Source organism: Arachis hypogaea, chromosome 15 (assembly GCF_003086295.3).
Source record: "Arachis hypogaea cultivar Tifrunner chromosome 15, arahy.Tifrunner.gnm2.J5K5, whole genome shotgun sequence".
NCBI classification, from domain to species: domain Eukaryota; kingdom Viridiplantae; phylum Streptophyta; class Magnoliopsida; order Fabales; family Fabaceae; genus Arachis; species Arachis hypogaea.
In genome coordinates this window covers 156,229,925-156,288,004 of record NC_092050.1, presented here as the reverse complement: position 1 = coordinate 156,288,004, position 58,080 = coordinate 156,229,925, and the positions used below count along the sequence as shown (strand labels likewise).

Here is a 58,080-nt window from a genome sequence, read left to right as displayed (position 1 = left end):
AAGTTAATAGTGAGATTAGTTCTTACTTCTTAAAAGATAAGATATTTTATAAATTCATTTTTAAAATATTTTTTTAATTAAATTGGTCCTTTAAAAATTATAAATTAATCATATCTGTGTTTCAATTACTTTACTCATAATTTTCGTCAATAATTAACGACGTAAAATATTAACTGATAGCATACATGACACATAACATGTTCAATTAGACGTTGACTAAATATATTTACGAACCAACTTGGGTTGGTCGAGTGGTCTGCTCACTCGTCCGCTTAAACAAGTGTCGGGGGTTCGAATCCCGCCTTGTGCATGCAGCAACCCATTGGCCAGCGGCACACCCTTAAATGGAGCTCAGATCTGCGACAGATTAGGAATAGAATTTTTGTAATTGGAAAAATGACTAAATTAATAAATTTTCATAAAAATATTTAATCAATATCCAATTAGAAATATCAGGTATTATATATGTTATCAATTAACGTTTTATAACATCAATCTTTAAAAAAAAAATTTGTTAATGAAATTATTGAAAGACAAATATTATTAATTCACAATTTTTAAATGACTAATTTAATTAAAAAAATCTTTCAAAAAACAAATTTAAAAAATATATTATCTTTCCAAAACTAATTTAATTATTAACTCGTTAAAAAACACCATGATTTATCACTTTTACACTTCTAATATTGTTCAAAATATCAAATTAGGAATATAAGCATGTATCCAATAGAAACATATACAAACTTATAAACAAATTAAAAATATAACACTCAAAATCACAAAAAATGATACAACAACTTTGGTTTACCGGGTCAAATTGTCCTATCCTAACAGAACTCACCAAATGTCCAAATAAACTATATAGATTTAATAGACTATATTTTTGGTTTTTTTTTTCTTTAACTTAATAAGTTAAAAATTAATTCATCGTAAATTTGAGTTTTATTTAAAAATTTATTATTGATCATTGACCAAAAAATTACTACATGCACAAAACAAAATTTAAACTTTCGATTTAAATAAACTAACGAACTAACCACACTAAATTAATTTAAATTAATTTTTTTGTTATGAATTTATTCTGCTGATGTTTTTTTGTGACAGATTAAGTGAATTGATCCAACAAAACTAGTCTTTTTTTGCTACTTTTAACTTATGGTCTACGCCAACGAGTTATAATTCAAATGATATAATCTTTCTATATTCACCTAGAAGTCGTAGATTCGAATTTCATTTCTAACTTTGATTAAAAAAAAAACACTCAGGGTGGTCCACCGGAAAATATTAATTAATATCTAGATTTATAATGTAACATGTAATATGTAATAAACTAATAATTGATAGAACGGAAATGTTGTGCATCCATGTATTTTTTACATGGTTGTTAACTAGGTAATTTCTTCCACACGCGCGTCCGCACTCCTTATTTATTTGTCATACACGCGCTACATATAACGTGCTGCAACCGAAAGTCTGCTCGCGTTCTTCCTTATTGATATGCATTGCCTTCGTCGTTCTCCTCTGGTCGCGTTCATCTCCTCGTTTTCTTATTTAGATCTGGTTGCATTTATCTTCTTCCTATTCTTCTACGTTTTCTTCTTTGATCTGCACTTTTGAATTGAAACAATAAATAACTCAACTTCAAATCAATAGAGCGATTTGGATTACTCTTCTGAAACGAATCAAACTGACAAAGTTTGGATTATTCAATTTTGAATCGAATTGAATGGAATGCAATTGCTAATTTGAATTGAATTAAATGGACGGAGGTGTACTGAATTGAATTGAATTGATAATATGTAAATTGTAGGCAGAGTTATTTGAATTTGATTTTATATAATGGATTATGTTTCGTTCACTCAATACTATACAATTGTTTCACCACTGAGTACTGTGTTCGGTTCACCATGAGTACTGTGTTCGATTCATTCTGCAGAAAGTTGTTTGAATTTGATTTTATATAATGGATTATGTTTCGTTCACTCAATAATATACAATTATATTGTGTTCGGTTCACCATGAGTACTATGTTCGGTTCATTATGAGTATTGTGTTCGGTTCATTCTGTACTATTCAAAACTCTTCTTCCTCACCTTCTACTGCTTTTTCACCAGAGAGAGAAGGAGGAAAAGACAAAAAAATACAACAGCAACAACAACAAAAGAATGACGATAAGGAGAAAACACGTGAAGAAGAAGGAACGCGAAAAAGGAGGAAAAAGAGAAACGTGAAGAAGAAGGCGAAGAAGAAGAAGACGCTCCATGCGTAAACGAACGTGAAAAGAAGAAGAAGAAGAAGTGCGGGAGAAGAAGAAGAAGCGTGAAGGAGAATAAACTTTGAGTAAGAGCGATTTCGTGTGTATTAGACACGTGTATTTCACATTTTATTTAATAATATTAAATTTTTTTAGTGTTGGACCAATTAGTTATATGATTACATGGATATGTAGCTTCCTTGTTGATAGAATTGTAGCACAATGACAATATTAATTGCCTCACAAATGTTACATTAAAAGGGGGTGCAAGTTCAACACATATATCGGCATAAGTTCGGGTAGTCCCATCCCCTTATCCCTTGGATGTGTGAGTGGCCAAATAAATAAATAAAAAATAAACTATTGAAAATATATTTGAAAGATTGAAATTTTAATTAAAAAATTTTAAAAAATAAGAACAATAAAATTTTTTCAAAATATATGTTATTAGTTTGTTAAATAATACATAAAATCTAATTTTTATAAGTAACAAATAATTTATGCATTTAATTATTTTTTTATAGATATTTAAATAATTATTTAAAAAATATATGCATATGATCAATGCAATATTTAATTCAATCTCTATAATATATATATATATTTTTTTTCATTTTTACTAAAATTTTGGTCATTTTGTGTAGAAATAAATGGTCAATCTCAATTAATCTGGCATAAGATTTCTAACTTTAAAGATATAAAATATTTAATTTTTCTAAACGTAAGTGCAAAAATTATCGAAATTATTATATATTCTAAGAATTATCTCCTATGGTCTTTTATTATTCAATTAATATTATCTTTCATAGTTTGGTTGTTTTCAGTTTTTCTAAAAAATTTTGTCAAATTTTAACACATTTTTTATAATTTATTCAATAAAAAATGGTGGTGGACCTAAGGAACTCCAAAAGACCAAAAGAGAATTTCTCCGACCATGAATTTGGGCGGTGAGGATGTATGGTTGTAAAAGGAAGATTAGATATTAAGGATGGAATAATTTGGTATTGAGAAATTCTTATATATATATATATATATGGAGAGTGATAATTCTTTCATGTTTACCATATTGAAGGGAGAAAATATGTAATTAAAAACAATAATGAATTATTGTTAGGTGAAAACAAAATTCATGCTTCATAAATGTTGATAAAATCTCTCTAAAATATATGGGTGGTTTGAATCATTAGAAGTACCCTACTGAAATTGCTACCACAATCAAAGTTCTGTTTCGTTCCATTATACTTTGCTTTGTTTTACTATTGTATTTAAATCCTTTGGTAATCAATGTTGAATTTGTTACATGTCTCACTTTTATGTAATTATTACATATTAGTAATTAATTGAGCTAATTTAAATAAATCCAAAAAAATCAAATTAAATGAGTTAAAATTAATATAAAATATATTTGTTTTTATTATTCTTGATTCAAAAGTATTTCGTAAAAATCTAAAATAGAATAACTAGAATTTTAATTTAATTCTTAAAATTTTTTAACATTATAATTTTAAATGAATTAACCAATTCTAAAAAAAAATACTGAATAAGACGATTTTATTGACGTAAATCAATTTCATATTTTATATTTTTTATTTATTTTTCCGATTTTAGTATTTTACATAAAAAATTTTATTTTTCGACCCAAATAAATTGGACTGACTTACAATTAATTTGAATTGATTGATTAGTTAATTTATTGATCAACTTAAACAAGTGTAAAAAATTTAAATTTTATTTTGTGTATGTGATAAATCATTGACCAACAAATTAATCTTTAAATAGAATTTAAAACGGTAATAAATTAGTCTTTAACCAGTTAAATTGAAGAATATAATCAAAAATAAAAAAAATTTGGCCAATTTATTTTAATACTTTTATTGAGCATTAGCAAAATCCAAAATAATGTTAAGGTTAAAAAGAAAGAATTTAATTTTGGTGTATTATCAGTATATAGTTTTATACGTGTATTTAACTACGCAACGTTATATCAGTAAAAATAACTACTTTTTATATTAATTACGTGAATGGTCATAAAAACACGAATATGATTATACAACTGTATAAAATACTTTACATTATCAGTACATTAAAATTAAACTAAAAAAAATCTTCCATAGAAGTCGAGGTGACAATGAGTAAGATAGAGTAGGATTTAGACTCAACCCTAATTTTATTCGAGAGTTAATTTTTTAACTAAAAACTCAATCATACATTTTCTCGCGAATTTATAATATGCCAACCCTAATCATATCTGCTTTTAATTTGTAAGTATATCTTACATGTGAGTCATAAATAAAATGCAATATTCAATAATTTGATGAGATATTGAAATTATAATTTAGTATTTATATAAATAAAGCGTTAAATTTTCAATTAAAAATATTAAATTAATGGTTAAATTTTTTTTACATAAATAAAAGATTTTTTATTTAATCCTCACTCATAGCAATATATATATATATATAGAATGTGGATTAATCAAATAGGATTGAATCTCAATCCGTATTTTATCTAACGCGCAAATTAATTATTCTGTACTCAATTTTATTCAAAGTAGATCGGATTTACAATCTTATCCAATTAAATTGGGTCGAATTGGATATCCAAAGATAGGCTAATACTCGGGGTGCATATGAATTGTGTGAAGTCGAGTTTGTTTTTATCCAGATCCGATCCTAAATTATGATTGGGTTTATTTTTGAAACCCTTTACCCAGTCTTAGATCCGGTAAAAATTTACTACTTTTAAATCACACTAAAATTGGGTTTAAATCGGTGAAATTTGACTCTTGATAAATTTTATGTCAAAAAATTATTATGTACTTATTTATAAAGAAGAAAAAACATATTTTTGTTATCGAAAAATTGATATTCATATTTAAACTTAAATTTGTTTATAAATTATAATTTTATATTTTTTTAATCTATTTTCTAATTAAACAAGTGTGATTAAAAATAAAATAATAAATTTATAATTAATATAATATAATATTAGAATTAATTTAAATATATATACATTTTTTAATTTCCATAAGGTGTACATGACTAAATCTATTTTTGAGATACTTACCCAACTCTAAATCCAATAAAATTATACCAAATTAGTTCTCAAAATACTCAAATTCAAACCGAATTTTCAGATACCACCCCTAGTTACCACTTACCACTTACCACTACTACTCTAAGGGCTTGTTGGACGGCATTCTCAAATTTTTTTTTAAATAATATTTTTTTAAAAGATATTTTTATAAAAGTAAAAGTGATTTTAAACCAAGTTGGATTGGTTTAGTGGTAAACTCACTAGTCTGCTTAAACTTAAATGGAACTCAGTACCGTGACAGATTAGTCCTTGACCTGCCGGGTTAGGAAATACAATAAAAAATACAAAAAAAAGTAAAAGTAATCTTATGTTTAAATATCTCATATAAAAAGATATTTTTATCTATCAATTATATTTAAATAAAATAAAATAAAAATATTTTTTATTTATTTATTACATAAAAAATATTTTTTTAAAAAAAATATAAATTATAATTTTTTAAAAACGATATTTTTTTATTTTTATTATTAAATATTTGCTAAATATATTAAAAAATAAAAAAAATCTTTTTTATATTAAAAAAGATTATTTTTAATCTTCTATTTAATAAAGCTCAAACAACCACTAAATACTAAATAGCGGTGAATTAGAATGTTAGGTTCCACTTGCAAAGAAGGAGAAGCATAAACAACAAAAGCACAAGGTGGAGAAAAGAAACAAAAAAAAAAAAAAAAAAAACTCAAAAGGGAGAACCAAATGAACCTTCGACAACGAAAAGTGACACATAGCAGAAGAACACCCCTCTAACCCAAATTCAGACTCTCTGGAGATCAATTTAATTTCTCTGAAGTTTCTTCCAAACGATCTGCGTTTCTATCTGTAACTGTAAGTAACCACCAACAATCTTCTCAGTTTTTTTCTTTATATGAATGCTGTTCTGTTTTTCGCTTTAACCCTTGTAGCATCATTCAATCCTAGAGCTGCATCGTCTCTTTATTACAATGTTTGCAATCCAAATTTTTAAACTTTTGCTCATTCTAGGGCTACCCTTTTCTGATTTTTCTCAAATTTGTTGTAGTTAATATTTAGGGTTTCAACTTCTTCGCTGGTTGAGATTGCGGTGAAAGATTTGGTATACACCAGTTTCAAGTTCCTGAGCACTGGGTAATTTCTCATTCTGCTTTTTTACTGCTTAGTTTAGCTTAGGAAATTTTGTTCTCTATTTCCTCAGTTATAAGCTTTGTGAATTGTGATTGTGATTATGATTGTGTTCATGGGCAAGGAATAAGGTTGTGTGCTTTGTGATTACAGAAAAATAAGTTGATTATTTTTGTCTGTTTAGTTTTCATTCAGTTGCAACTACTGTTGTTATATACATACATTCCGATATGTGTCCATTCGGATTACACGTGCTAGATGCAAAGAACATGGTGGATATGAATGTAAAGCCATTCCGCTACTGTGCCGATGCTGCAAAAGCGGTAGTTCTTAAATTTTCGATCCGTTCTATTTCAATCATTTCCATAAAAAAACTGGGTTATAGCCAATTAAAATATGAGAAATGCTCAAGCGCCACCAGAATTTATTGTTTTTAGCCATCCTTAGAGCGCATTATTGCGCGTCCAAACATTTTTGGATACTTTGTAGAGGTCCCACACTTCAACCCTTTTTGTGCACGTGTATAGTACCTTCTGGCCAATGAATATGTGACATTTCATGCACTCGAGCGTACCGTGAAATTACCCGAATACTATCGCTATTGTATTTTTGTATTTGTCAATTCCTTAATTTACTTTGCTGTACAAGTTATTATTTCTTAATTATAATATGATTTTTTCATGTAGGGTTTGTATCCATCTTGCAATGGCGTTTCGAAGCAGAGCAGGAGCTCAAACTATGTAGAATTGCTCAAGATGCCAAAATATTTTTGAATTGAGAAATGTCGGTGTTGTATTACAACAGAACACTAAGGAAGTAGACGAGAAAGTGAAGAGGGCAGGCCACAGAAATGGAGTGCAATAAGGACGAGGCAAACAGAGCTAAAGAAATTGCAGAGAGGAAGTTTAATGCAAAGGATACTTTGGGTGCAAAGAAATTTGCTTTGAAAGCTCAAAATTTGTTTCCAGATCTTGAGGGCATTCCTCAGATGTTAGCAACACTTGATGTGTATATTTCTGCCGAGCGTAAAATAAATGGAGAAGCAGATTGGTATGGTGTACTCGGTGTTGACCCATTTGCCGATGATGATACAGTTAGGAAACAGTACAGGAAGCTAGCTCTTATGCTTCACCCTGACAAAAACAAGTCCGTTGGTGCAGATGGGGCCTTTAAACTTATTTCAGAGGCGTGGAGTTTACTATCAGATAAGTCTAGAAGGGCAGCATATGATGAGAAGAGAAAAACAAAAGCCGGGAAAGTTTCATCGAAGTTTGGAGGTTCATCAGCAGCAACAGGGGCTAATGGCAGTTACAATTTTGCTAAGACTGCCCCTTCAAGTGCAAGGACTCAGAAGAATACTGCGAAAGAACACTCCTCATCTTCTACCCATAAGCCAAAAGGAAATACATTTTGGACTGTTTGCCACAGATGCAAAATGCAGTATGAGTATCTACGAGTCTATCTTAACCTTAAACTCTTGTGTCCCAATTGCCATGAGGCATTTTTGGCTGTAGAAACTGCTCCTCCACCTTCAAGCGGTATTAGACCTGCAGCTTCATGGGACTTTTCACATCAGAAGAATCGTCAAGGACCTAATAAAAGCAAATCTCATGCTGGAAAGAACATGGCAACCCCAAACGTCGGGGCGGGGAAAAACCATAGCAATGCTGATTTCCAGTGGGCTCCATTCTCAAAAACATCTGGTGTTTCTAATGTTGCTCAAGCTGCAAGTGTTGTTCAGCAGGCCTATGATAAGGTGAAGCGAGAACGTGAGGAGGCACAAGCAGCTACCAAAAGGGAAGAGGCCTTAAGAAGGAAGCAGCATGGTTCTAAAAAGGGTTACTTCAATTCTGGTAAGAGAAAAAGGGGGGGCATGGAGGATGTCAATGGTAAGGAACCTGTAAATCGAATGGGAGTGGGAAATGGAGCAGTAGGAGCATATGCAAGAGATTTTTCCCCAGCAGAACTGCAGGATATTCTTATGGATAAAGCTAGAAAAGAAATTAGCGATAAACTCAGGGAAATTCGGTCAAATACTTTTGATAGTTTAGCTAAAGGGTGTGAGGATGGCTTCAAGAAAGCAAATGAGCAAGGTGAAAAATTTTTAAGTAACCCTGATTTGTGTACTGAAAGCAACATTGCGAAGTCAGAAGACAGAGAGAGTGGAGCCCAAGTCCTCGAGTCATTTGCAGGTACTACTACTAGTACTACCATTGCTAAAATTTTGGAAACAATGCGAATAGATGTCCCAGATCCTGATTTTCTTGATTTTGACAAGGATCGAACGGAAGGATCTTTTGGTGAAAATCAAGTATGGGCTTTGTATGACAATGATGATGGGATGCCACGGTATTATGCGAAGATCCACAGTGTGGTTTCGCTAAATCCATTCACGTTGCGAATCTCTTGGCTTAACTCAAACACCAATGGTGAACTGCCCCCCCTGAATTGGGTGGCTTCAGGCTTTTCAAAAACTTGTGGGGATTTCAGAAGAGGCAGACATGAAATCTGTAACAACATCAATTTCTTTTCTCACAAGGTTAGGTGGAGAAAAGGTATTCATGGTGCCATCTGTATATACCCCAGGAAAGGGGATGTTTGGGCCCTTTATAGGAGTTGGTCTCCTGAATGGAATGAGCTGACAGCCGACGAGGTTATACGCAAGTTTGACATGGTTGAAGTACTCGAGGATTTTAATGAAGAGTGCGGTGTAGTTGTTATTCCTCTGCTCAAAGTGGCTGGGTTCAGGGCGGTATTTCGTCACCACTCAGATCCAAAAGAAATCAGGATAATCCGGCGGGAAGAGATGTATCAGTTCTCGCATCAGGTCCCTTCGTATTTTCTAACTGGTCAAGAAGCTCCAAATGCCCCAAAGGGTTGCAGGGTGCTGGACCCAGCTGCTATTCCATCAGAATTTCTCCAGGTAATACAAACTGTGAAGGAGGAAGATATGGTGGATAATGAGGATTGTATAATGACAGAAGCCGCAAGCAACAATGCGAAAGAAGAGAATCGCGAGAAAATGATCACCGATGCGAGTAAACCCGGGGGAAATGATGAAGATATTCCGGAAATGAAAACTTTGAAAGTGGACAATGAGGGGAACAGTATAGAGGTAACAGCAAGTGAAAACATGAAAGAAGATAACTGTGAGGAAATGATCACTGATATGAGCAAAGTTGGGGAAGAAAGGGAGGGAAATTATGAAGATACAGAAGAAATGGAAACTTTGAAGGAAGACAAATAGGTATAAATATTTATGTGGAAGCTTGATAACAGCAAGGGCTAGTAGCATGGAAACTCAAAGTGATAGCCACAATTAATTTGACAAAATTAAATCAAGAATTATTTGGCACTGTGATTGGCTTAAGCAACAAACCATTCAACAATTACTGTTGAATATTGGTAAATTTTGTCAAATTATTTCTAGCTATGTACTTTTCAAATAATTGTGGTGGCATCTCAACAACATTGGTATTAATTTTTCCATTAGAAGTATTTAAATGGTTCAGCCCCAGGTCATAGCAATCAAATTATTGCAGTGATGAATCTGGTGTCCTTACAGAGGTCAATATTTTGTGCATAAGTCTTTGGCTTCAATTTCTAGGAATTTATTTAATTTTTGTTTTGTAAATCAGATGGTGACATGTTCATCAATATCTGTACTCATGTAATCGTTTTTAGATCCGTTAGTGATTAATTACAGTACACTGGCTAGATATTCTTAATATTGGATCATTCAGATTAATATTATTTTTATTCTAGAATATATTACACTCACATTGCATAGATTTATTAATTTTACGCAATATATACTTAGTTAAATAGAAAAATGACTTGTGTAAAATTAATATTGGGCATTTTCCTTGCGTTGATAGTATAGGTCCACTTTAGGTAGAGTAGTAAGATTTGAGTCTTTAGATTGAGAACTCATCCAGAAACACACTCAATTTTTAATTTTTTATACATAGAAAATTTAGAGATAAAAATAATTAAAATTTATTTAATATTGTTATAAAAGATACTTTTGTTATTTTATGTAAACAAAATAAGATAAAGTAAAAAAAAATATTAATACACAAGGGACAAATATATGAATAAAAAAAAAAATGAAAGTATAAACTCTATGATTAATTTGTCCAAGATCATTCATTCATATAGACACTTCAACAATAATACAACATAACATAATTTTATTTCCATAATAACATAATAATATACAGAAGAACAACACTACAATAATAAAGACATATCTTACTACTTGATAAGCATGCTTACATAATTAATTAATTATGATAAACTCTAACTATAAATTTTTACTTTAAACATTGAGTCATACTTGATAAGTTTCATATAATGTTTAATTATCTTTAACTCTAACTATCATCTTACTAGTAGACACTACTTGTTTTTTTTTTTTTTTTTTTTTTTTTGAAACTTTTATGCTTTACCAATATTTATCAACTTGAATAAATAATTGTATAATTCATAAAACTTCTAGCAATTTCTAAAAATATTAATTCAACTGGAATTCTTCAATTTGATTATAGGTTAAGCTTAGCTTAATTTAAAAAAAAAAAATTATAAGTAAGTTGATAATTAAGTTACTGAATATTTCAATGTCGGACTAATTAATATCTAAAAAAACTACCAATTAAGTATTTTACAATAATAAATGATAAACATCCTATGTAGTTCCGTTAATTTATTATATAAAATTTAATGGTAGTATTTATATATACCATTAATTACAGTTATATATCTGTTTATCAAAAATTTTTAAAGATACAACAATTTTTGGAAGGTGAAACTTCACCTATTTTATTAAAATTCGATATAAATAGATAACAGTTAATGAGAGTTATATAAATACTTAAAAAATAATAAATACTTCACTCTCTAAAATAAAATTATTTTTATATCTCCGTATCGTCACTATAAATAACTAGCGGCTCAACAGGCACTACCGTGTCTGTTCAGCCGCTTTTCTATTGAGTTATAAAAATATTTTAATATTTTTGTGTTTAAAATTATAAATTTAATATCAATAAATAAAAAATAAATTATAAAAAATAAAATATTTTAAATTATTTAATATATATAAAAAGTATAAAATAAATAAATTTAAATTAAAAAATAAAAAAAATTGTTGTTATTATATGTAACAAAGCCAAGATAAAAATTTATTAACATTATTTACAAATTAGTTATTTATATATTAAATTTATTTATTTTCTCAATCCTATTTAATTTGAAATAAATTTAAAAATTTATATTCATATTTAAAATATTTTTTTTATACATAATTCTAATAGATAAAAAATTATCTTTTAATCTTATATTGAACATCTTTAATTATCTTTAATTTTATTATTATTTTAAAATTATTAATTTTTATTTTGATTTTATCATCTCATCATATTATACACTATTATTTTCTCTAATTATTTTTTTACATATATAACTATTATTATCTCGCCGTCACTATTATGTTGCCTTGTTTTATTCTCCCTTTTTGTTTTCTTCTTTTATTTACCACAATATCATATTACCATTATTGATGCTCTCATTCTTGTTTATCACTTTGATCCATACATATCTATTGTGTTAACTTTTGAGTTATTAAAGATTTGTTAAAAAAATTATTTTTTTTGTTTGATTTAGATATCTAAATGTATAACTATTATAAATATACTTATTTTTCATACTTACTTGTTAAGTTATATTTTATCATTTTAAAAAAAATTTAAGATATCAAGCATTCAAAAATTTTGTATAGAATAATTAAATAGCATAATTGAATTTATTTAAATTAATTTAGGTATAATACTAAAATCATTATGTTGTTACTATGTGTAACAATGAAGATAAAAATTTATAAATATTTGTAAATTTATTTATTTTTCAATTATATTTAATTTGAAACAGATATAAAAATTTATATTTAAATCACTCTTTCTCTCGCATAATTTTAATAGCTAAAAACATTTTATTTCTTATAATTTTATATTCAATATTTTAAATTATTTTTAGTCTTATTATTCTTTTAGAATTTTTAATTTTTTTATTATTCTTTCTCTTAATATTATCTATCTACATATGCCTTACCACCACTTTTATATTAGCTTGTTCTCTCTTCCTTCTTCCGTTTTTATTCTCTTTCTATCTTCTCTTCAATCACAATTAGTTACTAACATATATTAGTTTATAATTGTTACACTCAGAAGTGAATACTACTTTCAAAATAAAAGTTCAAAAAAAAAATCTCGTAACTCTTATGTGAATCATCTACACTCCTATACATATAACGAATGAGTAAATTTAACTTCTTTTTATTATGAGTTTTTTTTCTATTATCTAATACGTTTAGAGTCACATATTTTCATTTATGATAAAAGTTAAAAATTAAAGTTAAATGACATTAGTATTTTTTGGTTTAATAAAATTAAAATAAAGTACAAAAATAAGGATAAAAACTAAAAAAAATAGATGGCTCTAGAAAAGGATAATATTAAATTTTATGTCATTCTGTATGAGAACGGTGATTTATTTTATTATATTTATTTTTGTACCAAATAACAAAAAAAAGTCAAATTTTATGTCTATTTTTTATTACTTATGTTACTTATCTATAGTTATTTAAATTATACTCTATTAGTTATTGAGTAATGTTTTTTTCCAACAAAAAATAGTTATGAAGTCATTTTCATTTTTTTTATAGGAGTACATCCATTGTATCATGATTTTAATAATTAATGTAAAATTTAAAAAATTAAATAAATATATTTTTATTTCGATTACATTCAATAGTGAATTATATATATTCCTATAGTCAAGAAATAGACTTAACTTATTCCATAATAAATAGTTTTTTAATCATCAAATTTATAAAAAGGATTCCATCTTTTTATTTATTCTAAAAGTTAAACATTAAAACTAATGTTAATATTTTTTGATTAACAGAACTAAAATAAAACATAAAAATAAAACATGAATAAAAATAAAAATACAAAATTTTAAATTTCAAAATATAAAATGGTTATAAGATAAAAAAATTAATTAAATATAATTTTTATAAGATACTCCATAAATAAACTCGGATGAATGAATATTATATGTAAAATGAATCCTAATATATTAGTACAAAAATTATTCTGTGTAAATTCTTTTAAAAAAATATTGTCCTATTACACTATTTTACTTTTATTCTTTTAAAAGTATATTCATAATAAAAAAATCGGAATAAATAATTTACATCCAACAGAACATTTTTGATAAAATTGCTATGAAAAATGTGTGAAAATTTTTTTTATTCAACGTAACGGACGGATGTATGGGAGAAATTTTTTTAATAATAAACTTCTCTAGGATAATATTGGAACTTAAATTTAGACGCCAATTAACATTATATAGTGTGTAAGTACCTAAGAGTATATTAGAAGAGTATGATAAGTGAAAAATTATTTTGTATAAATTTATTTTTAAAAAATTGTCTCTATTGAATTATTTTACTTTTATTTTTTAAAAATATATCCAAATAAAAATTATATAATAATAATTTACATTCAATACAAAAATCTTAATCAGATTACTGTAAAAAAAGGATAAAAAAATTTATATTTAATGTTAACTGATGAAAGAATTTTTTAATAATAAAATTTTTTTTAGAAGCAATATTGGAATTTAAATTTAGACACCAATTATCTTTATATCTGAGATGATAGACAATAAGAGAGGAAAGAAATAATCATAGAACTTCACAGTGATTGTGAATTAATGAGATAAGAGAGAACGTAAATGTATGTGATAAGAGAGAAGATGAGATAGTGAAATTTTTTAGTGTGGAATAACTGACATATAGTGGGATAGATTATTAGGAAGGGTAAAATTGAAAAAGAATTTTAGACACCAAATCCATGTATTGGCATTATATATTGTTATAGATAAAACACATAAATAACTTTTATTTTGCACTATCTATAAAAAAAAGAACATAAATCGTTTAAGGTATGTATTAATTTTTTGTTTTATCTTTTAGAGACTAATTAGTTAGAGATTAAAAATTTTAAAAGCCTAATTCTGACTCCACTCTTAATTGTAATTCAAGGAAGGTGAGTGTTACAACTTACAATAGAGGAGTATGTGTAATTAGTTAAGTGAGTTATTGTAACTGAAAAGTGAAGGCATGGAATTGAAGCAGCAGCATAACAATCTAAACGAACATGTGCTATGGATTCTGGGGAAGTGCAAGAACCTCAACCATCTCAAGCAGCTTCAATCCTATCTCACCGTTCTTGGCCACTCCCAAACCCACTTCTATGCCTTCAAGCTTCTCCGTTTCTCTGCCCTCACTCTCTCCAATCTCCCATACGCTCGCATCATCTTCGATCGCCAACACAACCCCAACATCTACCTCTACACCGCCATGATCACCGCCTACGCCTCCCACTCTCACGGCCATGCCTCCGCCATTTCGCTCTTTCGAAAAATGCTCCTTCAAGGCGCGCCAAAGCCCGATCAGTTTATATACCCGCATGTTCTCAAATCTTGCCCTGAGGTTATGGAGCCACGTGGCACCGACTCCGTGCATGCCCAGATTGTGAAATTTGGTTTTGAGGAGTGGTGTGTTGTGGAAACGGCTCTTGTTGACTCCTACTCGCGGAGTTTGGGTGGTTTGGGGAATGCGAGGAAGATGTTCGATGAAATGTCTGAGAGGAATGTGGTGTCGTTTACAGCTATGGTTTCTGGGTATGCGAGAGTTGGGGATGTTGAGAGTGCTTTGAAACTGTTTGGTGAAATGAAGGAGAGGGATGTGCCGTCTTGGAGTGCCGTAATTGCGGGTTGCACTCAAAATGGCTTTTACTCTGAGGGGATTAGGTTGTTTAGGGAGATGGTTGTTCTTGCTATGGAGGAGAAATATGAAAGTAACAGGCCGAATCAGGTCACTGTGGTTTGCGTGCTCTCTGCTTGTGGCAACACGGGCATGCTTCAGCTTGGGAAATGGATACATGGTTATGTTTACAAGAGTGGTTTTGCTATTGACTCGTTTGTGTTGAATGCTCTGGTGGATATGTATGGGAAATGTGGCAACCTCAAGCTGGCAAGGAAGGTTTTTGATATGAATTCTAAGAGAGGCTTAACTTCATGGAATTCGATGATCAATTCTCTGGCACTTCATGGCCAAAGTGACACTGCCATTGCCATTTTTGAGCAAATGGTTGAGATTGGTGGTGATGTGAGACCCGATGATGTCACCTTCGTTGGTCTGCTAAATGCTTGTACTCACGGAGGATTAGTTGAGAAAGGTTATTACTACTTTGAGTTGATGGTTCATGAATATGGCATAGAGCCACAGATTAAGCATTACGGCTGCTTGATAGACCTTCTTGGCCGGGCAGGTCGACTTGATGAGGCGATGGAGGTTATCAGGGGTATGAGCATGGAGCCAGATGAGGTTGTTTGGGGTTCTTTACTTAATGGATGTAAGGTTTATGGCCGCATGGATTTAGCAGAGTTATCAGCTAAAAAATTAGTTGAGATTGATCCATATAATGGTAGCTATGGTATAATGTTGGCTAATATATATGGGGAGTTAGGAAAATGGGATGAAGTCCGAAACATAAGGAGGACATTGAAGGAACAGAAATCTCATAAGACTCCAGGTTGTAGCTGGATTGAGGTTGATGATCAAATTTATCAGTTCTATTCTCTTGATCTATCAAATCCAAGAGCAGAAGAGATACAGAGTTTCCTGGAAAGTCTCATTGGTGTTAGAAATGAAGTCAAGTCCAAATTGCAATCCTTAACCTCATAGCTTTTCAAATTTGCCTAGCTAGATTTGAGAGAGAGAGAGAATATAGGCAATATAACCATTCATTTAATTTAGAAAAGCCAATGCTGAACTGAATAGTCCTGGTATATATGACACAGACATGGTTATGCAAAATTGTTTGGCGCAGTTATCCTGTGTCTAGGATCTTCAAGATTTATCAAGAGAAAAGAAGAAAAGAACTCTGCATTAGGTTTGTTCTCTCTGTTATTACGTTTAGAATATTAAAATAGGATCTTAGAACATAAGGGAAAACACTAGAGAGGTGTTGATGTAGCATTAGTGTACAGTATTTCATCTAGTACTCATGTCTCTCAGATGTTCAATTAATTCTTTTGGTGGGTGAATGATTGGGTTACTAATTCTTTTGTGACTCTTGTAACACATACAATTTGTTGAGAGGAATTAAAATTTCACCTTATTTTTGTCTCATGCGAACATAACAATGTTTTCACTTCCATACTGCAAAAGGTTTTGTTGTTAAATAGCTGCATTATATTATTATTATTTTTATTCAAGAACAGAGACTGGTATATCCATTCTCATTTTTATACATCTCTTGGTAAGGTCATTTTTCTTCCATGAACATTGCTAATCAAGAGAGGTTAAACAATGAGCTATAATGTTACATGGAGCCAGATTTATAGTAATGGATAATTTATTTACTCATCATTGATCAATATCAACACCAGTATCTTCGGTACATGAAAACAACCATAATCCTCATACTACAACTCTTTCATTCACAGCACAAAACCAAACTGAAAACCATTCTTCATATATTCATTTACTCATATATTCGGAACCAAAACATGATCATCATTCATGATTAGCAGTTATTTCACAGCTCCTGTTTGGTCTCATTGACCTTGATTTGTGCTGGTTTCTCACTCTCCCCTGCAATGCTCACCATTCTTGGACCTTTGATCTTATCAGGTGACAATTTTTCCAGTGTCAGAGTAAGCACACCATTCTCTAGCTTAGCCTTCACAGATTCCAAGTCCACATTCTCAGGCACCTTGAACTGCCTCCAGAATTTGCCATAGGATCTTTCAACCCTGTGCCAGTGTTCCCCTTCCTTCTCCTCCTCCTTCTTCCTCTCTCCACTTACCCTCAGAACCCTGTTCCCTTCCTCCACTTCAATCTTGATCTCATCTCTGTTCAACCCTGGAACATCAAGGGCTATAACATGCCCTTCTGGTGTCTCCTTCCAATCTACCTTTGCAGGTGTCATCATCATTGCCATGGGTGATGATGGATCATTTTTTCCAAGCTCAACTGGGATTTGCTCAAGAACACGAAGTGGATCAAGGAAACGATCTGTCCATAGATCAACCAAGGGGTTTATAGGACGATCTGTTAATGGATACAGATACCCTTCTACTTTATATGGAAAGCCAGCAAGAACAAGAAGCAAGAACAGTAGCAGCACTCCCAAATTCATTTGTTGTAGCCTCATTTCTGTTTATTAGATTTTAGCACTCAAAAAAATGTGGAGAATCAGGTGGAAATGTGGGGAAATAAGGTATAGGTTGTGATCAACTATTTTGGACTATGACACTTTGCTGTTTGTATTCTTCAACTTTTCGAAATTTTGATGCCTGACTTGAAGGTTTGATGTGTATATGTAGAAGATGAAGCATGGTTCTTGAAAATTCTATGGCACATGCTTCACTCGGCATGGTAAAATGGAAGCTTTCTTCTGGTAATGTGTAGAGATATTGAGAAAGTGCCAACCTAGGATGATGACATGTTATTAAGGATGATGCAAGAGTTTTCCAACATGTTCCAGATCCTTCTTCTATGTAACTATCTTATTTATGTTTATACTTTATCAACTTCCCTCCATATTCCTTACAAAATCAGCATTGGAACTCTAGAAGTCTCCTTTAATATTTAATCTATGAATCCGACATATGAGCTTCTTTATATAGCAAACTAGAGTGAGATCCGCGCAATGCGCGGAGAGGTAGATTATTTATACTATATAGTATATTTTAATAAATATTATATTAAAAATATTTTAGAGCACATATTATAAATAGATTTTGAATTTATTTACTTTTAAAAAAGACATAGGTTATTTATATTAGAGTTATACAAAATTGTATTTTTTTTTTTCATTTTTCGATTTGCATTAATGGCTATACTTTGTCTTTTCTTGTGGTTTTTTTGTTTGTAAATAATGAAAAAAAAAATAAATGAATAAGAATGAAAAATATATAAAAATGTTATAAATGAATGAGAATGAAAAATATATAAAAATGTTATATTAAATTTAAGGAATTTTTGACAATTAGTATAAGAGATTAAGAAATGAAGAGTAGTAAGAGTCTTAATATGTATAAGTTGTAGAATTTGAATATTTGTAACTGAAATTTTTTATAATAATTATTATGACACTTTTAATGTATGTTTATTGCATTTAATTAGTACTTGATGTTTCAATTGAATAATAATAGATAAGAGTTTTTTGTTTTAATTTTTTTAAAATATTTTACTAAATAGTGATTGGTTTTTATCTAGCAATTTTGGGTATTAACTCTTCCGGTCTGTCATTACCACTACAAATCCTTCTACAACAAAGAGAACAAGACATGGTCAAAGAATGATAATCCATTCTAAGTAAATTGTAGAAGCAATACTGCACATGTGGAATAACAATTTGAAAAAGAAGAACACGTAAATATAAATTGTGGAAGAAGTACTCCACATGTAAAATAACAATTTATAATTTGATGTTGAAATATTGCAATCGATAGTATATAGGAACTAGGGAGCAATAATTTTAAATGCACATTAATTTTGGTTGTGAGTGTTAGACAAAACCGTTTACAAAAGAGGAATACATAAACTTGTGCTACTTGCAATGAGTTCACAATTAAAATGTTATTATTTATAACAAATAAATAGGGCTATTGAAAATGATATTGAACAATGAGAAGAGTAAACGGCAAAGTTGAAAATTTTTAGGAAGATACTTGAGACAAATTTCCTACGTTGGTGGCGCCGAATGATGACGTTGGTCTGAGACCCAGAATCGAGCTCTGACAGTAAAACCGCAAGAGGAGGAATGGAGTTTGCCCTAGTTTCTGCAATTTATGCAATGCGGCTCCACCGGAGATGGACATCGCGATGTACAATTTGTTTTGAGGAAAAAACAATGGCTCATGGGACAGGAAGAGGATGGAGGAAATAGGATGGGACCGGAAGAAGATGGAGGAAATAGGATCTTGGTATGGAGAGGTGCTAAGAGGGTGAGAGTTTGAGAAAGGTAATAAGCTCTTTGGTTTTGAGAGCTTTTTGTTGGGGTAAATGTTAATTTGTGTTTTTGTTGTTTTAGAAATAAGGATTGGTTTGGAAAAAGTTAATTTGTTGATTTTTATTGTATTTTTTAGTTGTTTTTTGTGTTTTTTTTATGTGAAAATAAAAGTTGATTTGGCAAGATTTGAGTGGTGGATTCTAAAATTTTGCCAAGTAAGCGTTGGTGCTGATATGGTGTTAGTAGAAGAAGAAAAATAACTTAAAAGTAATGTGGGTAAATCTATGTACCTAATTTTATATATTAAAAATAAATAGATAGTAATGATATTCTCTAACAATAGAAAAAAAAGTAGATATAATAAGGATTAAATTAGAGGAAAATTTTGTTCAGTCAATATCATTTAATTTTTAATTTTTTTTTATTTTAAAATTTAAACTAGTATTAAATTTTCATCTCTAAAATCATAAATTTTAAAATGTCTAAAAAATGAGAATTAAAGAATAATTTTATTATAATAAAAAAAATTAAAAGTTGGTTATCATTAAATAATTAAAAATTAATTCTCTATACTTATTCATATTATAAACAGAAGAAATAAAGTAATGACAATCTTTAATTAAAAAAAGAATTATGTTACATATATACTAAAATCAGCTATTAGTATAAAATATATGTTAGAATATAAATATACATTAAAAATAAATTAAATCACACATATATTTATATACAAATACATTAGTGGTTGATTTTGGTGTACAAATAACATTTTTGTTAAAAAATTAATAGTTTTATTGAAACAATGAGATAACGAGTTATTTTTATTTTAGAATTTAATAATTCGTTTTATAACACATTAAAACAGAAGGAACGTAAGAGTTTGATGTTACTTGCCAGAGAAATAAACAATTCATCAAATTTTTCACCCATTATTTTTATTAAGTCTCTCTTATATACTTTAATTAATTCATCATAATATAATAAAAATACACACTATTAGTAGTTCAATTTATAATTACCCTCTAAAGAATACAATTTGAAAAGGATCCTTATCGGTGAGAATTAAACGCCTTGCATAATGATATAAAAAATCAATCATCACTTAATTATTTTTATAGACCAATCATGTTACGATTATAACAAAAGTTAATTACCTGTATAAAATATAAAATAAACACTGAATGTGTACAATATTCAACTTATCCCATGATACTATGATAGAATGAAATTTTGCAAGCCAATAGATTCAAATTTCAAAGTTCAAACACAGAGTCTATGGCGTAACTACGGATAAGTATGATTTTGGTTCTCAACGTAGAGGTTGAAAATTTATTTCGTCTTTAACCTTTTTTTCTCTTTAAAATAGTTCCCAAGTTTCAGTTTATTTTAAAATCGTCCAAAGAAAATACCTTTTTTCCTTCACCTCAAAATTAACCACCACCACCATCACCAGACCAGAAGCCTACGCCTAACCAAAACTACCACCAGTATCATCATAGTCATCATCATCAGAATTTTTTCCAAAATCAACCAAAAGCCCAAACTGAACAAGAACTTACCACCACCACCACCAATATCATCATGGTCATCATTATCATCATCATCAGAAAATTCAAGCAACATACACTTTGAACAAGAATCAACAAATTCATCAACAACAATACTCCAAATTCAAATTTCAGCAACAACAATATTCCACAACAAATTTTATAAAATATCCAGAAATTTCACAAAAAATCCGGTTCCCAGAAGAAAAAGAAGAAAAAGGTGTGGTGGTGCGGTCACTGTGGTGCGGTGCGGTGGTACGGTGCGGTGCGGCAGAGAAAAAGAAGAAGATGGTGGTGGTGGTGCGGTGGCGCGATGGTGCGGCGGTCCCCCTTCATCCCCCTCCCCCTGCCCCTTTTTCTCGCGTCCTCTTCTTTCTCTCTCCACTCCCTTCTCTGTATCTATTCCTTTCTTTCTTCTTTTTTTTTATTTATTTTATATTTATTTTATTTTATAATTTTTTTAATGAGCGGTAGTTTGGTAATAAAAAAAATTAAATTGGTAAAAGGGACGATTTTAAAAGAAACTGAAACCTTGGAGACCATTTTAGAGCAAAAAAAAGGTCGAAGACAATAAATTTTCAATCTCTACGTTAGGAACCAAAATCATACTTATCTTGTGTAACTATTAATCATAAATACAACTAGAACCAGATCAAAAAATAATGTATCAATCCCCATAAAAATTAAATTATCACAACCAAACTTTCTTATTTAATATGATCACCAACAGTTCTCTCCAAGCTAGCAGAATGGAATTTTAATAGAATAATATAATCTAACTAAACTTAACGGTTCCAAGAAATTAAAAATAAAAGTTCCTCAATGAATACTTGCCAAGTTATAATACTATCTCAAGATGGAAATACAGCATACATGCAATAAGATACAGGGTGTAAATCAAGAAAAACCTCCCTTTGAGTAGGAATAAACTTCCATGGCATGCCATAAGCAATATCAGCATTGAACTGCACCATAATTTCCTGATAAAAATATAGTAGCTCAAAGCCAACTTCTAAAATAATTAATGTCAACTTTTCAAAGTAAACTTCTAAAATAATTATGTATCAGACACACAAGACACAAGATATTATATTGAAATCAGTTTTTGCATCTTATATTATGTAACACATACAAATAAGCTGTATTAGTACTAAACTATTTTTTTTCATCTTTGTTTTGAAAATATAAAGAAAAAGAGCACATCCTGTTTCCACTTCCAAAAATAATTTTAGCTCTGCAATCTCTGTCTTAGTGGACATTTCATTTCACTGTCCAACCTATAAGTGATAAGTACAATAAAACAATTTGCAACGAGTAAAATAAACAAGATAATCATAGTAAAATATCAAAAAAATTAAAACAAACAAGAATAGAAATCTAACTTTTGTGTTTTAGTTTAAATTCTAAAAAATTTAGATTTTTATAAACTTATGAATGTAAAACTAAACAGTAAACGATTTTTAAAAATTTATTAAAAATTATCATTTGACTCATTAGCATCTAAAAAATTATTACTGAAATTTTTAATGTTAAAAAAATTAATATAAAGTATAGCCCTCCAAAGTGACATAGGAGTTAAAGCTATAATTTTTCATAGTCAGAAGTAACAGATAATTATACAAGATATAATAACCAACTATATTTATACAGTATGTAATTTGAAAACTAATTAAAATACTACATCAATTAAATTATTATTTAATTTGTGAAATTAAGTATAAAACTTATTGTTTTAATGACGTTATACTCTAAAAAATCAAAGCAATAATTTTGAGTTAATACTTAAGATTACTTTTAAAATTTGACTTCCAACTCAATTTAGCCCTCTAATTTTTAATTGAGCAAAATTGTACCCTAAAATTTATAAGTTTTGTTTTCAACTTTTCATTCATAAATTTATAAAAAATGTCAATTTTTTGAAATTTAAACTAAAATAATAAAATACAAAAGTTTTATTCTTATTCATTGTGATTTTTTTGATATTTTATTTGAATCTAAATAAGAGTATTTTTTTATTGACAAAAATGTCAATACTATGTATTAATATTAAATCAAATCAACTAAATTCAATTTATTACATATATAAGTAAATCGAGTCAAGATTGATATAATATATATAGTAAATCGAATCCAATTGATTCAATTTATATTAAAAAAATATAAATTGAATTTACTTGATTCGGATTTACATATATTTAGGACATACATGTAAACTAATTCACTTCAGACATTAGTATAATTTTAATTATTTTACGGTGTGGACCCTCTATTATATCACACGACTCAATTTCGGATATCTGAATTAGTAAGGAAAACAAATCAGAACAAAATCGGATCATTGTCCATTCAGGTGGCAGTGCGTTCTGCATCAGTTAGCAGCTTCAAAAAGCCCTTTAACCCATGAAATTTGATGATTCGAGATTCTATCAATACTGGGTTCTTTGCTGAAACCTTAAACATATACACTTCTATGGTTTCACATACTGGTGCGCATGGGAACACCTTCATTATTCATGGGACTATGATTCTTTCAATTAAATAAATAGAAAACACATTTCTTTTATTTTTACTTAATTTGTTTTGTTATTTTTTCAAATTATATGTTTTGATTTCACTTTCAAAATTCTTTTTTATTTTTTTTTCAAACAAAGTAGCACAAATAATGATAAGTAGTTATTTTCAGTCAATCAATTTATATCGGCTTTCTTTTTTTTTTCTTATTCTATTTAGATTTGCTATATATATTCCCAATCAATCAATTTGATTGGTTTGATATTTAGTCCTATATATTGGAGATCTTGATTAGGAGAGAAATAAATAGAACCCCAAAAATGTAATACCATTCAAATTTTTCTAAACTTGTATGTTGGAATCTAATTTATTTTTCATTTCATTCTACAAAGCACAGCACCCCATTCTCTGTATGTTTCCTTATTTTTTTTTTCAATACAAAAGGCAAACCATAGCAATCAGATTCCTAATGATCTTGCACTGAAAATTCTAGCAAAATTACCTATTAAATCTTTGAAGCGATTTAGTTACCTGCCGAAGTCTTGGCTAAATTTACTTGAAAATTTTGATTTTAAGAGCTTGTACTATGAGAATTTAAAATCTAAAACTGCTCGTTTATCGTCTCTCCTTCTATGGAGATTATTTTGCCAAAGTGGTGAAAATGTCCGTAATAAAAATAATGTGCATTTGCTTTCTGGAGAGAGATATGAAAACATGGTTATATTAGTTTTGCCAACTCTGTTTGAGAGTTATGGTCCTGGCGAGGTTGTGGAGTGTGTTAATGGCATTATATGTCACTATGCACGACCAAGTCGTGAGGTAATAATAGGACTTTGGAACCCTAAAATCGACGAGCATAAAATTATTCCTTCGGGTATTACTGAAGATGAGCCCAGCTTTGATAGGCATGTAAGGGTTCATGGATTTGGTTATGATCATGTGAATGATGATTATAAAGTGATTCAATGTGTATATTATAGTCATTATTACTTAGATGAATCTTCTCCAATTTGACTAAAAAGTAATTGTTGGAAGAAACTTGATCTTGAAATGACTAAGAAGGAAAATGTAGATAAAGCTTCTATAGCATACTTGAATGGAGTATGCCACTAATGGACTCGAAGAACAAGTACTTGTGTCATTTAACCTCAGCACTGAAACGTTTCGAACCACATCAATGGTTTGGCTGCAAGAAAATGATGATAGCCCTACCAGAACTTTGGTAGTGCTCAACGAGTTTATTACTCTGATTTCCTCTTTTACTAAGAATAGACGCATTGAAATATCCATTTTGGGTGAAATTGCTGTGAAGGAATCTTGAGTGAAGCTTTTCTCATATAGACTTGGACCTTCTCCAAAATTTTGTGAACCAGAGAATGAGCAACAAATGTGATGTAATATTTTATATCGGAGACGACAGCAATAAATTGGCTTCTTTTGATGTCATCACGGAAAAAGTAATCCACACTATTAATATCAAAACAAGCATGTTTGGTACATAGATTTATAAGGAAAGTCTCTTCTCTTTCACGAAAGAAATTAATTGATTAATAAATATACAAATTTAAATGTAAGACGTACTCAAATAGGGTGTGGAAAGAGTATGTAAACTATCTAAGATGAAAACTAATTTTAATATCTATGTTAGTAGTTGAAATTGATTTGATAAGTCAATTTATATTACATTCTAATATTTTAAAATGATCAATTATGTTTCATATTTTAAAAAATACGACTCTTGGTGTTAGAAAATAATAAATTATATCACATGAATCAATTTTAGATATCTGAAGTATTAATAAAAACAAATCGGATAATTATCCATTATTTAAATGGCAGTGCAGTCTGCATCACTTAGCCCTTTTACCTTGGTTTCATTATTCATAGGACTATGATTCATGGCCATATTCTGAGACTTGGCTTCCAAGATGACTTATTTGTTCAAACTGCACTTGTTGGCATATATGCTAAGTGCACTTATGTTGAGTGTGCACGCCACGTGTTTGATGAAATGCCGCACAGAAGCGTACTGGCATAGATTTTATTGTATTTCTAATTCTTATATCTGGTTGTATACAAGTAGGAGATCTCTTATTAGCTTCATCCGTTCAAGCTTTTGTACTCAAATGTGGATGCGATAAAGAGGAGTTCATTGAAAATTTGCTAAGAACTATGTATGCAAAATGCAGTGACCTTGCATCTGCTAGAAGGATATTTGATTTGATTATCAAAAAGAGCATTTTCTCATGGACATTGATGATTGCAGGATATGCCCATTCAGATCACCCATTGGAGGCGTTGCATTTGTTTAGAAGGCTTGTAAGGACAGATTTTAGACCAGATCCACCAATCGATTTAGGATCAATTAGCATAGCAAAAGAGATGGAAGATTATATTTCTCTAAATGAATTGGAATTTGATCTACAAATCCAAACATCTCTTATACACTTGTACTCCAAGTGTGGAAGCATCAAGAAAGCCCAAGAAGTATTCGAAGAAGTGGCAGATAAAGATTTAACTGTTTGGTCTTTCATGATAAATAGCTATGCTATTCATGGGATGGGGAAAGAAGCGATTGACCTATTTCGCAAAATGACAACTACAGAAGGGATAATTCCAGATGCTGTTGTTTACACCAGTGTTTTGCTGGCTTGTGGCGATGCAGGGTTAGTAGAAGATGGATTGAAGTACTTCCTAAGTATGCAAAAAGATTTTGGAATAACTCCTAAGATAGAACATTGCACTTGCTTGGTAGATCTTCTTGGTCGAGTTGGTTGGCTTGACTTAGCTTTAGATACGATTCAGGGGATGCCCTTGGAAGCACAAGTGCAAGCTTGGGCCCATTGCTCAGTGCTTGTAGGATCCATGGTAATGTTGAGCTCGGGGAGCTTGCTGCTGTCAAGTTACTAGAGTTTAGTCCTGGAAGCTCTGGAAATTATGTATTGATGGCTAATTTGTACACCTCATTCGGTGCATGCAATGAGAAAATTGATAGATGGTAAAGGACTGGTTAAAGAATGTGGGTGGAGACAGGTTGAGATCATTGGTAGATTTCATACATTTGCAGCAGGAAATCAGTCACGTGTTCAGTTGGCCAATATCTATAAGATGCTAGAAGATCTAAATTTTACTCTTCAAGAAGGTAGCTATGCAGGACAAGCTGTAACAATGAATAATGACCCGTGAAAAAGAACCACCTTTGAAGACATGAGGCTATAAAACAAAAACTTTTGCTTCTGGTCATGTCAATTTGTAATCTTGCATTTACAGGATTATGCCAATTTCAAGTGATTCTTACCCTACTATAGGGTTTGTCTCTGTCTCCTAGCACAGATGTTATTTCATTTTCTCCAAATGAAGAGACCAAGGAAGCACTGAAAATAGTACTAGACGTCACCATCAATAATAATGATGCTTCAGTGTTCTTGGATGCTTAACATTGCTGCATCATGAAAACCAGCTTAGAGTATCTCTCCACTTTGTCTGCTAATGATGGTTTATCAGGAGCAATGAGAGCATTGATATCTGAAGCTTCAACTGTGTTTGCACATTGTAGTAGTAGCTACATTGAAGCAAACATGAAAGTTGAGTCCACTGCTTCAGAACTGTTGAGAGCTGATAACTTAAAATCAGACCTTGAAAATAACAAGAATCAGTTCAATGATACGGTGGAGACCTTGGAAAGAGCTGCGGCAAAGTTGGCACGTTTGGAGGAAATGAAAGAGGAGCTAGAAAAGCAAATCAGAACTACTAATGCTAACATCATGGCTTGTCGAAAAGAACAGAACACGACTCGAAAGAGAAAAAGAGATGTCTACGTGGAAGGAAAGGCACTGAAAGCTCAAATGGATGTGATGAAGGAGAAAGTACCACGTTTGCAACATGAGCATGACTTGGCAAAGGAAAACCAGGAAGAAATCAAAGCTGAATGGTCAGAGCTTGGAGAAAAATTTAAAAAGATTGTTGTGAAGTCAGCTTTACAAGATTAGCAAGAGGAATTTGGTACATGACAAAAAATTTAATTTTTATTAAGTTCACTATATCATATGTTTTCCTTTCAGATAGTGTTAAGCCTGTAGGATAACAATACCACATCTCTCACCATTGATTTTGCATTGTGGGGCCTATTTCATTTTTATGGATTTGTGTATCGTTGTTGCAGTGATGTTTCTATTAAATTTCATCATTGGAGCAACATGCAGTAGTGAAAGAAGGCATCTTGGACAACTAGGCCACGCGTTTTTCTCTTCAGTGCAAGTCAATTGAATGATAAAGATTCTCTAGAATTGCTCAGTTTCAAAGCTTTAAAAACTAACAAAGTTGATCGAAGTTACTTAGACATCTTGAGTAGTGTGGTAACTTATGCTTCTGGCCTACCATTGGCTTTGGAAGTTATGGGATCCAACTTTCTGGGCAAAAGTATAGAACAGTGGAAATCTGCGCATTAGATCAATACAGAAGAATTCCCAATAAAAAGATACAAAATGTGCTTAAGGTAAGCTTTGATGGATTGGAGGAATTTGAGAAGGAAATTTTTCTTGATATTGCTTGTTGTTTCAATGGATGTGAATTGAAAGATGTCAAAAGGATACTTTGTGCTCATTATAATGTCGACTCCTTGGAATACGGACTTAAAGTGTTGGTTGAAAAATCACTAATAAAAATGGATGCATATCGTGGAATAATCTTGCATGCACTCATTCAAGACATGGGTAGAGACATTGTTCATCAAGAATCACCAAAAAAGCCTGGGAAGCATAGTCGATTATGGATCCTTGAAGATATAGTTCAAGTTTTTGAAATGAATAGGTAAGATAAGTATGAATGGTTTAGTTAAGTGCTCTTATTATCCCTTGAAAATTTTCAGCTCTCCGACTTCTTTGGATAGAATTAGTAGGACCTTATATTTTTCTAAATGTGTGTAATAAAGTCCTGAAACATATAATTATACATGTAATGATGTTGTTTTGTGTTAACAGGGATCTGACAAAATTGAAATGATACATATGGATTTTCCCAAGTTTGAAAAAGTAATAAGATGGGATGGAGAGGCTTTCAAGAAAATGAGAAATCTCAAAACACTGTTTATTAGACATACTTATTTTTCCCAAGGTCCCAAGTATCTTCCAAATTGGTTAAGAGTGTTGAATTGGGAGGAATATCCTTCACCTTGTTTACCACTTGATTTTCATCCGGAGGGACTTGTCATATTCCAATTATCCGGCAAGAGTATACAATCAGTTAGGTTTCTTGAAAAGCAAAAGGCAAGTCTAAAATTCTTTCATCCAAAACCTTTACATATGACAATAAAAATCTTTAAGGTTTTTTCATCATTTGACATCCTTTTGTTTTTTTTGTTGCAGTACATGAGCTTGACGGTCATAAATCTTGATGATTCTAATGTAGAAGAGATACCTGATATATCCGGAGTCCCAAATTTAGTAAACCTATCATTGAATATGTGCTTGAATTTAATTAAAATTGACGAATCAATTGTATTCTTAGACAGACTTAGCGTATTGAGTGCTCAAGGTTGCAGGAGGCTTAAGAGATTTCCATCTATCAAGTTGACCAATCTTGTACATCTCTGTCTTTCAGGATGCTCTAGTCTTGAACATTTTCCAAAAATGTTGGGAAAATTAAAGGATATACTAACAATTTTGAGAAAGTGACTTCTGCGAGGTCTGAAGTAGATGTTGAAGAAGAACAAGGGAGTCCAATGGCACCTTTGGAGGCAAAACATTCTGCCTGCAAACTACCAGATTTGCTCCATGAATCTTTTACAACTTATCTTACCTGGTTTCGCAATGTGGAAGATTTAGACCTGTCAGAGCATAATTTCACAGTTCTTGATGAAAGCCTCAAAGAACTTTGCTCCTTGAGGTCACTTAGTTTGAATGGCTGCAGAGAACTTCGAGAAATTAAAGGGATTCCACCAAACATAAAGTATTTCTCTGCAAGAAACTGCATATCCTTGACTTACGCCAGCAAAAACATGTTACTTAACAAGGTTCCTCTATCCCTATGTATTGGACTTGATCATTTAAAATTGATATTCTTAATATTATCTCCAGTTTCAAATAACTATCTATTGTACAGACTAGTAATTCTAGTAATCAATTTGTTTCAAATGAAAACTTCTTTGGAACCAAAGCAGTACATATTGTTAAAAGTATGAAATGTATTTGACCAACAGGAATTGCATGAGGATGGAGCCAAGGATTTTGTTCTTCCAAGTAGTAGCATTCCAAAGTGGGTGGAGCATAGTAGCAACAATGATTCAATTTCTTTCTGGTTTCGCAACAAGCTTCCTGAAATCTCTTTATGTGTTCTTGTTGGACCTGCGGTTGATCTTTCGCGTACACACATTTGTCCGGAGTTTATCATCAACAGCAGCAGAGGTCAAGCGGAACATCTTGAATCAGTGGAGACATCCAATCAATTAGTGGATCATATATTTATTACTGATCCAAAATTGATGAAGTCCAAAGTGAATGAAGTGATTTTAAAAAATGAATGGAATCATGTTGTGTGTACAATTAAGTCTTGTGGCCAAAGGGGACCAGCTATCAAGAAACTTGGAATCTATTTTCACAAAGATAGAAGTAGCGTGGCGAATATTCAATTTATTGATCCTCTGTTGCATAAAGAAGAGTTGATCATGGGAAATTTTCAGATAAATATGCAACAACAGAAGTATATGGCATCACATGAAAGGAGGCTTTCATTGGATCTTCCTTTAGGAATGAGTTTTTCATTGAATGATCATGTGAGTAGGGAACCAAATTCCAGTGTGCAAGGTAATTTACATTGATGCCATTTCATTTATGAGTTCATTTTCATTTTCATTTTCATGGGTATTTGTGAGTTCCGTGTAAATCCATAAAACTTGGAATAGTTATACTTCTTATCAAGTAGTAGCTTATTTCTTACTAGGTAGAGAAAATTCAAAGTAACATCTAATTTGGAACCAAAAAATAGTAATTTGTAAAGATAAGCGAAGGTTATATATGTAGTAATTAATTAACTTTTTTTTCTTGACCGGCATAGGCAAGGTGCTTGATCAATTTTGTCATTTTCTTACTCAACCAGGTTTATTCTGCTTGTAGCATATATAAAGTGTGACTATTCATGTGCTTTGCATTATAGGCCCATGTGTTGATGATTTATGTACACTAAGGTTGGGCTTAGGCTACATTGACCTGCCTTGTCATGCATCTTCAGAAAGGGATTATGGTTCAGATTCAACATTGTTAAGCTTAGCAAGTAATGATACTGCTAGTGATGGGGGGTAAACAATTGAAATTTTTATTTTAAACATTCGAAAACAAGACATCTCAATCCCTCTCTATCTTTTGCTCCTTTTTTGGTCTTCATTTTTAAGATGTTCATATAACTAATTTCTAATAAAGAAATTTGTAAAGAGAGAAAGTGAAGAGTTAATTGACTCTTTATTATTCTTCCTAAACTTTGTCTTATATGTAGTTTATATATTTGGGCATTTCATAAAGCTTGAATTCCTACAGAAAGTAATAATGATTTATGGATGTATAGCAAAGAGTTATCCCTGCGCCAATGTTAGCAAGAATTTTTGAACTCTCACCTGAGATCAAATTTAATGCAATTATCATCCACAAGCTACAACATCAGAGATTAAGAGACAGATTTCCTTTTCTTTACCTTTTTCGTCTTGTATATTGTGTATTAGCCCAAGCAGTGTTGGATCACCCTGCTAATATACTGGCAGAATATTCTCAATCCCCATTTTTGGCCGAGACACAAAACCTTCAAGCTCCATTATTTCCCTCTTCATTAAGTGGAATGGCTATTAGAGAAGAATTTCATCACAAAACATGTTGCACTGTGTTGCCAACGACGACAGATGATGATGCTGATGATCTAGAAATGGAAGGATTCTATGCTTCTCTTGATGCTGAGACCAATGTTATTTAATTTTCTCCAAATGAAGAGACCATGGAAGCACTGAAAATAGCACTAGACTTCATCACCAATAATAATGATGCTTCAGTGTTCTTGGATGCTCAACATTGCAGAAACCAGATTAGATGATCTCTCCAGTTTGTCTGCTAATGATGGTTTATCAGGTGCAATGAGAGCATTGATATCTGAAGCTTCAACTGTGTTTGCACAGTGTAGTAGTAGCTATATTGAAGCAAGAGGAGTTTGGTTTTGTCCTTAAGTAACAAGTACATGACAAAAATGTTAATTTCTATTAATTTCTATTAAGGTTTTTTAATAATTGCTAAATAGTTCTTTTTTAAATTTAATTACAAATTAACCCCATATATTTTATTTAATTATAAAAACAATTTTTTATTTTATAAATAATTATTTTAACCAAAATCTACCATCTTTATTAACAATCAAGAACAAAAACAATAACGAATTAGATCTTTCATTGATCCTAATAAATTTTTTGGCCATTCCAATCGATTAAAATATTAAATTTGATCTGTCACGTTTGTGAGGAGTCATGAAATCGTGTTTCGTTGAAAACCAATCGATTGGACTATCAAACCAATTGATTGAATTCTAACTCAATCGATTGAATTTCAGTTTATCACTAAACAATCGATTGTAAATTGCTGGGAAGCATGGTTAGTCATAGTAACCAATTGATTGAACAATGAATTAAATGTGGAATTTATGTAAATCAATCGATTGTTTAGCATTTTCAATCGATTGATTTCTTCAAAACAATCGATTGGTCTCACTATTCAATCGATTGGTTATGGCTAAAAATCGATTAAACTTTGCACATGGTTTTTAATTCAATCGATTGGTTTAAAACTCTTATATTCCTTCAATAGGTAATCTACAATAAGTTAAGTATACTACTCATGGAATAAATCTCTCTATGCATTTGTTGGTGTAATCGATCTTTTCCATTCCACTAGACGCCGCAAAAAAATTGCTCAACCTGAACATATTGGTTGGGCAAGGATGTTCAGATTCACCATAATACAAAAAAAATACTATATTTATAAGATAATAATTATTTGTTGAAACTTGCCTCTGCTGGATCTTTCAAGGTGTATGAAGTTTATGTGTCTTTTGGAACTCTAAAAATAAGATTCCCAATCCCTTGACCTCTGTTGCGCAAAACCTGATGATGATTATGGTAGTCAGTTAGATATGTAATACAAGTAGTGTAATTAATTAAATATCAATAAGTTTGATTATTTATTTTTACGTTAAAAGCATCCTCGTCTGTACGATCATCGCCAATATAAATTGGGAAGCAGTTTTCTTCCTTGGGTTAGCTTCAATTTCGGGTACTCATTGAGCACCAATCAAACTTGAAGCGCCAATGCAGCCCAACACTGAGGATGTAACCAATCAATGAATAGTCTAGGATAATTAAAAAATGAAAATTGATAGGGTTGAGTCACTATAACTATAGTACATTCTCATGAACACAACGAATATGAACGGACAAACAGACTGAAATCATTTCCCTGCAACAAATGAACGAAATCACAGCAAGCAAGGTAGGTAGGAAGAAAGAAGTAGTGACTTAAAGAAAACATTATTAAAGTAAAGGAGATGAAGAAATTAGGTGTTACCTTGAGGAGAAAGTCTCCACAATCGATTGAAGTTTCAAACCAATCGATTGAATTAGAAGTCACGTGCAAAGTTCAATCGATTTTTAGCCATAACCAATCGATTGAATAGTGAGACCAATCGATTGTTTTGAAGAAATCATTCGATTGAAAATCCTAAACAATCGATTGAATTACATAAATTCGACATTTAATTCATTGTTCAATCGATTGGTTACTATGACCAATCGATTGATTTATGCAAAACCATGCTTCCCAGCAATTTACAATCGATTGTTTAGTGATAAACTGAAATCCAATCGAATTGAGTTAGAATTCAATCGATTAGTTTGATAGTCCAATCTATTGGTTTTCAACGAAACACAATTTCATGACTCCTCACGAACGTGACAGATCAAATTTAATATTTTAATCGATTGGAATGGCCAAAAAATTTATTAGGATCAATAGAAGATCTAATTCGTTATTGTTTTTATTCTTGATTGTTAATAAAGATGATAGATTTTGGTTAAAATAATTATTTATAAAATAAAAAATCGTTTTTATAATTAAATAAAATATATGGGGTTAATTTGTAATTAAATTTAAAAAAGGACTATTTAGCAATTATTAAAAAACCTTAAAAAATATGTTTTGTTATAAAACCATTTAATGGTCCAAACGTTTTGGGACCACCGAATTCTGAACCTAGTAAAAGGAAAGGCACTCAAAGCTCAAATGGATGTGATGAAGGAGAAAGTACCACGTTTGCAACATGAGCATGACTGGGCAAAAGAAAACCAGGAAAAAATCAAAGCTGAATCGTTTGGAGAAAAATTTAAAAAGATTGTTGTAAAGTCAGCTCTACAAGATTAGCAAGAGGAGTTTGGTTTTGTCCTTAAGTAACAAGTACATGACAAAAATTTTAATTTCTATTAAGTTCACTATATCAATTATCATATGTTTTCCTTTCAGATAGTGCTAACTGCTAAGCCTGTAGGATAATAATTTCACAACTTTAAAAACCGAAAAGCAAACTATTTCAAATAAGCTGAACTAGTACTAAACCATTCTTTTGCATCTAAGTTTTGAAAATATAAAGAAAAAGAGTACATCCTGTTTCCACTTCAAAAAATAATTTCAGCTCTGCAATTTCTGTCTTATTGGACATTTCATTTCACTGTCCAACCTACAAGTGATAAGTACAATAGAACAATTTGTAACTAGTAAAATAAAATAAGCAAGATAATCATACTAAAATATAAAGAAAAATCAAAACGAATAAGAATAGAAATCCAACTTTTGTGTTTTAGTTCAAATTTCAAAAAAATTATATTTTTATAAACTGATGGATGTAAAATGGAACATTAAATGATTTTTAAGTTTATTAAAAATTATCATTTGACTCGTTAACATTTGAAAAATTATTACTGGGATTAATTATATTTAAAATATTATATCAATTAAAATGACCAATTATATTTATATAATATGTAAGTTGAGAAATAATTAAAATACTATAACAATTAAATTATCATTTAATTTGTGAAATTAAGTATAAAATTTATTGTTTTGATAACCTTATGCTCTAAAAAATCAAAGCCACAACTTCAAGTTAATACTTAAGATTAAATTTGACTTCCAATTCAATATAGCTCTCTAATTTTTAATTGAGCCAAATTGTACCCTTAAATTTGTAAGTTCTGTTTTCATTCATAAATTTAAATAAAAAAAATAGTATTTTTTTTTTGGAATTTGAGCTAAAATAGTAAAATACAAAAGTTAAATTTCTATTCTTATTCATTGTGATTTTTTTTATATTTTATTTGAATTGAAATGAGAGTATTTTTTTATTGACAAAAATGTTAATACTATATTACTATGTAGTAGTACTAAATCCAATAAGCTAGATTCAATTTATTATTGATGGTTTCAGTGGCTAAGAGAAGGGGGGTTGAATCTTAGCCCCCTTTTCGCTTGATAACCCTTGCTGACCTGTGAGACCAATTCAGGAAACTTTTTGTCTTTTTATCTCGTCACTGGATACGAGACTTTTTCTTTTGTCTCGTCCTTAGCCACGAGACTTTTCTTTTTGTCTCGTCACATGGCACGAGATATTTTTGGTTTTTGCTCCTGTGCAGTAGAAACAAAAATGGAGTAGAGAAGAGAGAAAGATTACACCCAGATATATCCTGGTTCAGCTGCTAAGTGCAGTGCAGCCTACATCCAGTCTCCATCACAAGCATGATGGAATTTCACTATAATCAATCTGATTACAAACTGTAAAGTGCTAACCCAACTTACAAGGGGATTCCCACAGAATCGTGAAACACAACAAAGATGAACAAAGGAACTTTAAGACATCTATGGCCTTTTCTTTTAATTTTGCACTCTCTGCCTTTTTCCGCCCTATGGCTTTTTCATACAAACTTCACTGTTTGTCTTTTTCCATGAGACTCAAGACATGACAAAATTAAACAGAAAAATACTAAACAGAATACATTGAAGGAGAAGAGAAATCTGTTAGCTCAGGTAGCTCTGAGAACTCTGTGCCTTGCACTCTCAAATTTTCTCCTTGCTTCAAACAGTGGTAGTTCACTCTTTTTATAGAAGAGGGAAGCCTCCACACTTGAAGCCAAAACCCAAGCTTAACTTCTAACTCCTTCAAGAAACAGAACCGGTTCGGCCACATAGAGAGAGAAGAGACAACCATGCAAAACCCAACATGCAATTACCTCTAGTCCTTTCTTGATCATCATTCTTCATCAATCCGAGCTCTCCATCCTTGGCTTGCTCTCCAAGATGGATTTCTGGCCCTTGATGCTTCATGATGATGATGACGTCATCTGCTTCAATCTCTGCCTCTACCATCACTTCGCCACTCTAGCTACTTCCTGTGGTGGTTGAGCAGAATCAAACACAAGCCATGCTTCAAAAATCTCATCTTGCTGGCCGATTCTTCTTCTTCCTTTTTTTGAGCATGAAGAGCTCAAGATTACCTCACCAAATCTAACCATATTTGGTGAAAATCTCAGCCACAGCTCATTTTTATTTTAGTATGTTTTCTTACCATCATTGTGATGGTCTTTAGGCTTGCTCTCCCTTCCTTTCGGTAGCTTATTTTTGCTTCCATGGCTACCAATGTTTCCTGGTTAAAGACTGAAAGAGAGAGGAAGGAAAGATGAGAGAGAATGAAGAGTAAAAGCAATTAATTGAAATAGAACATATTAAATGGGATTGCTTTTACTTTCCTTGCTTGAATGGCGTGCTGCATTGATCAAATCAATCATGTCACTCATATTCTCTCTCTCATTTATGTTTCCAATGCTGGCAAATTAAATTTTGAAATCCATCCCTTAACAAGAGATTGAATCCGTTGGAAAGCATGGAGTCAATTTGCTTTCTTTCATTATGTATCGGATCAAGCATTGGATCTTTAGTTTGATATGGGCTTCATGTTGAAATTCAATAAAAGCTGGCCCAATTAATAACATTTGCTTTCCTGATGTATATTTTTCGGATCATGCATTGAGCAAATAGGGAAGCATTCATTTGGGCTTGTAGCAATAATAAATCAATCTGGCCCATGTAACAATACATTGTTTCAGCCACAATAATTCAACATCAAAGCTGAAATTCTTAGAAGTATATTGGGCTTGCACCAGATTTTCATTTTTGGCCCAATCTGAACCTGCATTGCAAAAATTAATTTAATCATTTTAATTTAGTATCAATAATTTTTGCAACTGATTTTATTAATAATGTTTGATCATCACTTAATTAGAAATAGAGTTTTCCAAACTCATCAATCTCCCCCTTGATGACAAACATTATTAAAATTGAAATGGAAAGGAATTTAAAGTTTGAGTAAAAAATACTCCCTTTGAAGTTGAATTTCTCCCCCTTTCAAATTGTCACATGGCTCCCCCTTGATATATGCTTTTCTTACCAAGGGAAGCACTAACCTGTAACAATTTAATCAAGCTTCAAGAAACAGTGTTATTCAACATTTTATTTTGATATGTTGAATGCTTGATTTATGAGCAGATTTGAATGATATACAAAACTCATTTGTTATCAATAATTTGATTATCTGCTTAAAAATTTTTTCATACATCAATCAAAAAGGCTATCCAAATGATTTTCAAACATTTTCTAGTCAGGATATCAGAGCAAAAAAATTATTATGATGAGAAAAATATTTGAAGTACACATGATCAAAACATGGCAGTTTTTATACTTTACAATTTAAAGGAACTGCTAAAAATATCAAGCATGTTAACCAGGATGAAACAGAGTATTCAATACAATCATGCATATTCATCAAGGTTAATTAACAATCAATCACACATGCATTGCCAAATCATTATAAAACAGTAGCTTCAATGCTATCATCAAGCATCAAAATATATCCTTTTAACCAGGGTGATCATGAATTTTTAACAGAAAATTTCATCCCCTGTTTTTCATATTTCAATTTTCAGCTTTTCTCCCCCTTTTGTCATCAAAGGGGCACCTGCAAGAAACGATGATTATGGGAAACATAATATGCAATATAAAACCCAAAACATAACCAAAAGGTGTCATCAAAGTATCACCTAGGTAGCTATTGTCAGTTTCAAACCTAACAAAACAAAGTAACTAATTGAGCAAAAGTGTGCCAATATCAAACAGTAACCAGAAAGTTAATCATCAGAAAGATTAAAGTCAGAGTCCTCTGCTCCTGCATCACTACCAACTTCATCCTCAAGGCTTTCCAACATTAGGCTGACCCTTTCTTGGCATTTCTTCCATGCCGACTCATTTTCATATGCAAGTTTGCGAGCAGACTTGTGAAATTGAACCATGAGATCGGACATATTGGTGAATTCTGTGAGGATTTCTTTGAGGGAACCAGTCGTCTTTGAGGATTCTGGGCGGCCCTCAAAGTCGTCATCAGAAGCCATTGATTTCTTTCCCTTTTTAGCAGCCCCGCCTCCTTTGATCATGGAGACCTTGTTCTCTACATCCTCATTGGTTAAATCTACCTTAAAGTACTCAAAAATGCACATGAGAAACATTCCATAAGGTAGATTAGCCTTTTTAGTACTCTTCACAGACTCCCACATGTGTTGAATCATAATATAACTAAATGAAATGGAAGATGAAGTAACAAGAGCAAATATTATGAGACAGTCAGATACGGTTACCCTGTTGTGAGAACCACTTTGAGGAGTGAGAATGTGAGTTATGATGCGGTGCAGCAGGGAATTAGTTGGACCCAAAGCCTTGTGAGTCGGAACAGTTCCATCTAGGCCAGATAAATTTTCACATATTTGATGAAGCACCTGCTTGTATGTAACCCCTACATGTGAATCCCATTTATCACTCATGTAAGCCTTTGGCCCTTCATCAATGTATCCAAGGGCAGAAGAGATGGTTTCAGAATTCAGGGTGATATGAGCCCGTTTCACATAAGAATGAAGGCTACCATCAATAAACCTCAGATTCGCATAGAACTGTCTTACCAACCCTGGGTACACCATTTTATGAATAAGGAGCAACGGTGCCCATTTGAGACTATCGAACAGGGGCTGGAGATTGATTCCTTTGGAGGCTAGAGACTCGAGATTCACTAGGTAAGAGGGGCACAGTGTCGTTTCTCCAAAACTTCTTTGTGAAATTCAAAGAAAGCACACGTAGAGAACCTTGAAGGATCAAAATGTGAGTGCGGTTTGTGAAACTTGTTCTTGAACTCCATTGACCCAATGTTCGTGGGTTCTCTGGTCTCATGAAGTACGAAACCCTTTGTCTTCTGTGAACTCTTCCCGGATGCATGTGGAGTGGTTCTTTTTGGCGATGATGGAGGAGGTGAGGTATGAGACTCCTCTTCTTCTTCTTCCATGCTTGGCTCCTTCGCCTTCTCGCTTTTTCTTCTTCCAGATGATTTTTGAGCAATAACTTTGCGCCTCATAGTTTCGGTCTTCTTGGTGGGGGGTGAAAGGGAAGATGAAGAGGTGGAGTGAATGTGAATGTGTGTATGTGTTTGGGGTGTAGAGGGTTTTTGAGATAGGCGAATTCTCTCACTCTTCCTTGGTGCTGTTTTCTTTTTCATAATGATGAAGATCAATGGAAATGGAAGTTGGAGAGGGAGAGGTGGCCGAATGGTGAGGTGAATGGAGGGAGGTTAGAGGAGCATTAAATGCTTGATTGGAAAGAGAGAGTGGAGGGAGTTATTAGCCATTAAGAGAGCGGTTATTATCCAAAGGGGTTTCAAAAACTGAAAAGAAGTTTCCTTGAATCAAGGGATTAGTTGGAGGAAAAGATTTGATTTGACAACATGTTTCTTCCAACAAGATTTGATAAGACAACCAAGAGATTTTGTGGATTTATTTTCCAAATAAAACAGGAAACTAACAAAACTGTCATGGTGGGGTCAAGGAATTTTGGTGGGGCCCATAAAGTTTGAATTCTGCGTTGCCTCCCTCTTTACCACAGTTCCTTCATCATCCCTGCATTTTTATCTCGTCCAATCCTACGAGACAAAACTGAACAGAATCAACTTTTCACAAATTATCAATGAAACTTAAATCAAACATTCCCAAACTTTTTCTCAGGGTACAGAATCTATCTTCACAGAGGGGTTTTGTAAAAATATCAGCAATTTGGTCTTCAGATTTTACAAATTGAATATCAATAGTACCCTTTTGCACATGCTCCCTAATAAAATGATATTTTATCTCAATGTGCTTGGTTCTTGAGTGCAGAACTGGATTTTTTGAAATGTTTATAGCACTCATATTATCACAAAATAAGGGTATACTATTGATCTTTAATTTGTAATCTTCTAATTGTGTTTTTAGCCAAATTAATTGAGAGCAACATGCAGATGCGGATATGTATTCTGCTTCAGCTGTGGATAAAGCCACTGTGGCTTGCTTTTTGCTTGACCACATGTTGAGTGAGCTTCCAAGGAAGCAACACATGCCGGATGTGCTTCGTCTATCCACTCTATCTCCCGCATAATCTGCATCACAAAACCCTACTGCACAAAAGTCATCAGATTTAGGATACCATAGCCCATAATTACAGGTTCCCTTAATGTATCTAATGATGCGTTTAACAGCCGTAAGATGGGATTCTTTTGGGTGAGATTGAAACCTTGAACATACACCCACACTTTGGACAATGTCCGGTCTAGAGGAGGTAAGATACATAAGTGAACCTATCATTCCTCTATACCTTGTTTCATCCACATCTTGGCCATCATCATCCTTTTCAAGTTTTGTGTTAGGATGCATCGGTGTACTCATTGATTTGGAATTTTCTAGGCCAAACTTTTTGATAAGTTCTTTTGCATACTTTCCTTGGTGAATAAAAGTACCACTAGGAGTTTGTTTGATTTGGAGGCCAAGAAAGAAAGTTAGCTCTCCCATTAAACTCATTTCAAACTCACTAGTCATAAGTTTTCCAAACTCTTCACACAAGGATACATTGGCCGATCCAAATACAATGTCATCAACATAAACTTGAATAAGAAGTATATCATTATTAGATGCTTTGATAAATAAAGTAGTGTCGGTGGTACCCCTTTGAAAATGATTTTCCAACAAGAAAGCACTAAGCCTTTCATACCAAGCTCTTGGAGCTTGTCTAAGACCATAAAGAGCCTTAGTTAATTTGAAAACATGATTTGGAAACTTTTTATCCTCAAAACCGGGGGGTTGAGCCACATACACTTCTCTATCAATAAAACCATTAAGGAAAGCACACTTAACATCCATTTGAAACATTTTGAAACCTTTATGGGCGGCATAGGCAAGAAGCAACCTAATTGCTTCCATTCTAGCTACCGGAGCAAAAGACTCATCAAAATCTATTCCCTTTTCTTGATCGTAACCTTGGGCTACTAATCTAGCCTTGTTACGAACAACTTGTCCATCCTCACCAAGTTTATTTTTAAATACCCATTTAGTACCCGTTACTTTCTTACCATCCGGATGGGGTACTAGTGTCCAAACCTCATTTTTGTCGAATTGAGCAAGCTCTTCTTTCATTGCATTAACCCATTATGGGTCTTCAAGAGCTTGTTTGACATTGTTGGGCTCCATTTGTGACAAGAGAGCAAGATTGCTAGGTTCGGCTTGCCTTTTGGTGGAGGATCTTGTGGTTACACCTTGAGAGGGATCACCAATGATGAAGTCATGAGGATAACCCCTCATGGACTTCCATTCTCTAGGATTTCGGGTAGGTGTTAAGCTTTGATGAACTTCTGATGGTCTCACTGTTTCAGTTTCTCGTGTCTGCTCAGGAGACAAAATGGAAGTTTCTCCTTCAATCTGAGGAGATAAAACCGGGCTGACAAATTCTTCATTTTGCACAGATTTGAGATTTTCTTTACTTGTTCCAGCCTCTTCACAATCTGAATCATTATCCTTTACAATACTGGGAATTAAGTTAGAATCACAAAAAGTAACATGTATGGATTCCTCTATAGTTCTATGCTCTTTGAGATAAACTCTATAGGCCTTGCTTGTGGTGGAATATCCAACAAACATTCCTTCATAGGATTTTGGATCAAACTTTCCAAAGTTTTCCTTATTGTTAAGTACAAAGCATTTGCATCCAAAAACATGAAAGTACTTAAGATTTGGAGGGGTTCCTTTCCATAGCTCATAAGGGGTTTTCTTTAATCCTTTTCTAATGATTGTTCTATTCAAAATATAATATGCTGTGTTCACAGCTTCAGCCCATAAAAATTTAGGAATCTCATTTTCACATAGCATAGCCCTAGTCATCTCTTGAATGCTTCTATTCCTTCTTTCAACCACCCCATTTTGTTGGGGGGTTCTAAGGCATGAAAAATTATGAGAAATTCCTAAGTCATCACAGAATTTTTCAAAATCTTGATTTTCAAATTCTCTTCCATGATCACTTCTCAAATGGACAATTTTCAAATCTTTTTCATTTTGAATTTTCTTGCAAAGGGTGGAAAAGGCATGAAAAGCATCATTTTTATGAGCAAGGAAAAATACCCAACCAAATCTAGAGTAATCATCTACCACCACAAGACCAAAGTGTTTACCTCCTAAACTTTGAGTTCTAGTTGGTCCGAAAAGATCAATATGTAACATCTCCAATGGCCTTTTGGTTGAGATTCCATCTTTAGGTTTAAAAGAGGATTTTACTTGTTTGCCCAATTGACAAGCATCACAAGTAAGATCCTTATCAAATTTTATATTTGGAATTCCTCTAACTAGATTTTTCTTAACTAACTTAGAAATTTGGTACATGCTTGCATGTCCCAACTTTCTATGCCATAGCCATTTTTCAGAATCAAGAGATGTAAAGCATGTTACATTTTGTTCTTTTAGGTCCTCAAGAGTTAATCCATACACATTATTGCATCTTTTAGCTTCAAATAAAATATCCCCAGTTTTCTCACAAACAACCAAACAAACAAACTTCTTAAAAACAACTTTAAAACCCAAATTACACAATTGACTAACACTAAGCAAATTATGTTTCAAACCATGTACAAGGAGAACATCATTTATACAAGATGAAAATTTTTTACCAACTTTCCCAACAGCCACTATTTTTCCTTTTGCATCATTACCGAATGTGACAAGTCCTCCATCATATTCATCAAGCTTTATGAAGAAGGTTGTCTTTCTGGTCATATGCCTAGAGCATCCGCTATCCATATACCACATATTTTCCTTTCGTTTGGATGCTAGGCACACCTACAAAACAAGCTTAAGAGACCTTAGGTATCCAAATCTTTTTGGATCCTTTTACGTTAAACCATCTTCTATGTCCTAAGCCATTGTAATAAAAAACAACTTTACAAACTTTATCACCAATCATTCTTTCACCAAAGAAACATTGAATAGGAAAGTGACCATTTCAATTGCATAGGCTACAAAATCTTGGAGTTGCTGTTTTGTTAAAGTAGGTTGGGTCTTGATACCTTGTATCATTTGAAGATGAAGCAATGTTTTCAAAATGAGATTTTTCAGTTTTATAAAACCCCAACCCATCCTTATCATAAAGAGGTTTTTGACTAGCCAAGATTTGATTCAGATTTTCAGAACTTTGTGTGAACTTGGCTAAGTCTTCCTTAAGCCTTTTAACCTCTTTAAGCAACTCTTCATTTTGTTTAAAACAATCTACATATGCAAGAACGGAATGGTTACTTTCACAGCTCTTAATTTGGGCTCTTAACTGCTTATTTTCTTCAACAAGATCACAAGCAGTTTCGGCCTCTCTCACTTTCTCTTTAAGAAAACTATTTTCAGCCTTAAGAATGGTGATTTGTTGTTCAAGTTCTTGATTTTCCAACAGAAAACATCTTATTTTTTCAGAAAGGTGGTCTATCATAAGATGGAGATCCTCAGTGTTAGGGTTGTGAAAGACTACCTGATCTATGTGATCTGCCATGAGACATGGTTGTGACTTGGTCTCGGTTTCTTCATCATCATCTGAGTCATTCTCCAAGTCTTCCCATGAGGCCATCAGTCCCTTCTTCTTTCCTCTTTTCGGCTTCTCCTCCCTTTTTAACTTGGGACAATCAGATTTGAAATGCCCCATTTCCTTGCAGTTGTAACAGGTTACCTTGCTAAGGTCTTTCTTTACTCTCCTTGAGCTGCTGCCTTTGCCTTTGAGCTTCATCATTTTCCTGAATTTTTTGGCAAACAACACAAATTCATGTTCAGAGGAGTTATCAATGGATTCTTCATCCAGAGGGTTAGTCATAGAAGAAAAAGAGATTCCTTTCTTTTTTGAATCTTTTTTCAAATAGATGTTTTCAAAAGCAAGAAGATTTCCTCTCAAATCATCACAAGTCATGGAGTCTAAGCTACTGCTCTCAGAAATAATTAAAGCTTTTGTTTCCCACTCTTTTGTGAGACATCTCAGCACTCTTTTCACTAGCACAGAATCAGGATATGTAATTCCCAGAGCATCTAAGCCAACAATGATGATGTTGAATCGTTCAAACAGTTCATCAATGGACTCTCCTTCCTTCATTGCAAACATTTCATACTCTCTGTTCAACATGTCTGTCCGAGTCTTCTTTACAATGGTAGTTCCTTCATGGGTGATTTGCAATTTGTCCCAGATTTCCTTTGCCGTTGTGCATCTTGATACCCGTCGGTACTCCTCGAAGCTGATAGCACAGTTGAGCAGGTTTACTGCCTTGGCGTTTAACTCCACCTTCTTCCTATCTTCCTCGGTCCAGCTTGCTTCTGGTTTGAGAGAAACTATTCCTTCAGCACTTGTGTTAGTTGGAAATTGAGGGCCTTCCAAGATGATCTTCCAAAGTCTATAGTCTACTGCTTGCACAAAGATCTTCATTCTCTCTTTCCAATAGGTATAGTTTTTTCCATTGAAAAGAGGCGGTCTGTTGCTTGACTGTCCTTCTGTAAGTTGTAGGACACCACATTTGAGCCACTGTTTTCTGCCATGAGGATCTTTACTCCAAGCTGCAAAGCTTGATCTCTTTGAGACCAAGCTCTGATACCAATTGATGGTTTCAGCGGCTAAGAGAAGGGGGGGTTGAATCTTAGCCCCCTTTTCGCTTGATAACCCTTGCTGACCTGTGAAACCAATTCAGGAAACTTTTTGTCTTTTTATCTCGTCACTGGATACGAGACTTTTTCTTTTGTCTCGTCCTTAGCCACGAGACTTTTCTTTTTGTCTCGTTACTTGGCACGAGATATTTTTGGTTTTTGCTCCTGTGCAGTAGAAACAGAAATGGAGTAGAGAAGAGAGAAAGATTACATCTAGATATATTCTGGTTCAGCTGCTAAGTGCAGTGCAGCCTACATCCAGTCTCCATCACAAGCATGATGGAATTTCACTATAATCAATCTGATTACAAACTGTAAAGTGTTAACCCAACTTACAAGGGGATTCCCACAGAATCATGAAACACAACATAGATGAACAAAGGAACTCTAAGACATCTATGGCTTTTTCTTTTAATTTTGCACTCTTTGCCTTTTTTCGCTCTATGACTTTTTCATACAAACCTCATTGTTTTCCTTTTTCCATGAGACTCAAGACATGATAAAATTAAACAGAAAAATACTAAACAGAATACATTGAAGGAGAAGAGAAATCTGTTAGTTCAGGTAGCTCTGAGAATTCTGTGCCTTGCACTCTCAAATTTTCTCCTTGCTTCAAACAGTGGTAGTTCACTCTTTTTATAGAAGAGGGAAGCCTCCACACTTGAAGCCAAAACCCAAGCTTAACTTCTAACTCCTTCAAGAAACAGAACTGGTTCGGCCACATAGAGAGAGAAGAGACAACCATGCAAAACCCAACATGCAATTACCTCTAGTCCTTTCTTGATCATCATTCTTCATCAATCCGAGCTCTCCATCCTTGGCTTGCTCTCCAATATGGATTTCTGGCCCTTGATGCTTCATGATGATGATGACTTCATCTGCTTCAATCTCTGCATCTACCATCACTTCGCCACTCTAGCTACTTCCTGTGGTGGTTGAGCAGAATCAAAGACAAGCCATGCTTCAAGAATCTCATCTTGCTGGCCGATTCTTCTTCTTCCTTTTTTTGAGCATAAAGAGCTCAAGATTACCTCACCAAATCTAACCATATTTTGTGAAAATTTCAGCCACAGCTCATTTTTATTTTAGTATGTTTTCTTGCCATCATTGTGATGGTCTTTAGGCTTGCTCTCCCTTCCTTTCGGTAGCTTATTTTTGCTTCCATGGCTACCAATGTTTCCTGGTTAAAGACCGAAAGAGAGAGGAAGGAAAGATGAGAGAGAATGAAGAGTAAAAGCAATTAATTGAAATAGAACATATTAAATGGGATTGCTTTTACTTCCCTTGCTTGAGTGGCGTGCTGCATTGATCAAATCAATCATGTCACTCATATTCTCTCTCTCATTTATGTTTCCAATGCTGGCAAATTAAATTTTGAAATCCATCCCTTAACAAGAGATTGAATCCGTTGGAAAGCATGGAGTCAATTTGCTTTCTTTCATTATGTATCGGATCAAGCATTGGATCTTTGGTTTGATATGGGCTTCATGTTGAAATTCAATAAAAGCTGGCCCAATTAATAACATTTTCTTTCCTGATGTATATTTTTCGGATCATGCATTGAGCAAATAGGGAAGCATTCATTTGGGCTTGTAGCAATAATAAATCAATCTGGCCCATGTAACAACACATTGTTTCAGCCACAATAATTCAACATCAAAGTTGAAATTCTTAGAAGTATATTGGGCTTGTACCAGATTTTCATTTTTAGCCCAATCTGAACCTGCATTGCAAAAATTAATTTAATCATTTTAATTTAGTATCAATAATTTTTGCAACCGAGTTTATTAATAATGTTTGATTATCACTTAATTAGAAATAGAGTTTTCCAAACTCATCAATTACATATACAAGTAAATTGAATCAAGATTGATATAACATATATATAGTAAATTATAAATTTACTTTAGTTGATTTACATTGAAAGAGTATAAATTGAATTCAGTTGATTCGATTTATATAAATTTATTTTAGGACATGCATGTAAGCTAATTCACTTTTTTAGGACATTGATGTAATTTTAATTATTTTACGGTGTAAACCCTCAATTATATCACACAATCAATTTCAGATATCTAAAGTAGTAATGAAAACAAATCATATAATTGTCCATTATTTAAATGGCAGTGCAATGGCAGTGCGTTCTGCATCACTTAGCAGTTTCAAAAAGCCCCATTTACCTATGAAACTTGATTCGAGATTCTACCAATACTGGGTTCTTTACTGAAACCTTAAACGTATACACTTCCATGGTTTCACACACCGCTGAGCATGGGAATACCTTCACTTACCCTTTGCTAAAGGCCTGTGCCAACCTTGGTTTCATTATTCATGGACTATGATTCTTTCAATTAAATAAATAGAAAATACATCCCTTTCATTTTTACTTGATTTGATTTGTTATTTTTTCAAATTATATGTTTTGACTTCACTTTAAATTTTTTTTTATTTTATTTTTCCAACAAAGTAGCACAAATAGTGATAAGGAGTTATTTTCAGTCTAGGATAGTTATTTCTTTTTAAACCAGTAGAATCTAATATTGTTTAAGAAAAACTAAGCCTAATGAATAATAATTATACATTTATGGTTGTGATTGCAAATACAATTCAAGTACTTACAATTTATATCGGCTTCCTTTTTTTTTCTCATTCTATTTAGATTTGCTATATATATTCCCAATCAATCAATTTGATTGGTTTGATGTTTAGTCCTATATATTAGAGATCTTGATTAGGAGAGAAACAAATAGAGCTAGCGAAACGAAACACCATTGAAATTTTTCTAAACTTTATGTTGGAATCTAATTTATTTTTCGTTACATTTTGAAAGGCACAGCACAAGCACAAGACCCTAATCTCTGTTTGTTTCCATCCTTTTTTTTCAATGCAAATGGCAAACCATAGCAATCAGATTCCTAATGATCTTGCTCTGAAAATTCTAGCAAAATTACCGGTTAAATCTTTGAAGCGATTTAATTGCGTACGTAAGTCTTGGCTAAATTTACTTGAGAATCCTTATTTTAAGAGCATGTACTACGAGAATTTAAAATCTAAAACTGCCCACTCATCGTCTCTCCTTCTATGGAGATTATTTTACCAAAGGGATAAAAACGTCCGTAGTGAAAATAATGTGCATTTACTTTCTGGAGAGAGATATGAAAACATGTTACATTAGTTTTGCCAACTTTGGTTGAGAGTTATGGTCCCGGTGAGGTTCTAGAATGTGTTAATGGCATTATATGTCACTATGCACGAGGTCATGAGGTAATCGGACTTTGGAACCCCAAAACCGACGAGCGTAAAATTATTCCGCCGGGTATTACTGATGATGAGCCCGGCTATGATCGGCATGTAAGTGTTCATGGATTTGGTTATGATAATGTGAATGATGATTATAAAGTGATTCAATGTGTATATTATATTTATGATCCAATGGAATTAGAAGAGCATGCTCTAACAATTTGGCAAATTTATAGTCTAAAATGTAATTGTTGGAAGAAACTTGATCTTGAAATGACTAAAAAAAAAAATGTAAGTAAAGCTTCTATAGCATACTTGAATGGAGTATGCCACTGGTGGGGTAGCGAGTTTGCCACGAATGGACTCGAAGAACAAGTACTTGTGTCATTTAACCTCAGCACTGAAACATTTCGAACAACATCAATTGTTTGGCTGCAAGAAAATGATGATGGCCCTACCAGAACTTTGGTAGTGCTCAACGAGTCTGTTACTCTGATTTCCTCTTTTGCTCAGAATAATAGCATTGAAATATCCATTTTGGGTGAAGTTGGTGTGAAGGAATCTTGGGTGAAACTTTTCACATTTAGATTTGGACCTTTTCCAAAATATTGTGCATTCAGAATGGGAAACAAATGTGATGTAATCTCTCGTATCAACGGCGATGAATTGGCTTCCTTTGATGTCATCACGGGCAAAATAGTTCACAATATTAATATCAAAACAAGAAGATTTGGTACATGGATTTATAAGGAAAGCCTCCTTTCTTTCACGAAAGAAATTAATTGATTAATAAATATATAAATTTAATGTAAGATGTACTTAAATGGAATATAAAAAGAGTATGTAAACTAATTTTAATATTCATGTTGGTAGTTGAAATTAATTTGATAAGTCAATTTGTATTATATTCTAATATTTTAAAATAGTCAATTATATTTCATATTTTAAAAAATAAGATTTTTGGTGTTAGAAAACAATAAATTATATCACACGAATCAGTTTTGGACATCTGAAGTATTAATGAAAACAAATTGAATAATTGCCCATTATTCAAACTTGAACTTGTGTATTCTCAAGTTACTTTTGTAATCAAACGTTGATGCGATAAAGAGGAATCTATTGAAAATTTGCTAATAACTATGTATGCAAAATGGATATTTAATTTGCTAATAACCTTGTATCTGCTAGAAGGATATATTTTTTTTTAAATAAAAGCTCAACACAATAAAGTAGAGCATACAGAGACAGACTAATACCACAAACTTATTTAATTACATGATCACGTCAAAACAGTAAAAGTCCCCACGTCATCTTTAGCATAGCCATCAACAACTAAAGGGAACGACACTTGTCCATTCATTCACACTAGTTACGGTCATGTTGATGATCTCTTCAACACCTTTGCTTTTATTCTTAAAAATTCTCATGTTCCTTTCTAGCTAAATGTTTCATATAATCGCACAAAAGCTCCTCAACCGCTGCTTTCGACCTTTCTTACTCCTCGGTTCCTCTGTCCAGCTTAGAAAATGCTCTTTCATCGAACTCGGAGAAGACCATTGATATTTAATTTGATTTTATCAAAAAGAGCATTTTCTCAGTTTGAAAGGCTTGTACGAACAAATTTTAGACCAAATAGACCAACAGTTGCCACTGTTTTATCAGCTTGTGCTGATATAGGATCAATTAGCATAGCACAAGAGATGGAAGATTATATTTCTCTAAGGATGTGTGTGGTTGAAAAAATTATAAAAAATTCATAAGAATTTTAAGATGGAAATATCATATTACCATGTTTAATTAAAATTTGAAAAGCTATTTTCAAGCAAATTTGATTTCAGAAAATCAAAATACCATCATTTAATTCCCACTTTTTTTGGATATATTTAATTCCCATAAGAATGAAATTTTTATAACAAAATAATATTTGAACCACACATCTTCTAAATAGATTGGAATATAATCTACAAATTCAAATATCTCTCATACACATATACTCCATGTGTGGAAGCATCAAAAAGCTAGAGAAGTATTTGAAAAAGCAACAGATAAAAATTTAATTGTTTGGTCTTCCATGATAAATAGCTATGTTATTCATGAGATGGGGAAAGAAGCCATTGACCTATTTCTTATACATACTAAAAAAAAGTACCTTTTTCACCAAAAAAAAAATAGCATGTTGGTAAATTCTGAAGTCTGAACGGACAATAAATTATTATTAGAACAATAAATTATTATTAGAAGTGGCAGAAGTTGCCAGATTTTCAGAATATGTAGAGAAAATTGGACTAGATTAAACGATACTTGATAATATAAAATTAAGTTTGATGCATTAAAATTATTGAAATACTTAAATAATTATGATAGAAGTGTAAAGTTTGTATGCCATCATTATTATGATAACAATATATGGCATTTAAAGTTAATAATAGTTACAAAATCTAATTATTTTAATAGTCCGATAATATTTTATTGGTATATATATTTATAATTAAATTGAAACTATATTCATCACTGCATATGTTAAATTTAAAATCTTTTAATTTTTTATGTATCACTCGTTATCTTAAATTAAGTGTATCTTTTTAATTGTATATAATTATTAAATTTTATTGAGAAAAAAATAGTAAAAACTTTATTATATATACCATTTTTTAAAATTAATTCACCAATATTTAGTGTAACACCCTACCATACTTAGTATTATGCTTAAGTCATAAGACTGAGAAAGTAAGGTATTACGACCTCTAAGAATAGTAATATATATATAATAATAATAATAATAATAATAATAATAATAATAATAATAATAATAATAATAATAATAATAATAATAAAGAAAAAGATATTTAACTAGGAGTCTGAAAAACGGGTAAAACAAAATCGCAAAATAAAAAGTGCAACGCTTAGGAAAGGATTACTTGCGTGCTAAGAAACCTAAAGGAACATGATAAAGATAAGCAAAAGAGTAAAGGACAACCAAAGAAGCAGCATAACTAGTCCCTGACTCAGCCTGCAAAGCTAAGGCTGGCCGGAGGGTATATATATACATATAAACATACATAAGTGTTCTCAAAATATCCCAAATACACTATAATATCAAAATAACTCATATCTCTCCCTCAACCTCTAAGAGGAGCAGCATACATAAGTTACTTGGAGAGTAAGCTAAACATATATATACATATATACAGCCAGAAGCCAAAATACACCCAATGACTATTTCGCTTTCCAGGATCTAGACACCTAGCGAGGAGCCTCTCGACCTGCATCTGAAAAACAACAATACAATATGGAATGAGAACCGGAGGTTCTCAGCATGGTAAAAGTGCCACACGTATAATAAATAAGGTCTTGAGAATGCCATAGGCAATCCTAGAACTCTGTTATACAATTATCCAACTTAATTACTAATTAGAAGCTATAAATAGGGGTAGGTATTCTAAATCTACCTAACTTACTCAATTTCAATCCTAATCTAACACCAAACCATTTCTCCATTTCCTCCATCCCTCCATCATCCACAATGCAACAGAAACAAGCAACCAAACAAGGTCACACACAAGTAATGAGCAGATAGTACAAATAGCAAGTATAACAGATAGCAGGTGATATATATCAATTAGGCAAACCCAGGAAATGCATAGCAATCAAAACAAACAAATGCATATGATGCATGTCTGTCCTATGGCTGATGGGGTCCATCTGTCGGTTATCCAGCCAACCCGACAAGTCCGAAAACCTTAGACTGTCCCCCGTCGCGCATTCCCAAGAGTCTATGCATAGAGTTCACATTCAATCATCATATAAATCACTCAATGGGGATTATCCATACCCGGGAATTTATACGTGCCCGGTCACCCTTACGACGTAGGGTTAACAGAGTATCGAGAATCAACCTGGAACACGTGGTGGCGAGCCACGGTTTTTACCCAGAAAAACTCGTATCTCAGATATCATCATTCATAAGCCATTTCATAGTCATAATCATTATTTAATCATTCATCAAGTCATGGCATGTTAACTCCTTTTATTAACAACCTCCCTTTCACATTTTTCATCATCATTCCCTTATAATTCATCTTGATTACCCTTTCCGGGTCCTGACCAAACTATTTATCAAACTCTTCTCAACCTTCTTAATATCGAATAATCTTAAAATCAACCCAACTCTAACATTAAATCAATCACATCACACGAAGATTAAACTTTAACTTCTCGAACCCATGACTATCACTAAGACATCCTCGATAGTCTATTTTCTTTTCTGTTTTTAATATAACAAATGAATTCGGAATTGCGCAAACTTTATGTTCAGGCGTTCATCTTGAAATAAGCTTTCTAATAAACTAAAGATCATAATTTTCTGATTTCTCCAGCCTCAGGAATAAAGGAAAAACCGTGACTGCTCTGCAGTGTATAAAACCAGAAAAACAGCAGCAACATGTGATATTCAAAAAATATAAAATCCAAGTTAAATTCAATGACTTTAAAAATTAATGTAGTTAAACTTTACTCATCCAGGTTTCTTTCTCAATTAGTTCTGAGTTAATACCATTTTTAATGAAGAAGTTACATTACCTGGAAGTTAAGTAAAAATGAGTCAAAATCTGTTTTAAAAACCAACAAGCTTAGTACCTTTCAATTTGAATAACTTTTATTACAAAACTCCAATTAAACTAAATTTTGGTTTGGGAACTCCTGGCTCATCCAGAAATGTCTTAGTTGCAACCCAATTGCTATTCAATTCTAAGAGTTACAAGCATTGGAAGTTGGTGCATAGCTTGCTGAAATCTGTTTCTTTTTACCTTTGACTACCAATATTCAAAAATTCACAACTCCCAATCCTCAATTTTTTAAAATTCTGAAGTTTTAGAGAAATAAAGCAAATTAATTAAATTTTATAATAAAATTGGTTTCGCTCCAAAACTCAATTCGTAGATGTTGCAGACAAACAGGTTGCTGCCCTGTTTGAAAGAGAGAAAATGCAGAAGGAACAACAAAAAAGAGAGAAAATGCAGCTTTTAATTTTAGCATCCGATTCTTAAGAACAAATGTAAAATAAAGATTCCAATTTTAACTTCATCTCTCATCTGGGTCGTTCTCAATTTCCTCATCTGGGGTTCGTCTTCCTTTCACCTCATTCCTCTCATTCTCTCGTATTCCATTTTTTTTTAAATTGTCCTTATAGTTTTTCCATCAATTGGGGTGTTGAAAGAAGGAAAAGAAAATGTTTTTGGTTTTTATCTTCATTCTCTTCCTCGGTTTTTTTTTGTTGGGGTGGTGACGGTTGTGGTTGCCGAAGCTTTGGGAATCTTGTGGATCATTGAACGGCTGCAACGCAAGATCATGAAGGACAAAGACAAAATCTCAGCACCCATCTCATTGGACACTAGTTGCAAAATGATCCTATCAATCACCTGACTCTACCTTCGAAAAAGAGGTAAGCTTCATGCTTCCACAATTCCTCTTTTTATTGTTATTGTTATTATTTTTTATTCTATTGTTATTTACATTGTGTTTCATGTCGTTGCTAGCTTGTGTTCTCTATTTATTTGCGCAACACTTGCTGCTATAGAATTCTTTCTAAAGAATACTTGTAATTTAATCATAAAAAAAAGGTACAGAATTGCATGTTAAAACGAATGTGTACCTATGTAGCTTTTAAGTAACTTTAGTATTTAGTATTGCTTGGAGTAATCACTCAAGTTAAGGTAGTTACCATTTCCAGTATGAACATTATTTAGACCTCAAGTTGGTTCTTAAAATGACAAGGGTGATTTTGGTTATCATGATGATAGTTATTTGATACCCTTCAAAGACTAAATTAATGTGAAAAATATCAAATTCGATATCCGATGCACATTTGGAGCACCAATTACTTTTATTATTTCGATTCATTGGCATTTTTTTCTTTAGGGTGTGATTTGGGTTCTAGAACAATACAAGGTATCAAAGTTCTGGCTGGAAAAGTCAGCTAAAGATCATAAAAGGAAAAGGGAGGTACTGGAGGTTAGCCCTGTTAAGAAGCATGGGAAGATCAAGGGTGAGTCACTTATTCTCACAGAGCATGATGGTTCGGAGACAACCATTTGGCTGAAGGGATGTGTTGTTGAGGCTGTTTCATCATCCAGCCTTCCTTCTAAAAAACGGTAATGTGATGCAGGAAGTCACTTTCGTGATTGCGTGGGGTATAGTTTCCATTCCTATATCCAAACAACATTGTGATGAGATCATTATTTCAATATCATTTTCTTTTGTTTGTGGATATGTTACAATGTGAGAGCTTAGTGAGCTAGCTTGATATAGAGTATTAGGCCAATGATTTATATTACAACATTCATTAGAATCTGATTTAGTGAGCTGTATTCCTCTGCAGAAAACCAGCATACATTCTCTTATTCCTTTTAAATCAGTGCATGTGAAAATGCATATCATTTTGAAAATGGGTTTATTATGAGTTTTTTCCTGACTTTGAATTCAAAAAGGGATATCTCACTTCCTTTACATCTCACATACATCTTAATGAGAAAAACAAGAAAAAGTTGTTGCTGCTTGGAACATGGGTATCATACTTCATCTGATGTGGAAAGAAACACTTTGTTATGTACTCTTGCTTATTTACTTAGAAAATACGGCGCTTCAAGGTCATTTTTTATGTTGGGTTTTGGCAGGGCAAAAAGATACCCGATAAAAGTTGAAAACAACAAATCTGTGGTGTACCATGGAAGCAAATTGCTTTAACATATATCTTGAGACGTCATGGGAAAAAGAAGCATGGTGTAAGGCCCTCCGTATGGCTTCACGCGATCAGAGTGAAAAACTTAAGTGGTCTAGTCAGTTGTATGAAGAGTGTCATCGATATCTAGCATCACTAAATATTGAATATCATCTTTTATCAGAACATCAGCAGGTAGTTTTGAGGCTTAGAAAAGTCCAGAAGCCTATGATTTCCTCAGAATTCCTCATTTGAGTAGAATAACTAAAAAACCAATTATTCTTTTGCGCGTGTATGAGATAACATTGGTTTTTTTTATTTTTAAAGAGAATCCTCACTGAACCTTCACTGTTGTGGTTTTTAAGATAAATGTTGGCCCTTCTATAAGATAAACCTTATTTCTGAGTGCAGTAGTAGAGATTGAAACAAGGCTTGAAGTTGGTGAACCACCGAACGATAAGGGGACGGAATGCTCAAGCAATGCTGGGGGTGCCCCGTCAGATCTTCTTGAAGATCTTAGCAATGGAGACGGAGTGAATGATTCACAAGAGCCAAAAGTAGATGTCAATGGGAACACTGGTAAGCACAAAAATACCGTTAAATCAAATACTTAGTTTGCATTTTTTCATGGTAGTGATTTGTCACGTTTTTACTGAATTATTCCCACACCCCCCCCCCCCCCCCAAAAAAAACAAAAATCAAAGTGTTGTGGAAAGCATTAAAGTTAAAGATGTCAATTTGTCCTATGCAGACGTGTCTAAAGTTTCTAGGAGTACATCTTCCTCATTTTATGGATCAAAATGGAAATCTATGTTAAATTCTCTTGCCAAGCATGTTTCACAGGTAGTATCTATTATTCCGTACTTTTTTTCCCCCACAATTCTGTTTATTCAACCTGAAAAAAATGGGAGAATACATAGGTACATGAGGGCAAGAGATCTTTATAAGAACAATAAACAACAGAGAAAAACAACTAGTATGACTGATTGTGTAAATTATCTTTAATTCTATTATATTCTAACATGTCTGTATTTCGGTTACCTCTGTGGATTTTTTTTTTACCTATAATAAGACACTTAAACTCTTAAAGTCATGTCACTACAAATCTTTGTCTTTGAGCATTTTCATGTTGATAGATACACATGTTTACACATCGAATCATTATCATAATTATAAACAGGTATAGCTTTGTTATGGTCGAAGTAACAGGTTATTTCTTATCTAAAGGTTCCTCTCACTTTGGCAATAAGGATAGTATCCCTCAAAGGGATAATGCGTTTACAACTAAATCCCCCTCCTTCTGATAATTTGTGGTATGGTTTCACATTAATGCCTGATATAGACTTCAACCTGGAATCATGTGTTAGAGATCACAAAATAACTAATGCACGCATCGCCCTGTTCCTGCTCAATCGACTTAAGGTATGATAGCCCCATTTCCATTTGGTTAAGTTATGAATGAATTTTGGTTAAAGATCAATGTTTAACCTGCTGCTGTTTTTAGAATTTACATGCTTTAGATATATCTATGTTTCTTTCTCTTTTAAAGTTTGCTTAGAGGGTGCGTGTTCCTTGTTCTCTATGTTGTAACTTGTATAGTCCGACAAGCCTTCAACTTTGCATGTCTTTCTGAAAAGATTATAGTATCTCTACAGGAAGCATTCTGAGAAGCTTTAGTGCTCCCGAACTCTGAGTGCATAAGCATTTCATGGATGCTGGCTGAAAAGGAGAATTGGATTCCTCGGACTGTTGCTCCATACATGTGGGTTAAACAAGAATGTGGACACGATACCTCTGCTTCAAATGATAAAACTAGCGCAAGGATATCAGTTGATGGTTCGGGGCTAACACCCCAAAACCAACATGGGGCCAAGTCTATAGTAGAACCAGTTAGGAAATCGTTTTCTTTCGGATGAGCATCATCTTCCTCTTGTCCAATAGTATTAAAGAGCAGCAGCCAAAGTTTTGTCCAACTGTCAACACCTTTTCTAGAGGCTTACATAATGCAACAAACTGAGGATTTGAAAGAACTTCCAGCATCTTCCATAGAGAATGAGAATAGAGATGAAACACGGGAAGAGAAGACGGAGGATATTACTGTCTATCAACCACAAACACTCTATTCTCTGCTTATGGATAAACAAGTTAGTCCATCTGAACAGAAAAAAAAATCGGGAAGAGGGAAAAGATGTTTGATTTGCGAAAGAGGATGAGCGAGAAGTTGGAAGAAAAGAGGCGTCACTTTGTTGAAAAGATGAGAGGACCATGAGAAAATGAGAACAAAAGTAGAGATCAGAACTCTGATTTCTGTTACTGATTTGTTGATCATGTCAGATATTAGCAACCATTCTTAAAAGAATCTTTTGATTGATGAATTGTACATCTTATAGGTTCTTAGAAGATCTAATTTAACTAGATGTATACTTTACTAAGTGACAGAAATTACTGTTAATGCATTCCATGGAGTTACAAATCCACAGGGTAACATAGAAGATTCATTTAATTGTTGATTAACAAATTATATGACACAGACATGCATAGAGATTACAGAGAAATGATATACAGATTCATATACCCTCTCATTTGAAGGGTGAGTTTCTATTCAGTTTTGTTTTGTTTGCTTACATTTTCTCTTTGCTCCTATCAGTGCTTATCACATATAGGGTTTGTCACACAAATAAAAACTTCCATCTTGCTAAGCTTAATAAACAAGTTATTTCCCACAGACAATACTAAGATTTTGCACTAAAATGCCTTTGGTAACATTATAATTAGTTTCCATAATCACCCTAGCTGGAAGGGAAGCCTTGAAGCAACAGTTGAGCTTCAATGTCGTGAGTTCAAGCCGTGAAGTCAGCCATTGACGCAATTGTTAGGTTAGGCCGCCTACATTATCGGATAGAAATGGCAGAAAATGGCAGTTTCTGCTGTTGACAAGTTGGTTAAACAAGGTGTTAAGTTAGTTGACAACTGTAAGTCAATGCAGCAGATGTCAGTGCAGTTAATGCAGCTGTTTTATAAGATTTTACAATTGATGAGAATGATGATTTCTTACTATTAACTCGACATTATTCTCCTACTATATATAAATTAAATAATGATCGATTTCAATCAATAAAACAACAAAACTTGCATTATTTTATGTGAAGAGCAACCTCTATATGGTAATTACATCATTATCTATAGCAGAATGTCCTTAATTTCTATGAGACTCAATGCACTGATTTAGATAGTCTCCAAAGAAGACAACAATTTGTGATCCATGGAGCAGTCAGCAAGGATTGTGAAATGATTATCCTACAGGCTTAACACTGTCTGAAAGGAAAACATGATTTAGTGAACTTAATATAGAAATTAAAATTTATGTCATGTACTTATTGCTCTAAGACAAAACCAAACTCCCCTTGCTAATC

At 32.5% G+C, this 58,080-nt stretch overlaps 7 protein-coding genes and 1 long non-coding RNA gene across 10 annotated transcripts; 7 read left to right on the top strand and 1 right to left on the bottom strand.

The window, feature by feature from the left end:
- Positions 1 to 5,920: 5,920 nt before the first annotated feature.
- LOC112751648 (uncharacterized) lies at positions 5,921 to 10,215 on the top strand. Of its 2 annotated transcripts, XM_025800862.3 has the most exons (3): positions 5,921 to 6,175; positions 6,369 to 6,454; positions 7,135 to 10,215. In XM_025800862.3, exon 3 carries the CDS (start codon positions 7,299 to 7,301, stop codon positions 9,693 to 9,695), a length of 2,397 nt encoding a protein of 798 aa, XP_025656647.1. In that variant the 5' UTR covers positions 5,921 to 6,175; positions 6,369 to 6,454; positions 7,135 to 7,298; the 3' UTR covers positions 9,696 to 10,215. The 2 variants fall into 2 exon arrangements, with proteins under 2 accessions (XP_025656647.1, XP_025656648.1); XM_025800863.3 differs by lacking the exon at positions 6,369 to 6,454 and having other exon boundaries at positions 5,924 to 6,175.
- A 4,326-nt stretch (positions 10,216 to 14,541) lies between these two features.
- Positions 14,542 to 16,709, top strand: LOC112751646 (pentatricopeptide repeat-containing protein At1g33350-like). The gene has a single exon (XM_025800860.3). It carries the CDS (start codon positions 14,634 to 14,636, stop codon positions 16,260 to 16,262), a length of 1,629 nt encoding a protein of 542 aa, XP_025656645.1. The 5' UTR covers positions 14,542 to 14,633; the 3' UTR covers positions 16,263 to 16,709.
- A 208-nt stretch (positions 16,710 to 16,917) lies between these two features.
- On the bottom strand, positions 16,918 to 18,102 carry LOC112751647 (22.0 kDa class IV heat shock protein). Its single transcript, XM_025800861.3, has one exon. The coding sequence runs from the start codon at positions 17,734 to 17,736 to the stop codon at positions 17,119 to 17,121; it is 618 nt and encodes a 205-aa protein (XP_025656646.1). The 5' UTR covers positions 17,737 to 18,102; the 3' UTR covers positions 16,918 to 17,118.
- Positions 18,103 to 25,375: 7,273 nt separating this feature from the next.
- LOC112751645 (uncharacterized) lies at positions 25,376 to 31,865 on the top strand. Of its 2 annotated transcripts, XR_011872607.1 has the most exons (4): positions 25,376 to 27,599; positions 27,760 to 28,406; positions 28,577 to 29,607; positions 29,794 to 30,638. XR_011872607.1 is itself a non-coding variant. In XM_072217335.1 (3 exons), exons 1-3 carry the CDS (start codon positions 29,317 to 29,319, stop codon positions 31,177 to 31,179), a joined length of 951 nt encoding a protein of 316 aa, XP_072073436.1. In that variant the 5' UTR covers positions 28,927 to 29,316; the 3' UTR covers positions 31,180 to 31,865. The 2 variants fall into 2 exon arrangements, 1 of the variants encoding a protein (XP_072073436.1); XM_072217335.1 differs by lacking the exons at positions 25,376 to 27,599; positions 27,760 to 28,406 and adding an exon at positions 31,124 to 31,865 and having other exon boundaries at positions 28,927 to 29,607; positions 29,794 to 30,397.
- LOC140179451 (pentatricopeptide repeat-containing protein At4g30700-like) lies at positions 25,770 to 27,034 on the top strand. Its single transcript, XM_072218348.1, has 4 exons — positions 25,770 to 26,295; positions 26,403 to 26,536; positions 26,631 to 26,759; positions 26,906 to 27,034. Exons 1-4 carry the CDS (start codon positions 25,770 to 25,772, stop codon positions 27,032 to 27,034), a joined length of 918 nt encoding a protein of 305 aa, XP_072074449.1.
- A 15,737-nt stretch (positions 31,866 to 47,602) lies between the features above and the next one.
- On the top strand, positions 47,603 to 48,738 carry LOC112749389 (F-box/kelch-repeat protein At3g06240-like). Its single transcript, XM_025797645.1, has 2 exons — positions 47,603 to 47,696; positions 47,888 to 48,738. The coding sequence occupies exons 1-2, from the start codon at positions 47,603 to 47,605 to the stop codon at positions 48,736 to 48,738; spliced, it is 945 nt and encodes a 314-aa protein (XP_025653430.1).
- Positions 48,739 to 52,915: 4,177 nt separating this feature from the next.
- On the top strand, positions 52,916 to 54,836 carry LOC112751644 (uncharacterized). Its single transcript, XR_003176451.2, has 3 exons — positions 52,916 to 53,392; positions 53,869 to 54,101; positions 54,624 to 54,836. It is a non-coding gene; the product is annotated as an uncharacterized lncRNA (long non-coding RNA).
- Positions 54,837 to 55,080: 244 nt separating this feature from the next.
- On the top strand, positions 55,081 to 57,170 carry LOC112749388 (nucleus-vacuole junction protein 2). The gene is made up of 4 exons (XM_072217334.1): positions 55,081 to 55,246; positions 55,419 to 55,510; positions 55,877 to 56,089; positions 56,323 to 57,170. The coding sequence occupies exons 2-4, from the start codon at positions 55,478 to 55,480 to the stop codon at positions 56,332 to 56,334; spliced, it is 258 nt and encodes an 85-aa protein (XP_072073435.1). The 5' UTR covers positions 55,081 to 55,246; positions 55,419 to 55,477; the 3' UTR covers positions 56,335 to 57,170.
- Positions 57,171 to 58,080: the final 910 nt, after the last annotated feature.

What these genes read in the sequence shown, in the direction of transcription:
- LOC112751648 (XM_025800862.3), top strand. Translation starts at nt 7,299, where the DNA reads ATGGAGTGCAATAAGGACGAGGCAAACAGAGCTAAAGAAATTGCAGAG.
- LOC112751646 (XM_025800860.3), top strand. Translation starts at nt 14,634, where the DNA reads ATGGAATTGAAGCAGCAGCATAACAATCTAAACGAACATGTGCTATGG.
- LOC112751647 (XM_025800861.3), bottom strand. Translation starts at nt 17,736, where the DNA reads ATGAGGCTACAACAAATGAATTTGGGAGTGCTGCTACTGTTCTTGCTT.
- LOC140179451 (XM_072218348.1), top strand. Translation starts at nt 25,770, where the DNA reads ATGTATGCAAAATGCAGTGACCTTGCATCTGCTAGAAGGATATTTGAT. An exon ending in TGGATTGAAGTACTTCCTAA is followed by an intron (nt 26,296 to 26,402) that starts GTATGCAAAAAG and finishes GATACGATTCAG; the next exon opens with GGGATGCCCTTGGAAGCACA. An exon ending in CTGGAAGCTCTGGAAATTAT is followed by an intron (nt 26,537 to 26,630) that starts GTATTGATGGCT and finishes GGGTGGAGACAG; the next exon opens with GTTGAGATCATTGGTAGATT.
- LOC112751645 (XM_072217335.1), top strand. Translation starts at nt 29,317, where the DNA reads ATGGCACCTTTGGAGGCAAAACATTCTGCCTGCAAACTACCAGATTTG. An exon ending in AAAACATGTTACTTAACAAG is followed by an intron (nt 29,608 to 29,793) that starts GTTCCTCTATCC and finishes TTTGACCAACAG; the next exon opens with GAATTGCATGAGGATGGAGC. An exon ending in ACCAAATTCCAGTGTGCAAG is followed by an intron (nt 30,398 to 31,123) that starts GTAATTTACATT and finishes GAATTCCTACAG; the next exon opens with AAAGTAATAATGATTTATGG.
- LOC112749389 (XM_025797645.1), top strand. Translation starts at nt 47,603, where the DNA reads ATGGCAAACCATAGCAATCAGATTCCTAATGATCTTGCTCTGAAAATT. An exon ending in GAAGCGATTTAATTGCGTAC is followed by an intron (nt 47,697 to 47,887) that starts GTAAGTCTTGGC and finishes ATGTTACATTAG; the next exon opens with TTTTGCCAACTTTGGTTGAG.
- LOC112749388 (XM_072217334.1), top strand. Translation starts at nt 55,478, where the DNA reads ATGTTAAATTCTCTTGCCAAGCATGTTTCACAG. An exon ending in TTGCCAAGCATGTTTCACAG is followed by an intron (nt 55,511 to 55,876) that starts GTAGTATCTATT and finishes TCGAAGTAACAG; the next exon opens with GTTATTTCTTATCTAAAGGT.